The following is a 60121-nucleotide window of genomic DNA, read 5'->3' on the forward strand; positions in this document are numbered from 1 at the left end:
CAAAAGGTCGGCAGTTCAAATCTACTAGCCATTCCTTGGAAACCTTATGGGACTGTTCTACTTTGTCCTGTGGATCACTGTGAGTCAGAATTGATTCGACAGCAACAGGTTTGTTTTTTTTGTTTTGGTGGGGGGGCAATTTCTTGGTTCCATGGGGGTTGACTGTGGATCCAAGTAAAATGAAATCCTTGACAACTTCAATATTTTCTCCTTTTATCATGACGTTGCTTATTGGTCCAGTTGTGAGGATTTTTGTTTTATGTTGAAGCGTAATCCATACCAAAGGCTAGAGACTTTGATCTTCACACAAAGTAGATAACTAATTTAAAATAGATACTAATCCACAAAGTAGATAATTAATTAAAAACTTGTTGCAGTAGAGTTGATTCTGACTCATGTAAACCCTATGTGTTGACTGAGTAGAGCTTCCCCATATGGTTTTCTTGGCTGCAATCTTTATGGAAGCAGACAGCCAGGCCTTTCTCCTCAGTGTCACTGGGTGTATTCAAACTGCTAAGCTTTAGTAGTCAATCGCAAACCACTTATGCCATCACCAAACCTATTGCCTTCGAGTCGATTCTGACTCACAGTGACTCTATAGGCCAGAGTAGAACTGCCCCATATGGCTTCCAAGGTGTGGCTGGTAGATTCGAACTGCCGATTTTTGGTTAGCAGACATAGCTCTTAATCACTGCGCCACCAGGGCTCCCAAGGACCTTATAGATAACAAATTAAGCCCTAGTTTTTTTGTTTTGTTTTGTTTTACAACTCAGAATTTCCACTTAAGCCTACTGAAATGTGAACACATGTGTACCAATCGCCTCTTCTCACGTGGGAGCTTGGTTCTACTTTTGGAGAAAATTATCAGGAAATGGCCCATAAAGGTAGGCAGAGTTGGGGACCTTCCTCACACATGAAAAAGGTGCTTCCAGTAGTTTCCTTCTTAGACCACTAAGAGCTCCTGCTTAGTGGGGATAAGTGTGTGCTGGCAGGGGGAGAGTAGGATGGAGGAGCACCAGGAAGGCCAGCATCTTTCCCTCAGCCATTTCCACTTAATGTAGCAGCACCTTTTCTCTTTTTTTCCTCAGGTCTTCTGAGCTCCAGGGCTTAGCGAGGACAGAGTAGTTCCTCTGGACAAACAGATACTGGCTAGGAGTGGAGGCTGCCGGCTCCAGCTGTCTGGCTTGGAGTGCCCTCTGCTGTGAGGCGCGCATGCAGCACTCCAAGGATGAGTACCTGAGAACCCTGCAAAATCAGTAGTCATGTGTCTTGATGTCCATGATATGTTCTGGGAGATAGGACGTTACGTGGTTTGGACATTATGCAAACACCATATTATATACAGGAAGTCTCTGGATTATGAACACATTCCATTCCTATGTCGGTCTTTAAGTTGAATTTTATGTAAATTGGAAGTGTGGTACGGTTAGTATCTAATGTCGTTAGTCAAATGTTTGTCTTAGTGTATCGTGTACCTTTCTATGCATAAAAGTTAAACACTTCCAGATACACTAAAACATCTTTAACATAATAGACTAATAATTTTTTGATGCATGTTGCAAAGTAGCACCCATTTGTATGTACTTGGAATTCTGAATAGGCTTTACAGGGGTTGGTTTGTAATTACAGGTTGTATGTAAGTTGGACGTTCATAACCCAGGGACAATAGAAAGTACAGTACAGTACCCACATAAGCCTGTAACACAGGCATTTACTATGACTATCAAAACATACGTATTATAGGTTCCGCCAGGCACTCCTTGGAAACCCTATGGGGCAGTTCTACTCATAGGGTCACTATGAGTCAGAATTGACTCGATTGAAATAGGTTTGGTTTTATACCATTATACGCCTGGCAGGGCAATTGTTTTGTATGCAAGAGACATGAGATAAACCTGTTGCATGCAGAAAGCTGTTACATTCCCTACGTCTGGCTACTACGTCTGCTACATCCCATTCTCCAACCGAGATTTCTGAACTCTATTATAATGTTATAGGACCACGGTCGGTGGTTGCTTAAACGAACGTTATGCAGCACTCATATGGCTGTAGTCCAGCCATGCAGTTACACTTGTAGGCTGCTCTGTAGCTACAGCCCTCCTTTCCTCCCACTCACTTTAAAGTCTTCCTGTTCCAAAACCTGGGGAAAATGTCATTTTTGCCTCTATTCTATCTCTGCCTAAGCCCGAGTGCTTGATCCTTTCTTTGTCCTGGGCTGTTGGTAAACCAGCAGCTGTCAAGTCAGTTCTGACTCATGGTGACCCAGTGTGTGTCAGAATAGAACTGTGCTCCATAGGATTTTCAATGGCTGACTTTTCAATAGATTGTCAAGCCTTTCTTCAGAGGTGCCTCTGGGTGGACTCAAACTGCCAACCTTTCAGTTAGTAGCATTAACCATTTGCCGCACACCCAAGGACTTTATCATCTGCCTTACAGAATGCTAATCATCTTTGTTTTCTGAGCCTAGATACACTGTGTTGCTCAGTCTGGGGCACACCTGTTGGTAACTCATGTTATGGAATGTCTAGAAAAGGAAAGCCTGGGCTATTGCTGAAGAGTGCAGTTTAAAAAGTTAAAATTCCTGGGCAGTGGTTCTCAAGCTTTAGCACGCGTTAGAATTATCTGAAGTTTTTTTTTTTTTTGGTTAAATGCAGGTTTCTGGCCTAATCTCAGAGTTTCTGATTTAGTAAATCTGGGGTGGTGCCTAAGAATTTGCATTTCAAACAAGTTTAGATGATGCTGATAGTCCAGGGTCCACACTTTGAAAAATAAGGTCTAGAGAAAAGCACCTTGGCTCAACTATAACTAAAGATGGTTATATCTTTATGTTTGAAGGAATCTAATTTGGTGATTACTGTTCCTTGTACAGATCTTCTAGGAGCACAATCTGGGGTCACAATTACATCTCTCATTCTGATGTGTTTATTCTCCCATTTAAGAAAAGGGAAAAGAGAAAGAAACAAAGAAGGAAAATACACAGGGAAGATGGGCAACTTTCTTACATAGCCAGAAGCACAGGGAGAGAAAGAGCCGGCTGGCTTATGAGAAGATAGGAGTTTAGTTGGGAAGAGGAATGCAAGAGCTCCCGGAAGCAATATATATCTCTAAGCAACCCAAGGTTACAGCCTTACAGAGTCAGTTCCAGGACTCATCCATCAGCCAGGAGCTCTACTAAAACTCAACCAATCTCCAAGACTGGGATTTCATGAGCTTGGCAGTTGTTGGTTTTCAGACATCTCCTAACAATCCTCGGTCTAGCCACAGAGAAGATGACTTCTTTCTGCTCAAGATGTCTACAGTCTTTTGATGAGTCCTTAGTAGCCAGTGGCTGACCCCTTAATCACGGGTTCACGTCCTTCACCAGGAGGGCAATCTGCTCCCGAAGCTGCCGTTCCCCTTCCCATGCTTTGCTCTGGCTTCGACACTTCAGCAGCTCAGCCTTATGGTCTTGGTGGTGCATAGGGCAGTAGCTCTGCGGTTCACACAGCTCCTGGAAGGTAAGGGAGAGAGTAAGAGATTCTCTAGACTCCTGAACTCTACTCTATGTATAACAAAGATGCTGCTGGTGATGGCTAAGAAGGAGCAGCAGTTTCCTCTCAGAGGGCTTGGCAGGCCCCGGGAACTGTATGTTAAAATTGGTTCTCCCCAAGTCTGGGCTCCCTCCTTGCCCCATATTTTACCATATATTCTGGAAAGAAGTCTCTGTAGCCCCCTTTGAGGATGTACAGTTCTGGGTAGTACAACGCGGGATATTGGTTCAAAGCCCTGTCCTCTTCTCTCAGAAAGCGGCACCTTTAGAGAAAACCTGTAGATGGGTGGACTGGAAAGAATCAAGGTCAGGGTTCTCTGGGCCACTCACGTGGGAAGGGGAAGGAGAATAAACTATTTTAACCCAAAAAAGGACCTCCAGATCTCACCATTTTTGCAAACAAGGTCCAAATAACACTCTTCCTTCCTCCCTCCACTGGGGCCTCGTTCCCAATCTATTTTCCGTTACTGTTCCAAACTTTGGAAATGTAGAAACCGCTTCCTTCCATTTCCCCAACATTCTCCAGACTGCAGTGGAAAGCATGAGCTCTCTCACTCATTCAGTCTCAATCTGAACCGGTCTTGGAAGGTTCCCTGGTGGTAAATACCAACTTAAGATCCATTTCTATCACCCGGCCTATCCAGTGTAGACAACTCACATCCGGGGACCCCTCTCTGAGGAGAATTCACAGTGAAACACGATAATTATCCGTTTCTGGATGTCCAAAGGGACAATGGGCTTCTTCAGAAAGAAGTTATGCAATTCTTCCTGACTATACAAGTTTAAGGCTCCCTGTAGAAGAAGAATTTTAATTAGTGATTCTTCAAGGGTTGTGGACATTGCCAAAAGTTAGAAATGACTGGGATACCATCCTGGTATATTTGGGCCAGGGAAGTTAGGCTATAAGTGCCTTCAGGGCAGAGACCTAATTTTATCTTTGTATCTACCCCCAGGGTCTTGCAGAGAGTTTGGCAAGTAGTAGGTACTCAATAAATTTTCAGAGAAATGAACTGCCTGAAGTGTAGGGATCATTGTGCGAAATGCCCATGAACAGTGAGTGTTTAAAAAGTGTTTCTCAGTCCTTGGATTAACATGTTTTTACTTCTAGGTAGGAGCCCTTGGTACTACTTCTATAGGAAAGAAGGTGACTAGTCTAGGAGGGAAAGGGAAAGTAAGTTGCTCAGTGTGTACACAATTAAAACAGGAATGAGGACTGACAGCCCTGATGTGCCCCAAATGTGTAATCTCTGCTCTAGTTCTAGAGTTCAAAGGATCCTTTGTCCAGATTCTTCTTAGTAAAGAGCTATCTCCAGCCCCTTCCCAGCTAATGTCCACCATGTAAACTCACCTGGATGTGTCCTCCCAGGTACTCATATGGATAGCGGCAATCGATGATGTAAAACTTCTCAATCAGACCCTGAAACTTCCCCCAAAGTAAGGCAGCCACCTGCACAGAAACTGTGATTGAATACCCTGCTCACTGTCACTCCACTCACACAGATCCTTGTTTGCACACTCCCTGTAGTCACCCAGGATTCCACTGTATACCCAGCCTCCAAAGTCACTATATTTGAAATGAAATTCAGCCCTATCCCACATGAGAGAATGAGATAAGAGTGGCTTTTTTGGAGAACCAAAATAGCAGGTATTGCCAAGACACCAAGGAAGACCATATCCAGGCTACCCATCTAGAAGCAGCCATGGCTAGAATTAGTCTCTCAGGAGAAATCCAAGGACTTCTGCAATGGCAGAGGTAGCAGCTAGAGATTTCAGTTTTGCAAGAAGAGGTGGGAAATGGTTCCCCACCTTCCATTGTAAAGGAGGAAAGTAAGTCTGTCAGAAAAGGATATGGAGGGAAGAGATTGATACCCAGAGGAGAAAACCCAAGCTACTTGTAGGACTGTAAGCTGGTTCAACCTTTCTGGAGGGTGTTATGGATTGAATTGTATCCCCCCAAAATATGTTATAAATTCTAACCTCTATGCCTGTGGTTATAATCCCACTTGGGAACAGGTTTTCTTTGTTATGTTAATAAGACAGGATTACTGTAGGCTGTGTCTTAAATCAATCTCTTTTGAGATATAAAAGAGATAAGCAAGCAACAGAAGCAGAGATGGGAAAGATAGATGCCACACCACATGAAGATCACCATGGAGCCAAAGAATAGAAGCTGAAGAGACAAGGACCTTTCCCCAGAGCCAAAAGAGAGAGAAAACTTTCTCCTATAGCTGGCACCCTGAATTCAGACTTCTAGCCTCCTAAACAGTGAGAAAATAAATTTCTGTCTGTTAAAGCCATCCACTTGCAGTACTGGTGTTATAGCAGCACTAGATAAGACAGGGAAATTTGGAAATACATACAAAAATAAATCTAATTACACACTGAGTCACCAATTTCTTTTCTAACATCTTAAGTAAATAGAAAAGTACACAAAGATGTGGGTACAATGATATCCATCTCATCACTATTTTAAGTAATCAAAACATTAGAAATAATTTAAACATTCAATAATAGGCTTTAGTTAAGTAAATTATATATGCATATAATAGAATGTTATGTAGCCATTCAAAATGATAATGTAAATATTTTTTATTGATATAAAGATGTTTACAATGTCTCGGCATTCCTGGTCGGCATAGTTAAGTATTGGACTGTTAATGAAAAGGTGGTGGTTAGAATTCACCAAGAGGTGCCTCAAAAGAAAGGCCTGGTGATCTACTTTCAAAAAACGAGCCATTGAAAACCCTGTGGAGCACAGCTGTACAGTGACACAGACAGGGTCACCACGAATCAGAACCAACTTGATGGCAACTGGTTTGTTTCTTGGTTTTAAAATGTCTTACATTAAACTGGTTGCAACACTGGATGTTTGCCATGTTATCATTTTTATAAAACATCTGGTAGAATAAAGTCTGGAAGGGCACAGAGAAAATATTACTAGTGGTTATTTCTAGTGGCAAGAATATGGGTAGGGTGACCATATAATTATTATATAAACCAAAACACTTGAGAAAACACTACTAACTGCCCTGTGGTAATAGACATTAAAGGGATTACAATATGCAAACCAGGATATACGGCTGCCCTAAATTGAGTGATTTTTAGTTTTTTCCTGTTTACGTTTTTGCATTTTCTTTTCTCTCCTTTCTTTTTCTCTTTTTTCCTTTCCTTTTACAACTATCTGTCATTTGTTTAATTAAAAACAAAGGGAGAAAGAACAATGGGATAGAAGACAATCCTTTAACATAGCTTAGGCTGAAAAAGGAGACTGCATGAGTGAGGACATGGAAAGAAATACAAAAGGAATTGGGAATTCAAGGGACAGAACAGAGCAGATGGTAGCTTATGTAACCAGATACCACCTCCAAAAATCTGCTTACCGTTTCTGGGTTGATGTACCTCAGATCTTGGTGTCTCCCTGACACAGTTGGCAGTGCACATACCTAGAAATAACCAGAGCTGAAATAACAGCAAGTTTTCCACGCCCAAGTTTGAGATTAAAGACTCATATATCGTCCTTCTTTCCAAATGACTCTTAAAACTCCAGAGATCTTAAAAATCAGTCATCTCTATAATGTGCATATGCAGCAATCCCATTTCTAAGAACTGATCCCAAGGAAGTAATTAAGGATGTGCATGGAGTTTAAGATCTAGCTACAGATATGTACATCTCAGCATAGTTCATAAAGAAAAATTATAAGACTAAAATCTTACAGGAAGGAATTTCTCAAGAAATTATCAGTAGCTAAAAAAATGAAATATTATGTAGCCATTAAGAATGATAAAATGAAGCAGAACTGTTTATTTATTTTAAAATTTCATTTCAGTTTTCATAGCCTGACATGTCAAGCAATCCAAGGATGTTTGCTACATCAGCACCCACTGTACCACTGATGCCACCTGACCTAACAATGCGGTGACCAGATGCAGCGGCGAGCATGGAATTGCGATTGTAGCTCTAGGAGTTCACTCTGGAATTGTGAAGGTGCCATATGAGGGCGTGTGTTTGTCCAACAATTTGCAGCTGTTGACAAATTTGGGGACTTCTTAGGAGCAAGATAAGCAACAGCAGAATGTCAAATTGCTCCATCATATTCAAATACAGGCATACCTTGAAGATTTGGAGATACTGTGGGTTTGGTTCCAGACCACCGCAATAAAGTCAGTCACACCTATTTTTTGGTTTCCCAGTGCATGTAAAAGTTATGTTTATGCTATACTGTAGTCTATGAAGTATGCAATAGCATTATGTCTAAAAAACAGTGTACACACTTAATTAAAAAACACCTTATTGCTAAAAAATGCTAACCATCATCTGAGCCTTCAGCGAGTCGTAATCTTTTTGCTGGCGGAGGGTCTTGCCTCAATGCTGATGGCTGCTGACTGATGAGGGCGGTGGTTGCTGAAGGTTGGGGTGGCTGTGGCAATTTAAGACAACAATGAAATCTGCCACATCGATTGACTCTTCCTTTCACCAAAGATTTTTCTGTAGCATGCGATGCTATTTGATATCATTTCATCCACAGTACAACTTCTATCAAAATTGGAGTAAATCCTCTCAAACCCTGTCACTGCTATATCAACTAATTTTATGTAATATTCTAAATCCTTTGCTGTCATTTCAACAACGGTCATAGCATCTTCACCAGTAGATTTCATCTCAAAAATCACTTCCTTTGCTCATCCGTAAGAAGCAACTCCTCACCTGTTAAAGTTTTCTGAGGAGATTGCAGCAATTCAGTCACATCTTCAGGCTGCAATTCTAATTCTAGCTCACTTGCTATTTCCATCACATTTGCAGTTACTTCCTCCACTGAAGTCTTGAACCCCTCAAAATCATCCAAGAGGGCTGGAATCAACTTCTTCCAAACTTCTCTTAATGTTGCTATTTTGACTTTCTCCCATGAATCATGAATGTTATTAATGGCATCTAGAATGGTGAATCTTTTCCAGAAGGTTTTCAATTTACTTTGCCCAGATCCATCAGAGGAATCACCATCAATGGCAACTATAGCCTTACAAAATATATTTCTGAAATAATAAGACTTGAAAGTTGAAATTACTTCTTGATCCATGAGTTGCAAAACGGATGTTGTTAGCAGGCATGAAAACAACCACCTCCTTGTACCTCTCCATCAGAGCTCTTGGGTGACCAGTAGCACTGTCAATGAGAAGTAATATTTTGGAAGGAATCTTTTTGTCTGAGCAGTAAGTCTCAATAGTGGGCTTAAAATATTCAGTAAACCAAGTTGTAAACAGATGTGCTGTCATCCAGGCTTTGTTGTTCCATTTACACAGCACAGGCAGAGTAGATTTATCGTAATCCTTAAGGGCCCTAGGATTTCCAGAATGGTAAATGAGCTTGGCTTCAACTTAAAGTCACCAGCTGCATTAGCCCCTAACGAGAGGTCAGCCTGTCCTCTGAAGCCAGGCACTGACATCTCTCGAGCTATGAAAGTCCTAGCTGGCATCTTCTTCCAATACAAGGCTGTTTTGACTACACTGAAAACCTGTTGCTAGTGTAGCCGCCTTTATGAGTTATCTCAGCTGGATCTTCTGGATAACTTTCTGTAGCTTCTACATCACCACTTGCTGCTTCGCCTTGTACTTTTATGTTATGGAGACGGCTTTGTTCCCTAAACCTCATGAACCAATTTCTGCTAACTTGAAATTTTTGCAGTTTCCTCATCTTTCTTAGCCCATTAGAATTGAAGAGAATTAGGGCCTTGCTCTGGATTAGACTTTGGCTTAAGGGAATGCTGTGGCTGGTTTGATCTTCTATCCAGATCAATAAAACTTTCTCCATATCAGCAATAAGGCTGTTTTGCTTTCTTATCATTCGTGTGTTCACTGGAATAGCACTTCTAATTTCCTTCAAGAACTTTTCCTTTGTATTCATAACTTGGCCGTTTGGTGCAAGAGGCGTAGCTTTTGGCTTGTCTTGGCTTTCAACATGCCTTCCTCACTAAGCTTAATCATTTCTAGCTTTTGATTTAAAGTGAGAGACAGGTGACTCTTTCACATGAACACTTAGAAGACATTGTAGGGTTATTAATTGGCCTAATTTCAATTTTGCCATGTCTCAGGGAACAGGGAGGCCCAAGGAGAGGGCGAGAGATGGGGTAACAGCTGGTCTGTGCAGCAGTCAGAACACACACAACATTTATCAATTAAGTTCTCCATCTTATATGTGTGTGGTTCGTGGCACCTCAAAACAATTACAATAGTAACATCAAATATCACTGATCCGAGATCACCATAACAGATATAATAATAATGAAAAAGTTTGAAATATTGAGAGAATTACCAAAATGTGACACAGAGACATAAAGTGAGCATATGCTGTTGGGAAAATGGCACCGATTGACTTGCTTGATGCAGTGTTGTCACAAATCTTTAATTTTCAAAAAACGCATTATCTGCGAAGCGTAAAAAAGCAAAGCACCATAAAACAAGGTATGCCTGTAGTTTCCAAGCAAATCTTTACTTTCTTGGAAGTGTCCAGGAATGCAGCAGGAATGTCACACACTATAGGTCTCAGAACGATGGTTCCCATCCATGCACTATTCTGGGTACCCACGGATTGTATTACATGTTGTCATTTGTGCATAACTGGCTACCATGCGTGCTTGTGCCATCAGTTCTTTCCTGGGACATTAAAAACCAATGGTAATTAGACTGAAGACAAATGGTCCAGCCCATGGCTGTCGACTGATCCAGCCAAAGACTGGCCCTGCCGGGTAGCATAAGAGATTTGCAGTATCCTTGCACCGTCTTTCCCAATTGAGACCATAAAAGTGTTAAATCTTCTCCCAAGCTGCTCTGCATTACTTCGGATCTTAGCAGAAGATCCAACAACAATTTCAAATAAGACATTGCATCTGAACTTGTAAATTGATGCTATCTTAAGAGTAACCAGAGGTGGTAGATTGGAAAAATCCCAGGTCTTAGGATAGAATGTAAAGTTGCTTTAAGGCTCTGTCCTCTACTCTCACTTGTGGCTATATAAGCAGACCGACTCTTTACTCCTGTAGCTGCCAATGCCTTGTATAACCCGTCTATTAAATAGCATAAAAACACAAGTCCTGGGGTGACTTCATTGAATCTACTTCACCATGCGGGATCAAAAAAGGCCTTTGTGTTGAGAGCTTAGACTTTGAGCTTCCCAATACCTGGGCCTTTTTCGTCTGCATTTTTTTCTTGTACTTTAGAGGAAGGTTTATAGAACAAACTAGTTTCTCATAAAACAGTACATGTATTGTTTTATGAGATTAGTTAACAACCTCACAACATGTCAACACTCTCCCTTCTTGACCTTGGGTTCCCTATTACCAGCTTTCCTGCCCCCTCCTTGCCTAGTCCTTGCCCCTAGGTTGTTGTGCCTCTTTGGTCTTATTTTGTTTTATGGGACTGTCTCATCTTTAATCTTTGGCTGAAGGGTAAACCTCGGGAGTGACTTCATTACTGAGTTAAAAGGGTGTCCGGGGGCCATATTCTCGGGGTTTCTCCAGTCTCTGACAGACCAGTAAGTCTGGTCTTTTTTTGTGAGTCAGAATTTTGTTCTACATTCTTCTCCAGCTCTGTCTGGGACCCTCTATTGTGATCCCTGTCAGAGCTGTCAGTGGTGGCAGCCAGGCACCATCTAGTTGTACTGGACTCAGTTTGGTGGAGGCCATGGCAGATGTGGTCCATTAGTCCTTTGGACTAATCTTTTCCTTGTATGTTTAGTTTTCTTCATTCTTTCTTGCTGCTGAAGTGGTGAGACCAGTGGAGTATCTTAGATGGCCGCTCATAGGGTTTTAAGACCCCAGACACTATTCACCAAAGTAGAATGTAGAACATTTTCTTTATAAAGTATGTTATGCCAATTGAGCTAGATGTTTCCTATTGTCTGGATTTTCTGTTAATGCAGCAATTCTTCCTTTAAGAAGCTAAAACCTAATGTGGTCCTCCATCGTTGGTCAGATAGTTTGGTATTCTTTGGGAAGTATTCCAGAACAGTTTATGGACATGAAAAGTTGTTACTAATACAATATTAAATGAGAAAAAAAAAAAAAAACCAACAGATCACAAAACAGCGTAAACTATTTTTGTGGAAAAACAAAAACTGTATGTGTGCGTGTGTGTATGAAAATCACACAAAAAAGTTTGGAAGAATATACACCATGATGTCAAAAACAGTAATTAATTACTCTGGTTGATAAGATTCAGGGTAAATACATTTTTTACCTTTTCTGTAATGACCAAGTATTATTTATATAGTTTTAAAAAGGTCCTAATAAAAATATATTGAAATTGTCAAGGATTTCATTTTACCTGGATCCACAATCAATGTCAACGGAAGATGAAGTCATGAAATCAAACGACAGCCTGGCTACCATTACTGATCATTCTGATCAAAGATTCCAGAGAAGAATGTTGACCAAAAGGGAAAATATGCAGAAACAGGATTTAAAATTCTCATGGACTTCAGACTTTCTGGAGCCATGGAAGCTGGATGAACTCCTGAAACCATTGTCTGAGATCATCTTTAAACTGTAAACTAAAAATATCCCCTGAAATCTTCTTAAAACCAATAATAGTTTAGCTTAACTACTAAAAAAATGTCTGTTTTGAGCATTAAGCTGTTTTACAAACTAGTTATATGGGATCAAAGTGACAACAGGAACTCAAAAAATTAGAAAGAGCCTTATGGGCAGTGAGTTTATGTTAATGGAGAAAGAACAGCTCAGAAAAGGAGGGTGAGAATGGTTGCACAACCCAAAGAATGTAATCAATGTCATTGAATTGTACATGTAGAAACTGTTCAATTGGTGTAGGTTTGGCTGGGTATATTCTCAACAACAAAATTTTAAAAAAGAAAAGAAAAAAGAAATCAGAGGACATATTGCATTGGGCAAATCTGCTGCAAAAGACCTTTTTTAAGTGTTAAAAAGCAAAGACCTCACTTTGAGGACTAAGGTGCACTTGACCCAAGGCATGGAATTTTCAATCACCTCATATATATGTGAAAGCTGGATAGTGAATAAGGAAGACCGAAGAATTGATGCATTTGAATTATGGTGTTGGGGAAGAATACTGGATATACCATGGACTACCAGGAGAACGAACAAATCTGTCTTGGAAGAAGTAGGGCCAGAATGCTCCTTGGAAGCAAGGATGGCAAGACTGGACATGTTATCAGGAGGGACCAGTCCCTGGAGAAGGACATCATGCTTGGTAAAGCAGAGGATCAGGGAAAGAGAGGAAGACGCTCAACGAGATGGATTGACACAGTGGCTGCCAACAGTGAGCTCAAACAGCAATGGTTGTGAGGATGGCCCAGGACCAGGCAGCATTTTGTTCTGTTGTACACAGGGTCGCTATAAGTTGGAACCAACTCCATAGCATCTAAGGACAATAAAAATAAAAGATAAAGAGCCTCATACTTTCCCCTCTGTTTGGATTATCTCATAATGAATAAGGAATAGTTTCTCACGGGAAAGGCTTAGTGCCTAGATCTACCACTAGAGCACCTCGGGTTATCAAAGAGTACTTGAGGAGATACATAACTATACCCAGCATCTTCTGCAAGCAGGGAAGAAAAGATTCAGACCCCAGTGGCTCCCTGGAATATAGGATGAGTTTAACCAAACTTACCTTGGAGAAATCACCAATCAGATGTCCCTTGTTAGAATCTTCCTCCAGTATTTGAGTAATACTAATGTCACAGAGAGAGACTGTCTTCTTTAAACCTAAGCCCTGAAGATGACAAGACCCCAACCCCAATTGTCATTTTAAGAAATTTGAAAACCAAGAGAGGGCAGGGATGGGAGGTTCATTAAAAATATGTATACCCTTTCATTTAATCATTTCACTTGTTTCCCTAAGGAAACAAAGACATGTATAAAGATTTGGCTATAAGGATAGATATTCCAGCATGTTTATAATAGAGAAAAATTACTAATAAATAATCAGTAACGGGGTCTTGGTTAAACAAATCATATTCTACATTATAGCAATAAAAAATATGCTGTAGACAAATTTTATTGACATGAAAATAAGTTTATGGTATCAGTAAATAGGTTAGAAAACAGTATGTTCTTTGTAATGCCGCTTTAGCAAAAGAAAAAAAATATATATTTACACAGAAAAATGTCTGGAAGAATATATATCAAGTGTTAATAGTAATTATCTCTAGCCTACAGAATTATGAATATTTCACAATTGCTTATTTTTTATTTCATTTTCTATGTTTCTAAACATTACATATTGATTTTATAAGAAAACATAGTAAAAGGTATTCAGATTTTTTTAAGGTAGGGGATGAAAGCTAAGTCTCTCTGGAGTCACTTTCAACCAAACCAGAATATTGTATGATGATGTTTCAGAATCCATGTAAACTTGCAGCAAATATCTCTAACAAAAATCCATTGTATTCTCTCAGGTCTTAAAAAAAGGGTCGGGAAGAAAGTATGATATGATTTCCAAAACTGTTAAATATACTATATACAGATGCAGACATAGAAAAAGCAAAAAGAAATATGGAAAGAACACAGATAGGAAGGAAAATCTAATGAAGAAGAAGAAGATGAAAAAGATGTGCTAAAGCAATCCCCACCCTGGAAAGATAGAGGAGACCATGAGGTAGGAGATTAACAGATTCTCATCTTAAAAAGTGCTTACTTTCCCAAGCACGTTATAGCTGGAATAATGCTTCTTTTTTTTTTTTTTTTTTACCTGATCTACTATTGGGTTGTCCTTGAATTCTACCACCTGCTTCAGTCTTGGCCTGTTCAAATTCTCTGGCATTGAAGGCGAGCGATACAGGTAGCTTCTGTTCAGAGATGCCTGTTTGGGAATATCAAACCCCTTAGTTCTTATTCTTCAAGGCGTTTCTGCAGACCAGCAGCATCAATATCTCCTTGGAGTTTGTTAGAAATGCAGAATCCCAGATGTTAAGCCCCACCCCAGGCCTACTGAATTAAAATCTTCATTTTAATAAGATGACCAGGTGATTCCTAGGAGCATTCAAGTTTGAGAAGAAATGCCCTAGGTAGGTGCACTGTCTTCCCTTCCTCATTGACATCTTTCTCCTCAGGCTGCATGGTCCATCTCCCCCAGATGTTTTTAACTCTAGCCAAACCAAGTTCTCTAGCTGATTGTCTTAGATAAGTCAGTTTTTGCAGGAGACAGCAAATACAAGCTTAGTTCCTCTAGTCATGTGATGAAAAACAAACCTAAGCCCAGTCTCTCTGTGGGAGCCTAGGACAATAACAATCAGGATTTAAAGAACCCAACAAAACTGAAAGACAACAAGCCAAAGAAGTTAGCCAGGGTGAACAAATACTAAGCAGTAAGAGTACATGTCACTTTTTTGGTAGCAATTTCTTTGAGTGAGGAAAAGAAAAATATCATTCAGCCTTCTTATAAAGGGGATTGTTAACATGGGATAAAAATAGCAAAACAAGTATCATGCAAGAGAAAGAGAAACACTAGAATCCAATAGCAGGATGAGTACTGTAGGATTGATACTACAAAGCCAATCAGGAAAAGAAATGGATTAGATACCACGAAGAACTGGCCTTGGATATAAGATGTATCAATTGGTCTCAACCCACCTGGAGCAAAGGAGGATGAAGAACACCAAAGACACAAGTTAATTATGAGCCCAAGAGACAGAAAGGGCCACAAAAACTAGAAACTACATCAGCCTGAGACCAGAAGAACTAGATGGTGCCTGGCTATAACCAATGACTGCCCTGACAGGGAACACAACAGAGAACCCCGAGGGAGCAGGAGAGCAGTGGGATGCAGACCTCAAATTCTCATAAAAAGACCAGACTTAATGGTCTGGCTGAGATTAGAAGGAGTCTGGAGGTCATGGTCCCCAGACCTTCTTTCTATTAGCCTAAGACAGGAACCATTCTCAAAGCCAACTCTTCAGACAGGGATTGGACTGGACTATAGGATTTTTTTTTTTATAGGATAGAAAATGATACTGGTGAGAAGTGAGCTTCTTGGATCAAGCAGACACATGAGACTGTGTGGGGAGCTTCTGTCTGGAGGGGAAGTGAGAAGGCAGGGGGCAGAAGCTGGCTGAATGGACACGGAAATAGAGGGTGGAAAGAAGGAGTGTGCTGTCTCATTAGGGGGAGACAACTAGGAGTAAAGTGTATACAAATTTTTGTATGAGACTGACTTGATTTGTAAACTTTCACTTAAAGCACAATAAAAATTAAGAAAAAGAAAGAACTGGCCTTGAGAATTGTTTGCACAGGAATAGACTAAAGTTAAGTACAAGAGGATAAACTGTTGTCTATTTGAAAGGCATGACTTGAGTGTGATACCTACAGGCAGGGGATATATTAAACCATCTCTGATAACAACTTCCCACTAATACAAGATTCTTAGCCTCTGTTCCCAAATGTCCTGGACCTTCTACCTCTGGTCTAAATATTTAGGCAAAAGCTTCTTCTCTACACATTCACTAATAGTTATGGATTGATTTAGGAGGGGCTAGATACTAAGAGAGCTATATTAGAATATGGCTGATGGTCTATGGTCTGGGAGAAGAAAATGAGAATATCAACCTTTTATTTTATAACTATGTCTTTTACAGTGTCTGCCACACAGTAAAGTCTAAGTTTGCCACACTGTAATTCTAAGGCAAACTGCCTCGCTCATGGTACCAACTGAAGGTACAGCTGCCATTTTGCATACCAACATTCTATACCCGCCTTTTCCCCTGGACATTTGTTAGCCATTCTCCTATGTCCCCACCCACCCTACCTCCAGTCATTGATGAGTGGACCATACTGCTGGTTGAACACATACCTATTACTTGGCCTAGAATAAGGAAAAATAATCTGGTCCAATCGAGCTCCCTCTCTTGGGAGTCTAACTTGGAAAACGGAGAAATAATCAGGCAGCAGCAGGAGCCAAGCTTAAAAGGAAGAAGCCAATAGAAACAGTCAAGGTTATGAAGCCAATAATGGATGAACCAAAGGTTACATACTGTTGTTGGATACCATCCAGTCAATTCTGACTCACAGTGACCCCATGTGCCAGAGCAGAACTGCCCCACAGGGTTTTCCTGGCTGTAATCTTTATAAAATCAAGTCTTTCTCCTGCAGGGCCACTGGGTAGGTTCGAATCACCAAACTTTCAGTCAGCAGCCGACACTTTACCATTGCTCTGCCTAGGCTCCTTAAAGGTATGGTAGGAGACAGGATATGGTGAGGGATTGAGGAATAGGTTGCCCAGCCTCCATGACAGACCTCCCTTCAATAACTTCAATTTGGTGACTGTTTTTCCTTGAGAAGAAGAAAGCCAGATCAGAATTTCAGATTTGCTGGCCTTAATGCAATCTTTAGGAGCCCTGGTGGTACAATGGCTTGGCTTGGCTGCTAAATGAAAGGTCAGCGGTTCAAACCCAGCAGCTGCTCTGTGGGAGAAAAGATCTGGCAATATGCTTCTGTAAAGATTACAGCCTAGAAAGCCCTGTGAGGCAGTTCTACTTGATGCATGGGGTTGCTGTGAGTCAGAACTGACTCAACAGCACATAACAATAGTGCAATCTTTCTTGTAACCCAAAGAGCCCCTCTAGAACACACTATAATTGCTAAGTTAAAGGCTCATTTTAATCATAGTTTGGAATTACTTAAGAACTAATTGAAACAATGTTAACACTGTCAGTCTATCTGACACTATGGGAGATTTAAGTGTTGGAATGGAAGCTTCTTAAGGGAAAGGACTATGCTATAACAATACTTGATTTTTTTTTGTTGTTTTGTTTTCCCCCTTTTGTTTTATCTTTTTTAAAGTTAGGCTTTAATAAGTACAAAAGTATAATTTACCTTCACTAAAATTCACTCTTTTTAGTGTACAGTTCTGTGAGTTTAGACAAATGCATGTAGTAATGTAACTACCACCGTAATCAAAATATAAAACAGTTCCGTCACTCCCCCAAACTACCTTGTGCTTCTTTGTAGTCAACTCCTGCCCCTACCCCCAGCCCCTGGCATTCACAGATCTGTTTTCTGTCTTTATAGTTTTATCTTTTCCAGAATCATATATATGCAATCGAACAGAATGTAGCCTTTTGATGGCTTTTTTTACACAGTTATACTGTGTATGGAAGATTAATCCATGTTGCTGCATGTATCAGTAGTTTATTCCTTTTTATTGCTGAGAAGTAACCCATTGTATGAATTCACCACAGTTTTTCTATCCAGTCTCCTGTTGAAGGTCACTTGGGTTATTTCCAGCTTTTAGTGATTATGAATAAAATATTCATGTACAAGTTTCTATGCTTTTATAAGTTTTCATTTCTCTTGGGTAAATACTTATGCCTGGGCTTGCTAGGTTATAAGGTAAGAATTTGTTTAACTTTATAAAAAGCTGCCAAACTGTTTTCCAAAGTGGCTGTACCATTTCACCTTCCCACTAGAAATGTCTAAGAGTTCTAGTTGCTCTGCACCCTTGTTGGCACTTGACAATGTCATTTTTAATTTTAGCCATTATAACGGGTATAAAGTGGTAACTCGTTATGTGTTCCTAGGCATTTCCCTAAATGACTGGAATGTTGAGCATATTTTCATTTGTTTATTTGTCATTCACATTTTTTTTTTTTGGTGAAGTGTCTTTTCAAATTTTTTTTGCCTATTTTTCAATTGGGTTGTTTTCTTATTATTGAATTCTGACAATTTTTTTTTTATATATTGTGGATACAAACCCTTTATCAGATTTGCATTTTGCAAATATTTTTTCCTGGTCTGTGACTTCCCTTTTTGACAGTTCTAAGAGCAGAAGTATTTAATTTTGATTAAGTATAATTTATCAGTATTTTTAGTACTGTATCTAAGAAATCTTTGCCTAACCCAAAGTCACAAAAACTTTCTCCTATGTTTTCTTCAGAACAGAACACCAGGTGACAAAGGATCATGACATCTGATCAAAGGGAAACAAGTGAGGCAAGTCCTACGACTGACCCAGATTAATACCTAGAGGAGTTTTCAGGCTGTGGCATGTGTGTGGGGGGTGGGGGATAGGTAGAGCTCAGAAGTCACCCTGAGTGAGGAGACAAAGCTGGGAGTCTGGTGAAGCCAAGGTAGCTAGAGTTCACAGGGCAGAATACTAGAGTGGGACAGAACTTCCCAGAGACAGAAAGAAAGCCTGGAATTATCAGCTGAGTAATAATCAGTGCATGACATGAGTGTTAGGAAACTACCTGAGGCTAGGAAAATAAGCATCTGAAAGGATTAGAAGAAACAATTTTTAGAGCTCACACAGGGGAGGGAATAGTTCCTAGAATAATGGCCAGAGTGGAAAATCTCTTAATACATGGGGCATTAAGTAGAGTACTCAGAAGGGTTTTGTCTCAGTTATTGTTCTTGTGTCCCAACAAGTCGGTTCCAACTCATAGTAACTCTATTGGACACAGCAGAACTGCCCTGTAGGGTTTCCTAGGCTATAATCTTTACGAAAGCTGTGTAGGCAAAATTAGCCCCAGATAAAGTGCCAATCTGGGTCAAACTATGTCTGAGTAACTTAACTGTGTCCCAGGATAAGCTCCAGAATATTCATAGGAATACAAAAATATACAGCACCCAAAGGTAAAATTCACAATGTCTGTCATCTAAAAAAAAACTTATCAGGCATGGGAAAAAAAACAACCCACAACTCATAAACTAAGGGAGGAAGGAAGGGTCAGTCAATCAAAACAACTCCAGAAATGACACAGATGATAGAATTAGAAGTCAAGAACATTAAAAGAGCTTAAGAAATAGAAGAAGATTGAACATGTTAAGTAGAAACAAGGAAGATATAAAAAAGATCCAGGTTGAACCTCTGGAGATGAAAATTACAATGTCTGAGATGAAAACTACACTATATAGGATTACCAGCAGATTAGATACCACAAAAGAAAAGTTAAGTGAATTTGAACACACAGAAATGGAAACTATCCAAAACAAAGCAGAGATAAAAAGGTGAAAAAAAAAAAAAAAAAAGTAAACAGAACATCAGTGGAGCTATGGAACAATTTCAAGAGGCTTACTATAAGTTTAATTGGAGCCTCTAAAAGTGTAGAGGAGAAAAACTACTTGAAGAAATAGCTGAAACCTTTTCCAATTTGATGAAAACTACAAACCCACAGATCCAAGAAGCTCAACTACTAACCTCATGCACAAGAATGATGATGAAAACTACACCAAGGCAAATCATAAACAAACTACTTAAAATCAGTGATAATGAGAAAAAACACACATTACATACAAAGGAAGAAAGATTAGGATAACAGTAGATTTCTCCTCAGAAACAATGCAAGCCATAAGACTGTGGAGTCAGATCTTTAAAATACTGAAAGAAAAAAGTCAACTTAGAATTCTATACCCAATGGAAATATCTTTCAAAACTAAGGGTAGAAAACAAAAAGGAAAAGAATAAGGTATAATGAAGACTTCTTCAGACATAAAAACAGAAAGAATTCTTCACTAGCAGACCTTCACTACAAGAAATGTTAAAGGAACTCTTTCAAGCAGAAGGAAAATGAAAATATGGATCTATAGATCTTTAAAAGATATTGTTGAAAGTAAAAATAATAATAGTGTGGGCTTTATATCATATCCAGAAATAAAATATATGACAATAATAGCACAAAAATCAAGAGGAGAGAAATGGCAGGTATATGGGAAGTGGTACAATATCATTTGAAGATGATAAAGATGTATATAAATCCTAAAGCAACCACTAAAAAACACAACAAAAAATTATAGCTAATAAGCCAACAAAGGAAATAAAATGGAAGTTTTAAAATGCCCTATATAAAATAAGGCAGAAAAAGAGTGGCAAAAAAAAAAAAAGAACAGATGATACAAATAGAAAACAAATAATAGCAGTTTAAACCCAATCAAATTAATAATTACAATGATCTAAACATCCCAATTAAAAATCATAACGCGCCAGATTACGTTAAAAAACAAGGACCCTACAGCATTATTCTCAAGAGCCAAAAGGTGGAAACAACCCAAGTGTTCATCAATAGATGAATGGATAAAGAAAATGTGGTATGCAATGGAATATTACTCAACCATAAAGGAAAACGAAATTCTGATACATGCTACGATATGGATACACACTACGTTCACGGGTGAACCTTGAAAACATTATGTTGGGTAAAGTAAGTCAGACATAAAAGGACAAATATTGTATGATCCCACTTACATGAAATTTCTAGAATAGGCAAATGCAAAGAGACAAAAGTTTGTTAGTGGTAACCTGGGGCTGGGAGGGTAGAGAATGGGTTATTGCTGAAGGGGTAATGAGTTTCTCTTTGGAGTGATGAAAAATTTTTGGAAATGGATAGTGGTGATGGGAGCATAACAATGTAATTAATGTCACTGAATTGTGCACTGAAGGTTGGTTAAAATGGCAAGCTTTTTGTTATACATACATGTATTTTAGCACAATAAAATTTAAAAGAAATCAAATCTGAAAAAAAAAAACAAGGCAAGACCCTACTATATACAGGCAGTCCCCAGGTCATGAATGTTTGACTTATGTACAACCCGTAGTTAATAAACCAACCCCTGCAAAGCCTATCATATTAAAAATTCAAGGTACATACAATGGTTCATAATAACAAATGGGCACTACTTTGCGACACACATCAAAACATTATTATTATATTATTATGTTAAAGATGTTTTAGTGTATCCGAAAGTTTCTTTAATGTAGGCACACTACATACTATATACTTAGACAAATATTTGACCAACTGAAGTTAGATACAAACTGTACCTACCTGTTACAACTTACGTGCAAATTTGACTTAAAGACAGATTTAGGAATGGAACTTGTTTGTAAACTGGAGACTGCCTGTACTACCTGTAAGAAACCACTTTAATTCTAAAGACACAAATAGATTAAAAGTAAAAGGATGGAAATCTATATATTGGGTTAAAGTTAATCAAAAGAAAGCTGAATTGGCTATATCAATATCAGACAGAATAGGTTAAAAGGCAAAAAATATTATCAGGAATAAAAATAATTCATCAAGAGAACATAAAACCTCAAACATTTATACACCTAGTAACAGAAATTCAAAATCTATGAAGCAAAAACTGATACAACTGCAAGGTGAAATACACAAATCTACACTTACAGTAATAGATTCAAGTAGCTGTCTCTCAATAATAGAAATAAAGCAAAGAAGTTTCCTGAATACAGCCAAGGACTTCAAGGGACAGAGTAGTAGGGGTGGGGGTCTGGAGACCATGGTTTCAGGGGACATCTAGGTCAACTGGCATAACAAAGTTTCTTAAGAAAATGTTCTGCATCCCACTTTGGTAAGTGGCTTCTGGGGTCTTAAAAGCTAGCAAGCGGCCATCTAAGATGCATCAATTGGTCCCAACCCACCTGGAGCAAAGGAGAATGAAGAACACCAAAGACACAACGAAAATACAAGCCCAAGAGGCAGAAAGGGCCACATAAACCAGAGACTCCATCAGCCTGATACCAGAAGAACTACATGGTGCCCAGCTACCACCAATTACCACCCTGACAGGGAATACAACGAAGAGTCCCTGACAGAGCAGGAGAAAAGTGGGGTGCAGAGCTCAGATTCTAGTAAAAAGACCATACTTAATGGTCTGACTGAGACTGGAGGGACCCCAGAAGACACGGCCCCTGGAATCTCTGTTAGCTCAAAACTAAAACCATTCCCGAAGCCAACTCTTCAGAAAAGAGAAAAGACCTGGTAATCTGCTCCCTATGGGGCAGTTCTACTCGGTCATATAGGGTCTGCTATGAGTCAGAATCGACTAGAAGGCACATAATAACAAAAAATACACTATCTACGTTATAAAATTCAGGATGGTATTTCTGAGATTGTGAAAGATTTTCAGTCTGTAAAGAGAGGTTATTTTCACTGTGCTGTGCTTAAGGAGCCCTGGTGGTGCAGTGGTTTAGTGCTTGACTGTGAACTGAAAGGCTGGCAGTTCTAACCCACTCGTGGTGCTGCACAAGAAAGGCCTGATGATCTGCTTCCACAAAGATTTCAGCCAGGAAAATCCTATGGAGGAGTTCTACTCTGTAACATGTGGGGTCGCTATGAATCAGAATTGCCTTGACGGCAATGGGTTTGGTTTTTTTTTTGTTTATGCTCCATTAACTCTCATACTCTTGATTTTTCCCTCTACTCTCAGATAATCTCAAAGTCACCCTTCAATCAGGTTTAGGAATGGTTGTCAGATAGGGTTAACCTTAGCTTTTACATTTTAATTTTTTACAAAGAGAATACATTGTTGTTGTGTCCCGCAGAGACAATTCTGACTTAAAGCAACCCTATAGGACAAGATAGAACTGCCCCATTGGGTTCCCTAGGCCATAATCTTTATGGGAGCAGATTGCCAGGTCTTTTCTCCGTCAAGAGTTGCTGGTGGGTTTGAACTATCGATCTTTTGGTTAGCAGCCAAGTGCTCAAACATTGCACCACCAGGGCTCCTAAAGAGAATATATTCAAGCATTATTTGTGAAATTAAAAATATATAAAGTGAATAAATATATAAAAGTATCATAGATCCTTCCTTTATGATTCGTGAATGATGTTATCCCTCTATGTATCCACTTCATTATCAGTCTCATCAGTGGCTATCACTCCTTCTCTAGAAGCTTTCTCTCTACTTATAAACTTACAGTCATTAGCCTTCATTTTCTCCTCTATGTAGATAGCCCTGAAATGTACACTTCCAATCCTGATGGCTCCAACTCCTCCTGCAGTAATTCTATTTAAATTTCCTATCCCCATCTCTAAATAAAATGTCTAAAACAGAATATATCTTATTCTCTCTGAATTCACCCTTTTCAAATTCATTCTAGTGTCACCATTTCTCCAGGTTACTCAGGTTAAAACCAACAGTAGTACCCTCCCCCAAGGCCTTTTTTTATATTACCTTGTCATTCATAGCATTTGTGACACTCTGTCATTATTTTATTCACTCTTTGGTTTACTTGCTTATGTTTGTCTTTCAGACCAAAAAGAATATAAATGCAAAATCCATTGCCATCGAGTTGCTTCCGACTCATAGTAACGCTATAGGACAGAGCAGAACTGCCCCATAGGGTTTCCAAGGAGTGGCTGGTAGATTCGAACTGCCGACCTTTTAGTTAGCAGCATGAGCTCTTAACCACTGTACTACCAGGGCTCCTATAAATACAAACTCCATGAAAATTAGGAATCTTGTCTGCCTTATTACAATTCTGTCCTTAGCCCTAGAGTACAGTGCCTGGCACACATTAGTCTTACAATAAATACCATATGTTGAGTTACTACTTATATTAGTTTTCATTAATAATAATAAAGTATATGAAGTATTACAAACTGGTTTTAATCCTTATCATGCTCACGACAATCCTATTGAGGATGTATTTTATCACTATTATTCTATTTTATAAATGAGGAACTGAGGCCTAGAGTGATTAAGCGTCTTGCTTATGGTCACAACACTTGTAGATAAGAGAATGAAGGCTAAAATCCAAGTGTTCAAGCTCCACTACACCATATTTGCCTTGCAAGATGAATAAATTTAAAAAACATACACTTGTTTCAAAGAAATGAAATTGATTCAGAAATGCAAAATGCCCCAGAAACTATCTTTTGCATATCAGTAAGGTCAATAAGCCACAAGCTTCTGATAGTCCTGAATGGGAAGGATTAAAGAAGACAAAAGAATACATTGTGAAATACTTTGGCAGTTCCTCAAAAAGTTAAACACAGGCTTACCATAAAAAAAAAAAAAAAAAAATCAACCATTGCCATCAAGTCAATTCTGATTTTTAGTGACCCTATACCAAAAACTAAACCCATTGCTGTCGAGTTGATTCTGACTCATAGTGACCCTATAGGACAGAGTAAAATTGCCCCACAGAGTTTCCAAGGAACAGCTGGTGGATTCAAACTGCCGACCTTTTGGTTAGCAGCCAAACTCCTAACCACTGCGCTACCAGGGCTTACCATTAAAAAAAAAAATCCTGTTGCTATAGAGTTGATTCCGACTCAGAGCTACCCTACAAGATCCAGCAATTCCACTCCTAGGCATACACCCTAAAAAGCTGAAAACAGATACTCAAATACATGCATACGAATGTTAATAGCACTATTCACAATAACAAAAAGGTAGAAACAACCCAAATGTTTATCTATCAACTGATAAAAAGATAAATAAATTGTGATATATACATACAGTGGAATATTATTCAACCAATAAAAGGAATGAAGCACTGATACATGCTACAAGGTAAATGAACCTCAAAAATACTATGTTAATAAGTGGAAAAACATGCCTTGCTCATGGATAGGAAGACTTAACATTACAAAAATGTCTATTCTACCAAAAGCAATCTATACATTTAATGCAATTCTGATCCAAATCCCAAGGACATTCTTTAATGAGATGGGGAAACAAATCACCAATTTCATACGGAAGGGAAAGAGGCCACGGAAAAATAAGGCATTACTAAAAAAGAAGAACAAAGTGGGAGGCCTTACTTTACCTGATTTTAGAACCTATTATACCGCCACAGTAGTCAAAACAACCTGGTCCTGGTACAACAACAGATACATGGACCAATGGAACAGAATTGAGAATCCAGACATAAATCCATCCACATATGAGCAGTTGATATTTGACAAAGGCCCTAAACAGTTAAATGGGGGAAAAGACAGTCTTTTTAACAAATGGTGCTGGCATAACTGGATATCCATCTGCAAAAAAATGAAACAAGACCCATACCTCGCTCCATGCACGAAAACTAACTCAAAATGGATCAAAGACCTAAATATAAAATCTAAAATGATAAAGATCATGGAAGAAAAAATAGGGACAATGTTAGGAACCCTAATACATGGCATAAACAGCATACAAAACATTATAAAGAATGCAGAAGAAAAACTAGATAACTGGGAGCTCCTAAAAATCAAACACCTATGCTCATCCAAAGATTTCACCAAAAGAGTGAAAAGACTACCTACAGACTAGGAAAAAGTTTTTAGCTATGACATTTCTGATCAGCACCTGATCTCTGAAATTTACATGATATCGCAAAAACTCAACTGCAAAAAGACAAATAACCCAATTAAAAAATGGGCAGAAGATATGAATAGACACTTCACTAAAGAAGACATTCAGGTAGCTAACAGATATATGAGGAAACGTTCACAATCATTAGCCATTAGAGAAATGCAGATCAAAACTACAATGAGATTTCATCTCACTCCAACAAGGCTGGCATTAATCCAAAAAACACAAAATAATAAATGCTGGGGAGGCCGTGGAGAGATTGGAACACTTCTACACTGCTGGTGGGAATGTCAAATGGTACAGCCACTTTGGAAATCGATTTGGCAGTTCCTTAAAAAGCTAGAAATAGAACTACCATAGGATCCAGCAATCCTACTCCTTGGAATATATCCTAGAGAAGTAAGAGCCTTTACACGAACAGATATATGCACACCCATGTTTATTGTAGCACTGTTTACAATAGCAAAAACATGGAAGCAGCCAAGGTGCCCATCGATGGATGAATGGATAAATAAATTATGGTATATTCACACAATGGAATACTACACATCGATAAAGAACAGTGAGGAATCTGTGAAACATTTCATAACATGGAGGAACCTGGAAGGCATTATGCTGAGTGAAATTAGTCAGTTGCGAAAGGACAAATATTGTATAAGACCACTATTATAAGAACTTGAGAAATAGTTTAAGGTGAGAAGAAAACATTCTTTTGTGGTTCTGAGAGGCGGGAGGGAGGGAGGGTGGGAGAGGGATATTCACTAATTAGATAGTAGATAAGAATTACTTTAGGTGAAGGGAAAGACAGCACACGATACAGGGGAGGTCAGCACAGTTGGACTAAATCAAAAGCAAAGAAGTTTCCTGAATAAACTGAATGCTTCGAAGGCCAGCGTAGCATGGGCAGGGGTCTAGGGACCATGGTTTCAGGGGACATCTAAGTCAATTGGCATAAAAAAATCTATTAAGAAAACAGTCTGCATCCCACTTTGAAGAGTGGTGTCTGGCATCTTAAACGCTAGCAAGCAGCCATCTAAGATGCATCAATTGGTCTCAACCCACCTGGATCAAAGGAGAATGAAGAGCACCAAGGACACAAGGTGATTACGAGCCCAAGAGACAGAAAGGGCCGCATGAACCAGCGACTACATCATCCTGAGACCAGAAGAACTAGATGGTGCCTGGCTACAACCGATGACTGCCCTGACAGGGAACACAACAGAGAACCCCTGAGGGAGCAGGAGAGCAGTGGGATGCAGACCCCAAATTCTTATGAGACCAGACTTAATGGTCTGACTGAGACTGGAAGGACCCCAGTGGTCATGGCTCCCAGACCTTCTGTTGCCCCAGGATAGGAACCATTCCCGAAGCCAACTCTTCAGACATGGATTGGACTGGACAATGGGTTGGAGAGGGATGCTGGTGAGGAGTGAGCTTCTTGGATCAGGTGGACACTTGAGACTATGCTGGCATCTCCTGCCTGGAGGGGAGATGAGAGGGTGGAGGGGGTTAGAAGCTGGTGAAAAGGACACAAAAAGAGAGAGTGGAGGGAGACAGCAGGCTGTCTCATTAGGGGGAGGGTAATTGGGGGTGTGTAGCAAGGTGTATATGGGTTTTTGTGTGAGAGACTGACTTGATTTGTAAACTTTCACTTAAAGCACAATAAAAACTATTAAAAAAAATACTATGTTAAGTGAAAACAGTCAGACACAGAAGGTCACATATTATAAGCTTCCATTTATGCAAAACATTCAAAATAGGTAAATCATTAGAGATAGCAGATTGGTGGCTGTCTTGGGCTGGGGAGTTGGGGGAATGGGGAGCAGCTGCTTAATGGCTATGAGGTTTTCTTTAGGGGTGATGAAAATATTTTGGAATTAGAGAGAGGTGGTGTTTGCACAACACTGTGAATGTAGTGATAAATACCACTGAATTGTATACTTTAAAATGGTTGATTTTGTTACACAAATTGCACCTCACTTAGAAAAAAGAAATACATATAAAGTGCTTGGAAACAGAATCTGGTTCATAGTAAATACTTAATAAATGTTAATTATTATTTGAAAAAAGAAAAAAAAGAAGAACAGAGGGAAAATGTAGAACAGAATTTCAAATTCTCACGGGCTACAGACTTTTTGGAGCCAAGTGGGTAGATGAACCCCTGAAACTACTGCCCTGAGATAATCTTTGAACTTTCAACCAAAAATATTCCTTGAAGTTTTCTTAAAACCAAACAATAGTTTAGCAAGAACTATCAATATGGGGTCAAAGTGACAACGGCAACTCAAAAGATTAGATAGGAACCTTTGAGGACAGTGAGTATATGTTAATGGAGGAGGAAAAACTCAGAAAAGGAAGGCAAAATGGCTGCACAACTCCAAGAATGTAATCAATATCACTGAACTGTACACGTAGGAACAGTCAAATTGGTATATGCTTTGCTGTGTGTGTTCTAAACAAAACAAAACCGAAACCCACTGCCGTTGAGTTGATTTCGACTCACAGCGACACTAGAAAACAAAGGAGAACTGCCCCGTAGGGTTTCCTAGGCTTTAATCTTTATGCAAGCAGACTGCCACATCTTTCTTCCATGGAGTGGCTGCTGGGTTCAAACCCCCAACCTTTCGGTTAGCAGCTGAGCGTGTAGCCATTATGCTACCAGGACTTCTATATATTCTCAACAACAAAATAAAAATTAAAAATAAAGAAGAACACTGTATCACGAGACACCTGGAATATCATGCTAGGTATACTCCATCCTTAACTTTTGTCTGGAGGCATCACTTATACCAGATTACATGGATGAGTCCTGATCTACTCACACCACTAATGGGAAGCTGCTCACTCAGCAATAGGAATATTTCCATGGTGAACTGACATGTTAACAGCTGGGTAGCTCATAGAGGATAGGAACTATGTCTTCTTGATCTCTTCATCTCTAGCATTTAGTACAGTGGGTGGACCATAGTAGACAAACAATATCATTTGTCCAAGAGTGAATGAACGAATGGGAAGAATGCAAAGATACCATCAGAGACCACTCTACCTTGGCATCTTCTTGATCCAGGGAAAACTCCATCAAGTCTTCTGAAATATCCTCTGCCTGGTCTTCTCCCAGTTCTGGATTTTTATCCAATTTTAGAACTGTAGTAATGGGACTGCCCAGATCTTTCATTTCACTTTCCAACAAGTTTCGATTGTCCTATCAAGTATATTGACAACATTAAAAACTATCCAGTAATATACCTTGTTCCAGGCCTTCCCTCCTTCTCAGAAATAGAAAATCTAAAATACAACCAATTTTACCCACTTAGGATGGGATACGTTATAGTGGCTTTCTTATAGGGCTGAGAATAGCTATGAAAAACAAATGAGTGCCTAGGTGACTTAAGAGCCCAATAGCTAAATGGGCAAAGGACATGATCATTCGCTAGAGAGAATACACATAGCTAATATTAAAATGAAATCACTACTAATTATTTTTAACATGAAATATTTTTATTTATACACCCACTCCTCACTTATTGACTATCTTGTTATCCAATATTTCACATTTACAATAGTAAAAAATCTACCATCTGACTATTTTGTGCACTAATGACGTATGTCTGGCAGTAATGAACGCTGCAGTGCAAAGCAAGAGTAATGCTGGCTGTGATGGTTTAGGTTAAGTGTTAACTTGGCTGGGCCATGATTCTCAGTAGTTTGGCAGTTATGTAATGATGTAGTCATCCTCCATTTTGGGATCTGATGTGGTCATCCTCCATATTCACATAACAACCTGGTCTTTGGAACCTAACCATGTAGATAAGTAAGGGGTGGGTGCATAATTAGCAATTTTTAAACAAACGAACAAATAAAAAAACCTATTGCTGTCAAGTTGATTTCAACTCATAGTGACCATATAGGACAGCACAGAACTGCCCCATAGGGTTTCCAAGGAGGTGCTAGTGGATTCAAACTGCCAACCTTTTGGTTAGCAACCGAGCTCTTTACCACTGTACCACCAGGGCTCCATTCCATGAGCTATGGATTGGTCATAAGAATATAAATTATAACTTTCAGGGAAAACAATTTGGCAGTGTGTACCAAAATTCTTTTAAAAAATCTATGCCCTTTGACCCAGAAATTTTAATGTTTGCTACCACTCCTAAAGAAAAAAAAATCTAAAATACAGGCAGATTTATGCTCAAGAATGTACATCATAGTATTATTTATAAAAGCAAACTCTGGATACCACTAAGTGTGTAAGGACAGGAAAAAGCTTATGCAAATGATAGTCCATTCATTAGAATAAAAGCATCCATTAAAATATTTACCAAGAGTTTTAAACTTAAAAAAAAAAAAACCGGGATATAAACTTGTATGTATGATATGACCCCAACATGAAAATGTAAAGATGAAAATTATAAAACTGAAAAAAAATTAGATAAAATGTTACAGTAGTTTTTCTCTAAATGGTATTTTCCTTTTTATATTTTTATGTGTGCGTGGTTTTTTTTTTTTAAACATTTTCACAATAGGCATATTTAAAAAAAACAAAAACTCATTGCCATCGAGTTGATTCCGACTCATAGTAACTCTACAGGACAGAACAGAACTGCCCCATAGGGTTTCCAAGGAGCACTGGTAGATTCAAACTGCCAACCTTTTGGGTTAGCAGCCATAGCTCTTAAACACTGCACCACCAGGGCTCGAAATAGCATATAGTACTTTTAAAACCAGGGGGATAAATACTTGAAGAATTAAGTATATGGGGAAAAAAAGGTCTAAGAATTTTTTCTCCACTTTAAGTTTAAACAAACAAAATGATAAGAGAACATAGGATTCCTGCTCAAAGTTTACTTCTCTAATCCCTTTTCTCACTGGAGTTAGCTTAGGTAAATCAAAAGGTCATAAATCCAGATCTGCCATTCACTTTTAGTTGGCCCTTAATGACAATGTTCAGTGACTCACCAGCAGAGAAAGAGGAGACAGATAAGGCCCTCCTGGTCTCTTTTGAAATCTTAGGTTCCTCGGTGACAACCACTCCACGGGCTTCAAAGTATTGTTTTCCTAAAAGAAGAACTACATTGGCTAGAGAAAAAGAAGTTAGTAGGCCCTGCAAAAACATTTCATCTGATTAAGCCGTGAATAACCCTTATGAAACACACTAAAGGTAATCAAGTTGACCCCATATCCTGAAAGATACAAATTATGGCTTGGATTTTATGTAAGATATGTAGATATGCTTTGGAGGATGTTAATTTTATTATCATAAGCAAAAGGATCAGAAAAGAAGAAGAGCCTGGCTGGGGAGGGGATGGTGAGACTAAGAAACCTGATCATAAAAGGAGATTAAAAGGGCAGTGTTAAATCTAAAGAAAAAACTGATTAGAACAGCCAAAAACGGGCATATCTTAGTCAATGTGAGAAAAGAAGAACATCAGTCTTTTATGGATACCAACCTAGGGTGGGATGGAGGGGCAGGGAAAAGAAAAAGATGCCTAGGAAAGGGAATTAGTTGAAGGGATTACTTAGAGCATTATCTTAGTGATTAGGTGGCTCTGGAGAGGCCAGTCTCAACTTGGAACTGAAAGATGGCCTAAGGCTGGGACAAAAAAGCACTATGGCTTTCTCAGAACAGGAGCTAAGAAGCTAGACTAGGGGAAAATAAGAAGAAACTAAGAAATCTAGATTTATATGGGAAGCCATGCAAGGAATCTGTGAACAAATCATGCACGTATAGTTTCCCTTTCTGTTAACTGCTGTGCCAAAACAAAACAAAACAAAAAACCTCCTAAGTCCCTTACACTACTGAAACAGAGATTTTTGTCCTCAAAATGATCAACTGAGTATGGGTAATAATGATGACCTGCTACGGAGGACCTGGAGCTAGGTTCTGTTCTAAGGTCAAAGCTTAAAAAGAGAAAAAACAAAATTTTTTTTTCCTGTAGTGATGCTAGTTGCTTGTCTAGCACGCAAAGATATAAACAGCATTATGTCTCATAAAGAGTCCCTGGGGTGGTATACACAAACAGTTAAGTGCTCGACTACTAGCCAAAAGGTTGGTGGTTTGAACCCACCCAGACGCCCCTCAGCCTGGCAATCTGCTTCTGAGAGGTCACAGCCTTGAAAATGTTACGGAGTGGTTCTGCTCTGTGCACATGGGATCAGCATAAGTAGCAATCAACACAATGGCAACTAACAACAAATGTCTCCCAATGACACCGATGTGTTGTTCCATTCAAAGGCAGAAAACGGCTAATGTATCTAGGTGTCCACCAATCACTTACGTTTTCTTTATTTGTAGATGAACTACAGATTGCATTTTTCTTTCTGTGGCCATGGTCCAAAGAATTTGGAGTGCTGCACAGCAGTTGCGCCTATAAGAGAGTTTTCTGAGACCATCTTGCATCTTACTGGTACAGGTGAGTTAGAAACCTGCCTCCCACCCGAGAAACAAACCTAAGCTCGAGAAAGAGGGGCTACTCACTGGGCTGCCTTCTATAAGATGCTGGTGATGATTCCTGCAGATCAAAAGAAATTGCCAGTCAGCTAAACCCCAAATATTGTTCACTTATTCTTCAGTGGCTTAGAGCATCCCAGCTTTTCCTTTCTTCCACTGTATGAGCCCTATACCTAGTTGATATATGTCTTCCAATGCCCAGAAATGTATTATCTTACAGTTTAGAAGGCTATAAGTCTGAACTCGGAACCAGCTCTAGGGAAAGGCTTTCTCTGTTGACTTGGGGGAAGGTCTTTGTTCCTTGGCTCCTCTGGCAATCTTCATGTGGTGTGGCATCTATCTTCCCCATCTCTGCCTGCTTCCCTATGCCTAATCTGCCCTTTTGTATCTCAAAATTGACTTAAAACACATCCTCCACTAATACTGTCTAACGACCATAACAAAGAAAATCCATTCCCAAATAGGATTATAACCACAGGTACAGGGGTTAGGATTTACAACACATATTTTTGGGAGACACAATTCAATCCATAACAAGGCCCTTTATTTCACTTGCGTGATCATATATGCAGATACACATCAAAGATGAAAGAGTGTGTCCTCATCTTACGCAGACATAATCATTGTTATTTACTAACTTTTCCAGTATTAACTATTGAGGTTCATATACATTTCCTATGGATTTCTCTAAGGGAGTTTCCAGGATTTTACCTGAGTTCTTAGGACATTCATTCAGTCTATACGGGGTTAGGACACTTTAAGCAATTTGAAGAAAATGAAAGCAATATAAAGTGAAATTTTCACATTTCATGGAAAGCCTGTACCAGTGCACTAAAACGAAACCAAAAACCTGTTGCCATAGAGTCAATTCCAACTCAGAGCAACCCTATAGAACAGAGTAGAACTGCCCCATAGCGTTTCCAAGGAGTACCTGGCGGATTCGAACTGCCAACCTTTCAGTTAGCAGCTGTAGTTCTTAACCACTATGCCACCAGGGTTTCAGCACTCTGATTCACCTAAGCACGGAAGGACAAAGTTCCAAAAAGTTTAAAACAGCCAGGTAGAAAACCTACCCTAATTTTAAGAAGGATTGAATTAAGTTGAATTCCTTGAGTATTCTCTGACTGAACATTTTAAGATTTCCAAATAAGAATCTATAACAGTAGTAACAGTAAACATTATGAAATGCTTGGTATGTGCTAGATACACGTTTTCATTTAATCCTTACAATAACCTTTTGTGAGAAAAGTGTTATCACTATCTCTGTTACAGGGTCCAATGAAGTTAAGACACTTGTCCAGGGTCACAGCAAGTGAAGTTGTAAGCCACTGAAACACATACTCTGACTGCAGAACCTGCACTGTTAACCACTAAGATATAGCACCTCTAACATGCAAATAAAAGCCTACACTACAGCACAATAAACCACTTTCTTTCATTGTGAAAAATAACACTGATTGTATGTAACGATTAAAATAGCCTTCATTTTCACAACACTATTTAGGTCTCCACCACTTGTCTGTTAGTTTGTCGTACCGTGATGGCTTGCATGTTGCTGTGATGATGTGATGATGTGGTGGCTTGTGTATTGCTGTGATGCTAAGCCACTGGTATTTCAAATACCAGTAGGGTCACCCACGGTGAACAGGTTTCAGTGGAGCTTCCAGAAGAAGATAGATTAGAAAGAAGGACCTGGCAATCTACTTCTAAAAAACTGGCCAGTGAAGACTTTATGAATAGCAGTAGAACACTGTCTGATATAGTGTGAGAAGATGAACCCCTCAGGTTGGAAGGAACTCAAAATAAACTCAGGGAGAGCTGTCTCCTCAAAGTAGAGTCGACCTTAATGATATGGATGGAGTAAAGCTTTCGGGGCCTTCATTTGCTGATGTGGCATGACTCAAAATGAGAAGAAGCAACTGCAAACATCCATTAATAATTGGAACATGGAATGTACTAAGTATGAATCTAGGAAAATTGGAAGTTGTCAAAAATGAAATGGAACACTTGAAGATCGATATCCTAAGCATTAGTGAGCTGAAATGGACTGGTATTGGCCATTTTGAATCAGACGATCACGTGGTCTACTATGCCAGGAATGACAAATTAAAGAGGAATGGTGTCATATTGTCAAAAAGAACATTTCAAGATCTTTCCTAAAGTACAATCCTGTCAGTGATAGGATAATATCCATACACCTACAGGGAGACCAGTTAATATGACTATTATTCAAATTTACGCACCAAACATTAATGCCAAAGATGAAGAAATTGAAGATTTTTACCAACTTCTATAGTCTGAAATTGATCAAACATGTAATTAAGATGCACTGATAATTAGTGGTGTTTGGAATGTGAAAGTTGGAGACAAAGAGGAATAATCAGTAGCTGGAAAACATGGCCTTGGTGACAGAAATGACACTGGAGATCACATGATAGAATTTTTCAAGACCAATGACTTATTCGTTGCAAATATCTTTTTTCAACATAAATGGTGACTTTACATGTAGACCTTACCAGATAGAATACACAGAATAAAATCGACTATATCTGTGGAAAGAGACACCGAAAAAGCTCAATATCATCAGTCAGAACAAGGCAAGGAGCTAACTGCGGAACAGATCATCGATTGCTCAGTTCAAGTTGAAGCTGAAGAAAATTAAAATAAGTCCATAAGAGCTAAAGTATGACCTGGAATATATGCCACCAGAATTTAGAGACCATCTCCAGAATAGATTTGATGCATTGAATACTAATGACTGAAGATCAGGCAAGATGTGGGATGACATCAAGGACATCATACATGAAGAAAACAAAAGGCCATTAAAAAGAAAGGACCAAAATAGATGTCAGAAGGGACTCTGAAACCTGATCTTGGACATTGATGAATGGAAGAAATGATGAAGTAAAAGAGCTGAACAGAAGAGTTCAAAGTGCAGCTTGAGAAGACAAAGTAAATTATTGTAATGACAAATGCAAAGACCCGGAGTTAGAAAACCAAAAGGGAAGAACACACTTGGCATTTCTCAAGTTGAAAAAACTTAAGAAAAAATTCAAGCCTCGAGCTGAAGTATCGAAGGGTTCTATGACAAATTACTGACTGACACAGGAAGCATCAAAAGAAGATGGAAGGAATACACAGAGTCACTGTACCAAAAAGAATTGGTCAACATTCCACCATTTCAGGAGGTAGGATATGATCAAGAACTGAGGGTACTGAAGGAAGAAATCCAAGCTGCATTGAAGGTATTGGCAAAAAACAAGGCTCCACGAATTCATGGTCTACCAATTGAGATGTTTCAGCAAATGGAAGCGACATTGGAAGTGCTCGCTCATCTATGCCAAGAAACTTGGAAGGCAGTTACCTGGCCGTCATGGATTGAATTGTGTCCCCCAGAAATGTGTATCAATTTGACTAGGCCATGATTCCCAGTATTGTGTGACTGTCCACTATTTTGTCATCTGATGTAATTTCCCTATGTGTTGTAAATCTTATCTTTATAATGTTGATGAGAGGGTATTAGTGGCAGTTATGTTAATGAAGCAGGACTCAATCTACAAGATTGGATTGTGTCTTGAGCCAATCTCTTTTGAAATATGAAAGACAGAAGCTAGCAGAGAGACATGGGGACCTCATACTACCAACGAAACAGTGCCAGGTACAGAGTGCATCCTTTGGACCTGAGGTTCCCGAACGAAGAAGCTCCTAGACCAAGGGAGGATTTATGACAAGGACCTTCCTCCAGAACTGACAGAAAGAGAAAGCCTTTCCTTAGAGCTGACACTCTGAATTTGGACTTCTAGCCTCCCAGACTGTGAGAGAATAAATTTCTCTTTGTTAAAGCCATCTACTTCTGGTATTTCTGTTATAGCAGCACTAGATGACTAAGACACTGGCCAATCAACTGGAAAAGATACATATTTGTGCCCATTCCAAAGAAAGGTGATTCAACAGAATACGGAAATAATCAAACAATATCATTAATATCACATGCAAGTAAAATTTTGCTGAAGATAATTCAAAAACGGTTGCAGCAGTACATTGACAGGGAACTGCCAGAAAGTCAAGGTGGATTCAGAAGATGACGTGGAACAAGGGATATCACTGCTGATGTCACATGGATCTTGGCCAAAAGCAGAGAATACCAGAAAGTTGTTTACCTGTGTTTTATTAACTATGCAAAGGCATCTGGCTGTGTGAATCATAACAAATTGTGGATAACATTGAAAAGAATGATAATTCCAGAACACTTAACTGTGATCATGTGGAACCTGTACATAGACCAAGAGGCAGTCATTTGAACAGAACAAGGTGATTAAAATCAGGAAAGATGTTTGTCAGGGTTGTATCCTTTCATCGTATTTATTCAATCTGTATGCCAAGCAAATAATCTGAGAGTCTGGGACTATATGAAGAACATGGCATCAGGATTGGAGGAAGACTCATTAACAACCTGTGATATGCAGATGGCACAACCTTGCTTGCTAAAAGCAAAGAGGATTTGAAGCACTTACTGATAAAGATCAAAGACTACAGCCTTCAGTGTGGATTACACCTCAACATAAAGAAAACAAAATCTTCACAACTGGACCAATAAGCAACATCATGATAAATGAAGAAAATATTGATGTCGTCGAGGATTTCAGTCGGATCCACAATCAACGCCCATGGAAGCAGCAGTCAAGAAATCACACAAGGTATTGCATTGGGCGAATTTGCTGCAAAAGACCTCTTTAAAGTGTTCAAAACAAAGATGTCACTTTGAGGATTAAGGCAGGCCTTAGTATTTTCAAACACCTCATATGCATGTGAAAGCTGGGCAATGAATAAGGAAGACCTAAGAAGAATTAATGCATTTGAATTATGTGTTGGCAAAGGATATTGACTACACTGTGGACTGTCAGAAGAACGAGCAAATCCGTCTTGGGAGAAGTGCAACCAGAATGCCCCTTAGAAGCAAGGATGGGGAAACTTCATCTTACATACTTTGGATACATTAACAGGAGGGACATCATGTTAGTAAAGCAGAGGGTCAGCAAAAAAGAGGAAGACTCTCAATGAAATGGATTGACACAGTGGCTGCAACAATGTGCTCAAACATAGCAATGATTGTGAGGATGGCACAGGACCAGGCAACCTTTCGTTCTGTTGTACATAGGGTCACTATGAGTTGGAACTGACTCGACAGCACTTAACAACAACAACATTTAGGTCTGCAAAACTTAAAAGCCTTTCAAAGGAAGAATTCAGGCCTCGAAGCCTCGTTTACACCCAAAGTGTATTCTGCAGCGTCTGCATAGGATATGATCCCCACAGCCAGTGCTGAAAAAAGCTTGAGCATGGGGTTAATTTAGCAAAAGAACTTACACCCTAGCTAACTGTATTTCCTGAGGTCCTGAAGAATCCAAATGACCTGCAATCAGATACAAAGGATCAGTAAGAGGAGTTATTCTTGTCCATGCACCCTGTCTTTCCTTCTGATCTTCTTCATTACCAGTAAACAGTATTATTTTAAAAAACTGAGCCATTGAACACATAGCCTCCCCATAGGTTCCAACATTCATGGAAACTTAATAACTTACAAATGTCATTGAAAGAAAAAATGCTGAGAAGCAGTATACTATGGAGACTTTCATGAGTAGAAATGAAAGCTTATCATTTAGAAAATCTGAAATGAAAGCGAATACTAGGATGGTTGACTAATGAAACATACTCCTTTTCAGGCACAGACCTATAAAAATGCATAAATCTTAGTTGACAAGGTATTTATGCTGGTTTCTTTCTTTGCCTCTGCTGAGACTAGACTAGGGCACAAAACTTCTCATATCTTAACTACTTCCGTTCACCAGTCAACAAAATATTCCTTCCTGTATAACATTTTCAAATGCAGTGACTCCTATTTATGTTATCTTTCTCTTCCTACTGGCTTAACCATTCTCCTCAAGCAGAAGTTACATTGGTTGCCAATCCACTAGTTACCCACACATTTCCAACTTCAAGGCTCGCTACACTCTTTCATCATCTTCCATCTCTATCCTACTAGCCTGTTCTCTCCCTTATGTTATTCTTCCCACTGAGGCCATTATGGCTGTTATTCCCTTCTCCCTACCGGTTTTATCAAAGTCTGAAGAGGTGGTAAGCTGAGTGGCAGACATGGCAGACATCTCCCCACTGCTAAGATTCGAAAGATCAAGGCAACGTTTTGGGGTTCCTCTGTCGAGACATAATAGAACATCAAAATTCCCATTAGGTTATAACATCCTTAAATGAAAAAAGCATAACATCCTCATTTGCAACACTCCTCAATAACTGTTACAAAAATCTGAACAGTGTCCAAATAAATCTAGTAACTTTTTGGGAAACATTTCAGATTAATAATGAAACAAGAAGCCCTGGTGGCACAGTGGTTAATCTAACTGTGCCAAATGAAAGGTCAGAGGTTCAAACCCACCAGCCAATCGGTGGGAGACAGTCTACTTCCATGAAGATTACAGTCTTGGAAATCGTATGGGGGATTTCTAATCTACTCCATTTTAGAGGGTCAGTTTGAGTCAGAATTGACTTGATGGCAATTTTTTTTTTTAATTGTGCTTTAGGCGAAAGTTTACAGAGGAAATTAGTTTCTCATTAAATAATATATACATTGTTTTGTAACATTGGTTGCCAAACCCAGGATGTGTCAACCCTCTCCCCTTCTATACCCCAGGTTCCCTATTTCCATTCATCAGTTTTCCTGTCCCTTCCTGCCTCCTTGTCTTTGCTTTTGGGCTGGTAAGCCCATTTAGTCTCACGTACATGGTTGAACTATGAAACATGTTCCTCATATGTGTTATTGTTTATTTTACAGGCCTATCTATTCATTTTCCTCAAAAATCCTGTGGTTGAAGGAGCAGAGCGTGTCCTTTGGACCAGGGATCCCTGTGCCTGAGAAGCTCCTTGACCAGGGGAAGAGTGAAGACAAGGACCTTCCTCCAGAGCCAACAGAGAGAGAGAACCTTCCCCTGGAGCTGACGCCCTGAATTTGGACTTTTAGCCTACTTTACTGTGAGGAAATAAATTTCTCTTTGTTAAAGTAAGAAAAAAAAAAAAGTCTTCTGGTTGAAAGGTGAACTTCAGGACTGAGTTAAAATAGTGTCCAGGGGCCATATTCTCTGGGTTTCTTCAGTCTGTCAGACCAGTTAGTTTGGTCTTTTTTTGTGAGTTTGAATTTTGTTCTACATTTTTCTCCCGATCTATTCAGGACTGTGTATTGTGATCCCTGTCTGAGTGGTCAGTGGTGGTAGCCAGGCACCACGTAGTTGTGTTGGACTCAGTCTGGTGGAGGCCTGTGGTAGTTGTGATCCATTAGTACAGCAATGGGTTTTTTGGTCTGGTAATAATGGGAACTAGGCTGAGAAAAATGTTTCACCTTTTCTTTACTCCAATAACCTGTATCTCAATTTCCCCTCACCAACATATTGAGACAGGATAATTTTTTTTTTTAATTGAGGCCCAAAGTTTATTGATCTACAGGTCTTGATCTTATGTCCTCTCCCCTGTGCACCATGAGGACACAGACTTGATTCCTCCCTGGGTTCTGTAGTACTTTTCAGCTCTATAAATCTTCAACTTCATTTGGTAGCTGAGGCATCTGGACACGAACATCGCCAGAATTTAAAGTGCAAGAACACACACACATATTGATTCCGACTCATAGCGACTCTATAGGCCAGAGGAGAACTGCCCCATAGCGTTACCAAGGAGCGGTAGATGGATGTGAATTGCTGACCTTTTGGTTAGTGGCCGAACCACTGTGCCACCAGGGCTCCAAGTACAAGTACGATAACACTAATAATAAAGTGTGCAAAGACTTCCCCAGACATCACGTCATTAGATTCTCACCCAATCCTGGTAAAATAGGAAGAAACTGTTATTCCCAGATCACTGAAAAGAAGCCTGAGATTCAAAAGGGTCACAGTTAGTCAAGTGGCAGAGGTGAGACTTAGACCCTTTTCCTAGGGCCAGGATAATTTATAAACAAACTAGAAAAGCAAGAGAAATAAAGTGTGACTATAAAAGTGAACTTACCCAGACAAAATGCTTAGGTTTCCAGAATCAACCAGGAGTTTGTCCACCGGAGTTCTAGGGAGACCTGGACACTTGGTAAAGGAAGTCTCTCTCTCCAGCAGCAGGTTTAACCTCTTCCTTTGATTGGATCTAAAACTGGGTCCTGAACCAGCGCCTTCCTCCTCTCTTGTGGATGAGAAGGGATTTGCAGACATGGGCTCTAAGTTCTCACCAAGAAAAAATTAAACCAATATAAGAGGACAAGGTCATCTATGTAGGTGCATCACTGATACATCACAGCTTTCACAACAACCTCCCTAACCCTTTCCAGCAGCGGTCAAGCAAATCAGTATTGGAGTACGGGCATACCCAAACGGTGATCTTTTTGGTGGATCCTAACTTACCGAGAGGCAACTCAGGGCTTTAAAGATGGGATGAAGAAAGGCCTTTGATTTGTTCCCGGCCACACAGCTAAGCGAGTCCTAACCGGAACTCAGGTCTCCTAATTCGCGATAATGCCTATCAGGTCCTCCCGCCTTAGGTTTGCGGGGTCCCGGCTGGACCCGGAGGAGACAATGGGGTCTCCGTGACTCCGTGGCGTAGATGGCTCCGGGCCTAGGTCTTTTGGGTCCTGAGCCTTGTCTTCGCGAGGAAAGGATCGGCCACAAGCGAAGCCTCGAGCAGAATTAAAGAAAAGAACAAACTGGGGAAAAGAGGCGACTAGCCAGACTATTTTGCTCTTCAGCTGGGTAGGCGGGGGCCAGGCTTTGCAAGTTCTCTCGGCAGAATGGAAGTTACAGTCTCAGTGCAAGAACACCAACAGCCGTAGACCTTGACCATTCAAACCTTCCGCCCTCCCCAATAACCTATCCACGCTTGCCTCTAAACTGCGTCAGCCGATCTCGGCGTGCCCGCCTAGACGTCCTCAGCCAATCGTACATCACCTCTGGGCGTGCGCTTGCTCTGGAAGAGCAATATTTGCCCCGCCCCTGGATCAGAGCAGCCCGGCGATTGGCCCACCAGCTTTAGACAGGAAAAAAAAAAAAAAAAAGCTGGATAAGCCCCGCCCCACAGGGAACCTGGAGCATTATTGGCCCTCCCTTTGACCAATCGCCACATCCTTCCTTCAGTCTGCCCGCAGCCTCACCAACCCCGGGAGATTTAAATTGCGACCACTCGCTGGCCTAATAACACGAGCGTTTTTTTTTTTAGTTTAGATGGGAGAGTTTGGAGAGCGTCTCTTTTTTCTTGCTTTTTTTCTCGTGCTGTTACGCGGACCTTTCCCTTCTAGCTTTTCTAGCTTTCCGCTGGCGATGGAGCATTTGCCGCCGGCGTGGCAGGTGTTGGGAAGAGACAGGTGTGTGTGTTTATGCAGAGCGGCGTCAGCCCCTCCCAAGAGTTTCGGTGACCCTTTTTAGGGGTAGCATCTGAGACTCTATGTAGGGTAAACAGGAATTCCTTTGCTGGGAGAATAGGAAAGTTGAATAATTTCTTGGCATAATCCTTATCACAGTTCAAAGAATTCAGTCTTTGTTATGGAAATTTGTCTTGACTAAGTGGTATTAAAGGAGCTTTGGTGGCATAATACGGAGAGCCTTGGTGACGCAGTGGTTAAAAGCTTGGCTGCTAACCAAAAGGTCGGCAGTTCGAATCCACCAGCCGCTCCCTTGGGAACCCTATGGGGCAGTTCTACTCTGTTCTACGGCGTCGCATGAGTCGGAATCACTCCACGGCAACGGGTTTCCTTCTTTTTGGTTGGTGGCGCAATGGTTAAGCGCCTGGCTGCTAATGAGAAGGTCGGGGGTTTGAACCTAAATCTTTAGGCAGTCTGCTCCCTGAAGATTTCAGCCTAAGAAACCCTGTGAGGCAGTTCTGTTCTGTCATATAGGGTCGCTATGAGTTGGAATCCAGTCGACAGTACACAACAGCTGATACTAAGTTATTCATAATTTGGGGGATTTGCTTTTAAATAATGGGGTAGGGAAAACCGGTGTGTATACATGAAACAAATTGGCCATGAGTGATGGGTGATTGGTACACGACGCCCACTAGTACTTGTCAAAGTTTAATGTGCATTCTAACCACCTGGGATCTTGTTAAAATGCAGATTCTGACTCCCTAAGTCTGGGTTGGGGTCCAAGATTCTGCACTGCTAACAAGGTCTTAGGTAATGCTGATGCAGCTAATCCTAGGACTATACTTTGAGTAGCATTTAAAAAAGAAAAAACATTGCTGTTGAGTGGATTCCGACGCGTAGACCCTACAGGGCAAAGTAAAACTGCCCCATAGGGTTTCCAAGAAGTGGCTGGTGGATTCAAACTGCCCCAAGGCATTATGCTATTCTCTTCACTGCTGTGTATTATTTGAAATTTCCCATAAAAGTTTAAAATAAACTTGTAAGCTCTTGAAAATGCAAGAGCCCCAAATACTGATTCAATAGGTCTGAAATGGGGCCCAGGAATGATCAAGGCCCCCAGGTGCTACCAAAGCAGATGGTTCGCAGACCACACTTTGAGAAACATTAAGTCAGAAATGCAACTTTATCTTTGAGAAAACAATAAGTCAGAAATACCACATTTATCTGGTGTCAGAATCTTGGTGGTGGTGGTGGCTGAGAAGCATTGTAGTCAGCTGGTTACTCCCTGATACTCCCTTCATCTGTAGAATCTGCTTCTCTAGAAAGGAGATGTGTGAGGAGTCTTTGTCTTCTGGGATACAGATGGTGAATGCAGGAGTCAGCACAGAGTCACGCCATGCCAGGTGAGTTTGCAAATCAGGCTGGGAATTAAGAGAGTATGGGATGAGTTGGTTCTGCTTTGGTGACTATAAATCACACTTTGTGGGGCACTGTGTACTTCCCCACAGTAGAGACATATGACATTGTCCTGCAGCGACGGCAAAAGCAGATAGATTATGGCAAAAGCACACCTGGCTACCAGGGCTTTCTGCAGCAGGTCTCCACATGAGTCTCATTGTGGGGTGGTCACAACAAGGGTGCCCACCAAGTTGCTTTGGTTCAGAGGATGGAAAGATACTAGGATCTGAGTGTTTTGAATGTGCTCACAAAGTTGCAGAACTACTAAATTTCTTGTAATCTAGCCCTAATATTTCCAAGGTTTTTTTTTTTTTCAAGTGGAACATACTTGGTCCATTGGCTTTTTTAAAAAATTGATTGTGGTGAGATATATATTTCAACAATTTTCTGTCTACAATTCACTGACATTAATTACATTCACCATGTTGTGCAACAATCATCATGTTTCCAATTTTTTTCACAGTCTTTAACAAAAATTCTGTATCTCTTAATATCCCCGATTTTCCTCTCCCACCCGCCCCTCCATGTGACTTTTTAAAGCTCTATCTGTGTTTCCTAATGAGGTGGTTTTCCTTCCAACCATTTTTACCATCGTCTTCTTATGCCTCCTCTTGACTTGGTAATTGCAACATACTTGCCTAAGTACATGTAAATTTACACACACTCATAGAAATTAAATGCATGAAAATGAACATTTGTTTTAAAGGGAAGTCAAATATTTTATGTCTACCTTGATTTCCAAGAATATATCTAATTTACCCTTTCCAGAAGAAAGGCTATTAGTGAGGCTGAAAGTTTGGTGTATAATCTGAAGATCTACTTTTTCTATTTGATTGAGGACACTGGTCTTACTCATTCTCAGGGAATTTCTAACTAGGCTCCTGATTCATTGTGATAAGTAGTGAGCTGTGCCCCCTGCTATACAGGGCCCCCTTTCATATTGACCTCAGCCTGACCCACATTTGTTGTTGCCAGGGCACAGCGACAGCCAGGGCTTCAACCTCAGACGCCAAACAAGAACAGACAGTACAGCCATCGCTCCTGGGATGCCCAGAACAGGCACTGGAGAAGAGCCTTGCATTCCTGGGATCCGCCCAGTCAGCCCCTTCAGGGCAGGGCTGCTCTGGGGTGTGCTGACTATTTCTGGTTCCTTCAGTGAGTGGTGGGCTGAGCCCCACATCTCCCCACTTTGCAGAGGTTTATCTTTCACTGCGTGAAAAGGGAGGGTCTGAATAAAAGGCATGTTCCTCTGACTCTGCTGCCTTCCTAGACAGGGAATGGAGAGTCTCTTAGAGCCAATGGACTCCACCCCTTTGGACAATCTACTGGATGACTGGCTCCAGGCCCTGAAACTCTTCGAGAATCTGGATGGAGACCAGGTAGTATACTCTGCTGAAACTCCCTGGAGCAGGGTCAGAGATGAGGTCTAGCCCAAGGGCACAATTAAGACGAAGTTCAAGGTAGCATCCCAAGAACAAAAGGAAGCAGCTGGAAAAAAAAATAACAGGTCATGACTTAAAAACTTGAGAACTAAGAGAAGGGTATAAGGAGATTTAAAAGGAGCCCTGGTGGGACAATGGTTAAGTGCTTGGCTGCTAACCTAAAGGTTGGTTATTCAAACCCACCCAGTGGCTCCATGGGAGACAGTCTGCTTCCATAAAGATTACAGCCTTGGAAACCCTATAGAGCAATTCCATTCTGTCACATGTGGTCACTATGAGTCGAAATCGACTCGATGGCACCTAACAAGAAGGAGATTTAACTATAGTTAGTAATGGAGGTGGAGCTTTGGGCTATACTGAGTGCTATTTTACCCTTGATGAAAGAGGGGGTATAGCCTTCCTTTGAGGCCTGAAATCTGCTCAGTTTTTGTTTGATTTTGTTTTTTAACGTCTCAAATTCTTTCAATGTTTTACAAGTTAGCCAATGCTAACTTAACTTCTTTTACTCAGTCATTTAACTTTTGTAAGCACGGATAATTTAAAAAAAAAAGTGGGGGGTATATAGCCTAGTGCTTTACATAACCAGGGCTTTAGAGGCTCATAATTGGTTCTTTGCCCACCACTTGGGCACTCAACCTCTTGGGCTGTTTATTGTCTCATTTGGTGATTGTAAGCAAAAATGAGAATACATTATTTAAATTATATAGCACCGTGCCTGGCACATATAAGTGCTTCACAGCTATTACTGAAAACAGTGTCTCCTATGCTTCATGGTCCCTGCCTCTGCTTCTTTTTCACCAAGGGGAAATGTGCATGGCAAGGTATATCCCCCTCCCACTTTCTTATAAATACCTCACTTTTCCTTTATTCTTTTTCAGTTAGCTGACTTTGTGGCTCCTGCCTCCTCCCTTCCATGGCTCAATGAGGAAGATCCCTACAATGACTACTTTCTAGCTGAACACAGCTAATTTACCTGTACCACTCCTGAGTGGGGCACAAAATATTTACAGAAAACAGATGTCTTTCAGGGGACTTACTTGCATTACTACCACTTTCCAATCAATTAGAAATCTAAAACTCTACCCTACAAAGGGATCACAACCCAAAGGCATTGTTTAAAACCTCTTCTTTTTCCATCTGTTTGCCTGTCTCTCTGAACCATCTTTGATGCTAGCTGAGACTCAAATTTACATAAGAGCCAGAAACCATCTAACTGTTCCCCAACCTCTTCACCTTCTACTACTTTCAGTCTCTTTGAAAAGAATTTAAACTTCGGCTGAGGTGGGAGGTGGTGGTGGTGGGAGAGAGTTAAAAAGAAGGTGGTTTTCCTCATCCTCAAGAGGAAATAGCGCCGTCAACATCTTTTCCCCATCTGCTCCCTCCCTCCCTCTCGGTCTTAAAAAAAAAAGTGGTCCAGATGTAACCACTGTACCCCTCCACACCCCCCACCCCCGCAAGCAACTGAACCGCCTATGATGTCATAATCACAATCCCATTACCTCATCCTGATGGGGCGGGGGGGAGAGGGAGGAGAAAGAGTGAACAGCCCTAGGCCCTCCTCAGCTTTACAAAGTGTTCTGGCTGAAGGCTAATTACAGAATCTAGTGGGAACGGCCCCGCATCCGTTGTAAATGCTGCGTTTATAAGGTTCGAGCCGATCCAGCAGCTGGAAGAGGGGCTCCAGGGACTCAGAGCAGGCCCTAATCGGCACTTGGACTACACGTCCCAGCAGCCTTTACGCTGCGGACCGGTCCTCCGCAGCAGGAAAGGGGATTCCTTTACAGAGGCGGCGGTATAAGGCGGGACAGAAGAACAGGTGAGAGGAGCCTCGGCTAATTCTGTTACGCGGTCCGAACTAAGTGGGAAGCTGCACTTGGGCCAATGGAGAAATGGAGGGCGGGGGCGATGGCTTTGTTTACCTTCGTCGGGTACGGCTTCACCCGCGGGTTTCTAGATATGCCTCCAACTGGGCACGTCCACCTTCCGCAATATTTGAGGGGGGGTTACCCGATAGGGAGGCAACCATCCTCAATCCTAAATCAAAGCGCCAGGCTCGTTCCTGACAGCGCTATCCGAGAAAGACTTTGAGAGGGAAACGACGCGGGGCTTAAGCCCCAGCGGGCGATTCAGGAGGATTCTTTGAACTGGTGCGATCCTCCCACTCTCCTCAGGGGCCCATTGGTTCGCGCCGGCGCCTTTTAAGGGCACCGTGGGGCGAACCGAACGCTCAGAGCTGCTCCGGCCGCGGCCCTGGGAGCTGGGGGAGCTGCGGTAGGTGGCGGAGGGCAGGTGGTGCTGGGGCCTTGGGGCGGGCACCTCGACCGTCACTCCTTCTTCCCTTTCTCCCCTCCCCCAACCCAGCCGCCCGCGCGGCCGGGCTTCTCAGGCCGCCTCCGCGGGGAGAGCACGGGACCTGGTGGGGGAGGGGGTAACTGAGTGCTAGGTCCCAGACCCTCTCCATCCCCTGCGTCCTGAGTACGCTTCCCGAGGCCAGATGATGGAAGCTGAGTGGGAAGAGGCGAACGACAACCCCCTTGAGCTAGCCCTGGCCCTCCCCACCCCCGCCCCGCAGGGGCCAGCGGACGCCCTATGCCCCACCCCGCGGGGACAGGCAGGGCAGCAGAGGGAGAGGTGGAAGATTGGAGGGGGCCTACCTTTTGCTTCTTCATCGGGGTTGGGGGAGGGGTGCACCCCACTTGTCACCCTTATCCCCACCAGAGCTATATGGAGGAAGAGCAGTCAGGTCCCCTCTTACCTGTGCCTGCACCTCTCTGCCTCTCATGTTTTTCTTTGGTCTCCCCCAGAGGTGTGGGGCTGGGACCTGGGGGGAAGGTCCCCAGGGGATATGTGATTCTTCTTCCCCTTGGCTTGACTTAATCTTAGGTTCGAGGTTTCAGCACAACCTCAGCATCCCTTAGGCCCGAGTGTCACTGGTTACTGCCGTGTATGGGAGATGAAGTGGGGTCCGATCTTTATTTTAGGGGGCTTGTGGAGGAGGGAAAGCCTGGACTGAGAGTTGGACCTGGTGGGGTTGTGAGGAGAGTCTAGAGGCCTGCTGCTCAGTGAAGGGCTGATCCCTGTGCCAGTTGTTAAGCTGAGAAGTTTTAACTTGTTTCATGAACGTTCAGGGCTATATCTACCCCTCAGACATACAAAATGGAAGGGGAACGAAGGCGGCCAAGAGAGGGCTTTTTAGATACTTTTTTCAAAGCCTGCCTGAGAAAGAGGAGGCCCCTCGCGGAGCTGGTTTGCCTTCTTTTGTGTCCTGGTTTGATTCCTTATGGCTTCCGTTCTGTTCCCCCTTTCAGCCTGGCCTGTTTTAGGAAACTCAGGCTGAGAGTATCAGTTGCGTGGTGGTAGTTGCATTGTTCCAATTACCGCTGTGTGTGGCCACATCCCAACAATTAAAATGCAGGAAAACACAAAATCACTCTCTTGATCCCAGAGAGGGCTGGGAGTTTGCTGTTTGGCCAAATGCCTCATGAAAAGCTTGAAAGAGTTGGCCTCACTCCCTGCTCCTCATGGCCGGTCAGCCTGAGGCCTGGGGTCTTTGGGGTAAAAGCCTGCAGTTAGGTTCCCTCTCCGATTGATCTTTGGGGGCAGAGTTAAGAAATCAAGAGCAGAAGTGATACAAGCGTTAGCTTCTGCCACAAGAACGTAGTGTAAGCAACTAAAGTGAGTTCTCAGGAAACTAGGACTTTGTTCAGAGCGTTAATAATTATGCATGATAACGACAGTTAACTATAATGATGATTGACTTCTCTGGCACCTTTTTTCCAAAAAACTCCAACTACATTCACATGTTTTCCTTTGCTCTTCCTTGTGGCCTCTCTCTGAGGTGGGAATGGAATAAAGATGATTCTCTGTTTTTTGAAAAAGTAGAGAGTGATTTGCCCCAAGGTCACAGAAGAGCCCTCTTGGGCTTTTGTTGGTACACAGCCAGAGAGACAGACTCTATTGCCTTCTTCATCTTAATGATATCATCGCTTCTGGTATCCCGAGGCTCTGCAGAGTAACAAACGAGGGGTGAGAAATGGCAGTCTATGTGGATTCCTGATTCATACAGGCCAGGTGGTATGCTTTTGTACATTATTCACGTTTCATGTTATTTCCACCCTGGGTACAGATTAAGATTATTGTGCCCATTTTACATATGGGTAAACTGAGGCCAAGGAAGGTTAAATGATTTGCTAAAACTGTCAGAGGAAGCTGGATTAAGATTTAGATTTTTTTGATCCTTTGTTCTCTCTAGGAGCTGCTTAAGAGTTTACCTGCTAACCAGAAGGTCACAGTTTGAATCCACCAGACGCTCCTTGGAAACCCTGTGGGGCAGTTCTACTTTGTGCTTTTGGGATGCTATGAGTCGAACTTGACTCTATGGCAAGGGTTTTTTTTTTTGTTGTTATTGTTTTAGCAAATTTTATCTGCACATTCTGGTGGACTGTCTTCCTGCTTGTCATTTTTGGGAGTGGGCAGAATGGTACCACTGTGACACTAGGTTAACCTCCGAATTTCCCTTGAGCAAGGCCCCTCAGGCAATTGTGTGATCTTGAAGCCTGTTCTCTGATGAGTTGGTTTGCTTCTGACCAGAAATTGACTCCGAGAGAGTCTTGATTAACTGTATGCATGGTCTTGGAGTTAGATCAGACTAAAAACTTAGTTGGATGAAGTCAAAGAGGAATTGTTGTTGTTTTTAATATGTATAGAGTTGAAATGTAATGAAAACTACCCTGATAGTGTTCCTTTATCCTCTTCCATTTTACCAGAGAATGTGCACAGTATCTGTTGGAGAACAGTAATGTATCAGCTGTTCAAGCTAAGGGAGGACATAAAATCTTATTTATTCTGATTGGTCTAAAGCAGAAAGTCATTCTTATGATCACTGCGTCTCTCTGTTCCGTAGTTTGGGGGAACAGTGTTTCTGTTCTCTTCTGACCCTGACTGGACGATAAGGAAAACATTGGGTTAATTAGAATGGGAATAACCATTTGGGCATCCCTCTCTTTCCTTTCAGCTGTTTTCTCAGTGGTGCTGGGGTTCTGGGTAGACTCAGCAGAGCATGAACCAGGTTAGGAATGGCAGATAGGTTTCAACTTGCTTGTCAACTACAGTTCATTTTACTGGATATCTGAAATGCCAAGTTCAGAATGTTTCTGAGGCTGTGTTCTGAGACTGTGTTTAGGCTTAGCAGGAAAGAGCTGTGATCAATTAATAATGTCTGCCAGAGGTGTAGGGGTGCTGTGGTGTGTGTGCCATGCATTTTCCACCTTTGGACCAGGTACATCTCTAATATCACTTGGGGCTGGTCCCTCTGTAATTGGCAGACTCAGCAGGCATGACTGGAGAGGGAAGTCCCAATGGTGCTAGAATGGTGCTGCAGTGGCAGAAGACGGCTCACGAGTGAGGTCTGGAAGAACGACAGGGAAGACATCCATCATTTGCTCCAAATTGTGCAAGTCAAATCCTGGGGAGAATCATGATAACCCTGATCACTGAGCAGCTACAGAAGCAGACTCTGGATGAGCTGAAATGCACACGCTTCAGCATCAGTCTGGTAAAAGACCAGTCTTCCTGCTTCTCCACAGCCCTCCCCCCCTCCTTTTTTCTGAGGCTGTTTGTTGCTACTACTTCACCCTTGTCCTGTGCTGTATGAATCGTGGTACTTGTACTGGAAGAGCCCACTAAAGGCTCAAAACCCGGTCCAAAAGGAAGGGGCAGGGATTGTTCCATTGGTAGAGAAGGGACAATAAAACTTGGGTGGAGAAGGGTTTGAGATGTTGGAAGATGTTGATTGTTTTACTGACTAACTTTGGGAGGACAAGAGGAGGAGAACTTAGCAGTCCCTCACATCCCTACAGCCCACAAATTCAGGGATGAGCTGAAGAGGGCTTCCTGGAAGTCTGTCAGTGCGTCCTGAGCTGGAATGACTATGGATATTCTTTCTCTCTTAGCCTTTGCCTGATCATGCAGACATCTCCAACTGTGGGAACCCTTTCCAGCTTGTGTCTGGTAAGGCATCTGTGTGTGTGTGTGCGTGCGTGCGTGCATTCACACATTGCTTTCATGACTTCCAGTGGCCAGGGCTAGCTAGCCTACTTGCAGAATTTTGTTGTAAGGGTCACTTTGTAAGATGAGTTGATTGTCTCTATTTTACTGCTACAGGATGGAAGTTACCTGTTTTCATTTGCTGTTACCCTAACCTTGTGGGGACTTTCATAATCTAATTTTTTTGAAGAGGCAATATACTCACATAGTAGAAAAATTTTTAAATAACAACAAAAAGGCTATATGGAGAAAAGCCTCCCTTCCGCTCTTGTCCCCTATTCACCCAGCTTTCATCATCTCCCTAAAAGTAACTCCTGTTAATTAGTTTCTTAAATATCCAGCCAGAGTTTCTTTATACAAATAAAAAGAATATAATGTACATTCTTATCTACACTTTTTTGTTTAATACAAAAGGTTGGTTACTATATATGTAATTCTGTACCTTATTTTTTTCAGTTAACTAATATAGTTAGGAGATCTTCCATATGAGTGCATTAAGCGTTTTCTTATTTTTTAATAGCTGCATGTGATTGCATAGTATGGATGTATCAGTGTATCTAACCAGTCTCCTATTGATGTTTATTTAGGTTATTTCCAGCCTTTTGTTATGACATACAAAACTTTGGTGGCTAACCTTGGACATATGTCATTTTGCATATGTGAAAATATATCTGAGGCATAAATTCCCAGATTATGAATTACTTGATCAAAGAATCTGATTGTGGAGACATTTAGATGAAGTAGACAACCAGAACTCCCTAATCCATGCTGCTAGGCCATTCTGCATCTTGTTTTATTTTCTGGGATACCTCACGAGGGACATGATTTGTAAAAGCATCTCCATTCAACCTCTGCCTCCTGTTCATTAAATACTTGCTGAGAGCCAGGTACTGTGTTAGAAGTACACACTGGACACATGGTCCCTGCTCTCATGGAGGATAATAGTGGGGGAGAGCTGTTGACCAAGTAAAGTCAAGTGTGAGTTTTCTCCATCATCAAGTCTTAAGTTCATAATATTTGTCGGTTGCTCTGAATCTCCAGCCCTGTAAATTCCAGCCAGCTAACCAAAAAAAAAAAAAAAAATTTTTTTTTTTTTTTTTTAACCAGAGGCAGTTGGAGTAGGCCTTGTGTCCCTTAATTAGCTGTCTCCCAAAAGTAGCAGTTTTGGTTAGAATGTAGAGAGTGAGGACCATTCCTTTTAGTCAGTTTCCTGTCTCATCCCTCAGTCTCCCCATTCTGTTTGGATTTAAGAGAAGGCCTAAGGGAAAGGAATCGGTGTGTGGGTAGTCAGGAACACGGGCAACACCAAGTCTTAGGGTTTCCCAGGCATTGGTTCTTCCGTCAAAGGCCTTTTCGCTACCCCGTTTGCTCTCCTTAGAAGTAAAAGTGATCTCTTATCTGCTTGATTACTTTTTACCTCTTTGTAGCACCTTACTTACATCTTGGTGTTTTTGACACATGGGAAGAGGAGAGGTCAAGGAAGGAGAGCATAGGCCTGTTTTTCAGAACCCAGGGTAGAGGAGTAGGGGAGACGCTGAGTAGTGCTGGGTGAGTGGGGTGAGGGATGAGCAGAGCATAGACATATGCCTGTCTGTTTTGCTTGACTCGTTTTACCTTGGAGAAGGAGTGGCGGCAGTACATGAAAATATATTTTAGATTCCAGGTGATTTCTCATAATGGAAGCAGTATAGCACAGCGGTTAAGGAATCTAGCCTTGGTGTCACTTAGGTTTGAATCCTGCCGTGGTCATTTGATTGCTGTATAACCTTAGGCAAGTTACTGGACTTCTCTCATCTATGAAATGGAGATAATAATAGTACCTACCTCATGAGGTTTTGGGAAGAGGACATCAGATAGCCTATGTAAAGTGCTCGGTGCTCAGTACGGTGTGTGGCACATAGTAAGCTCTTGAATATTGTTAGCTGTCCTTAATATTATTTTTATTATGAATGCCTTCCAGAAGGTGCTTCCTGGAGGGGTCTGCCCCGCTGTTCCTGTGCCGAATTCCAGGACAGCCTCAACCTCAGCTACCACTCCTCAGGCTTGAGCCTGCACCTCAGACCACCCAGCCGAGGAAGTTCCCTACAGGAGCAACCCCTCCCCCAAGTCCTAAGCCCTGAGCCCCCAGACTCAGAGAAACTCCCTGTGACCCCTGCCCCTCCATCCAAGAGGCATTGCCGCTCACTCTCAGTGCCCGTGGACCTGTCTCGCTGGCAGCCGGTGTGGCGGCCCGCCCCCTCCAAGCTGTGGACTCCCATCAAGCACAGGGGCAGTGGTGGAGGGGGCGGGCCGCAGGTGCCTCACCAGAGCCCCCCAAAGCGGGTCTCCAGCCTCAGGTTCCTCCAAGCTCCCAGTGCCTCTTCTCAATGTGCCCCAGCCCACAGACCCTGCAGCCCCCCTTTCTTCAGCCTTGCCCTAGCCCAAGATTCCTCTCAACCCTGTGCTGCCTCCCCACAAAGTGGCTCCTGGGAAAGTGATGCTGAGTCCCTGTCACCTTGTCCACCCCAGCGTCGCTTCTCCCTGTCACCCAGCCTGGGCCCGCAAGCAAGCCGCTTTCTGCCCTCTGCTCGGAGCTCCCCCGCATCCTCCCCGGAGCTGCCCTGGAGACCTCGGGGCCTCCGCAATCTTCCCCGGAGCCGCTCACAGCCTTGTGATCTGGATGCCCGCAAAGCTGGGGTCAAGCGGCGCCACGAGGAGGACCCACGGCGGCTGCGGCCTTCCTTGGACTTTGACAAGATGAATCAGGTGGAACCAGTGGGACGAGGGGAGCTTGGCGGGAATGGGGGGACTCAGTTCTCATCCTACTCTTAAGCTGTCCCCTTGCTCCAGGCCCTCTTGGTAGGACCTCCCCTAGAGCTCTTTTCTCTCTGAGGTTTTGCCAGGGTAACCTACCATCTTGGTTTGCCCAAGATTGTCCTGGTTTTAGCACTGTAAGTCCTGTATTCAGTCCTGGATGTTCCAGAGAAACTGGGGTGAGATCTATGTTAAACCTTCCAACAGGGATCCCAGGGTGCCCTGTTAGAGACACTTTCCCTCCTCTTAGAAGAGGCATATGCTACAAAAGTCCTATCATCAGTGCCCCCAACCTCTTGTACTCAAGGCTGATTTAGCCACTTGCTCTTCAGTGCTTCAAGTGGGTCTGTGAGAGCTTAAGCAAGACAGGCTGCTATATCATTCATCTGTCCAACAAATGCTTTTTTGACTTACTATAAATGCAGTTGTTGTATGCACTTGCCCACTTTTTTCACTTTTGTTCTTCTAGACCACTGGGTCACAAGCCTCTTTGAGAATTTATTCATACTGGCCTCCAACCATTCAGTAAACATTTATTGAATACCTACTATGTACCAGCTTCTGACTAGACCCTGGGAATTTAGTAGTGAAACAACTAGACAATATCTTTGCCCACATAGAGCTTATAAACAAGCTTCTAATCTTGAATCCGACGGAAACTATTGACTCTTTCCCCAGAAAAATGTACATATATACTACATTTTCTAGATTTTATCAGGAAATTCACAAAGCTCACCCTAAAACCTAGGACTCCTGCCTTTAAGGGTAACTGAAAAGGACACTTTGAGATACTACTTGGACCAGCATGCTCTAGGAAGTTAGTATCTTTCTTTGCCTTCTTAACTTTGTTATTTGTTTGGCAGAAACCATACTCAGGAGGTCTCTGTCTTCAAGATACAGCCCGGGAAGGCAGCAGCGTTTCTCCACCATGGTTTATGGCCTGTAGCCCCCCACCCCTCTCTGCTTCCTGCAGCCCAGTTGGGGGTTCCTCCCAGGTGCTGAGTGAAAGCGAAGAGGAGGAGGAAGGGGCCGTGCGGTGGGGGCGGCAGACGCTAAGCAAACGGACACTGTGCCAGCAGGACTTTGGGGATCTGGACTTGAATCTGATTGAGGAGAACTAAAACTGAGAGGCTACTTCCTGGGGCCACACAGACTGACTCTCTTATGCCTACTAACAAGTGTCGAGGCCCCAAGGCTGGGGGCCCAGCCTGGGAACGGGGGTGAGTGGAGGGCTCCGACTCAGGGCAGCCGGAAATCTTCTCACTCCAGGAAGCTCAACCATGCCGAGAGACTGGCCGGGACAAGATAAACGGAGCTGGTGGCGGGAGGGACAGCCCCAGAGCAGACCCTTCCCATGGCGGCCCTGAGTGTGAGTATCCCTGCCACTGACAGAGCGATGGGCAGGGAAGGAAGGGGTCTGCTGACCCCAGCTCGGGGAATTTCACTAGCCCCTTTGCTTCAAAGGGCACTTGTGTCTTAGAATTTGGCTAGGGTGGGAGGTTCAGTCAGCCTCCTCAGAGAAATTGTGTGAGAGCGTTTGTGTGCACGGGAGTGTGTTCAAGTAAAGGCGTGTTTGCGTAGCCTTAGGGAAGGAAGGGGTTTGCTTCCTAACAGCAGAGCATCGTGATTCCCCAGGATGCTGAGTTTTCACAGGACAGTAGGCTTGGTCAAGGAGTTAGAAGGGCACCAAGTTTTCCTTTTTTCTGAATAGCTCTGGAGCGAGGCTTGTGATCTGTCAGCACCACTGGCTCTGCAAAGGACTCTGTTTTGGGTCTTTTAAGTTCTGTGACCTCAATTAATGGTCTTTTCCTCATCCCTATCCCCTCCCACTAGGTGGATCTAGTATTGGGCTGGAGGGGAGGCTCCACATTTATACTGAGCTGGCCTTTTTTTCTCATCAGATTGCCTAGGCTATATGCATCCTGCCTCTCTCGCTCTCTAAGTAGATGCAAGCTCATGTGGGCAACTGAGGCAGTTCTGAAGGGCTCCATCTTTCACTTTTCCTTTTTACTGAAGGGACCTTTCTGCCCTCACACTCTGACCTTTGAAGTCAGAGACGAGGAATGAAGATCCTGTGTTGGTCCCCAGTATTTATTGAGGCAGACTTGCCGCAGGAGATACGGTGTTCAGGTCCTGCAGGCATGAATGAGCTCACCCTAGCACTGCCCATTGCAAGCAGACTGTAAGGAAGCCTATTCTTGTAAGATCCAGGCCCAACCTCTCTTCTGACCTGCTTGAGAAATGGGTGTCTGCAGTTACTAGTTTGCTTGTCTTCCATTCCTGCCAGGAAATGTTTATGTGCCTCTAATTGGCCCTGAGAGACCACAGGGAGGTTGGGGCTCACTAAGGGATTGGCTGAGGATGTGTAAAGCAAAGGCTGTGAGGAGCAATTGGGAGTTTGTTGTTGTTGGATTGAATTTCCTTTTTTAAGTTTCTCACCCACAGCTTGAGCTAGGGCAGCAGGACTCAGTGGCTACAGTGATGTATTTAAGGACTGCAACTACCATGGTAGGGCTGGCACCAGTGGAAATGGTGTACTGAAGCTGTCACTACAATAGTTTGTGAGGCTTTGTCCAGCTTTGATTAGACCTTGCAGGACCAACTTGGACCTGCCTTCCCTGTTTATTAGAAGAAGGGCCATTTTCTTTTAAATTTCCAGGGTATCTTAGGACCCAAGTTCCTCATGTTATGGGAACAGTCCAAGGTCTATGTGTTTTCTTTCTTGTGAAGTTGATCCTGACATTTTCTGGGACTCCCACATGTCAAATAAGAGCATCAGTGAGGCTCCGGCCTTCTCGCCTGTTTTCCAGAGAAGAGGTGGCCATGTCTTCTTGAGCCTCTGGCACTCAGAGGCTCTACCCTTCCAGGGCTCCTCTCCTACAAGTTACCACGTATTACCAATGGGCCACCAGGTCTGTGGGGCCTGAGGAACTGCTCCGGGGAAACCAGGGAAACCATGAGCCTAGGAGTTGACCATCATTGGTTTCATCTCTCCCCTGGCTCTTCTCCCTCTTCAGGCCATAATATAGGTCATAATTTCCCTGGTGCCAGCTTCTTTTCCTCCTGGGGCATCCTCATCCCTGGGCTCTCTGCTGCAGATTGGCTGTGCCAGCTTCTATTAGGCCACTGACAATGCCAGTGGAGTCTCTGGGCCCTAAGCTAAAGAAGTGAGGGCAGTAATTCTGCCTCTATCTTGGTTTCCCCGAAGCCCAAGGGCAGCATCCTTAGGGGAGAAAGTCTATAGATATCGTAGTTGAATTCCATTACTTTAAGACTGGAAGGTTAAACTTGCCAGAACTATCATCTTGCTTCCTAGTCTAAGCACCCCTGGGCCTGGGACAAGCCTTTTCAAGAAGTGGTTGATTTCGCTTTACACAATAGATCTGTTTCAACAGTTCTGTGTAAACCAGATGCTATTTTTCAATGCATTTGGACTGCTGACCATTTAAAAGCAGCCTATGATTGCTTCTTTTGTAAAGCAAGCAACTTCCTTCTACTTCAGCTGTTTTGACTATTTGGATTTTCACGTACTGGGCTTACCCACAGTGGAGTACACCTCTGCAGGGCTTGTGGTTGACGCTGGGTAGCCATCTCCATCCGTGCTGTGTGTGTGGTGTGGCTGACCAGTAGGTGAGTATTCCTGCGTGTGTGAGTGAAGCCACTCCCAGGCTGGTGCTCTCCTCCTGTGCCCGGTGACTGCCCAGTGGCAGTTCCAGCTGCCCTTCACTCCCACCTGCTGCCAAAGTCCCTGTGCTGATGGGATTACAAATACAAAAAGTGAAAGAAAAAAAAAATTTCGTAAACTTTGTTTTATATTAAAAAAAAAAAAAATCCATAAGTCTGTGTGTGTTAAACATGAGGTCCTGCCTCTGTGGCTGTGTTTGAAAAAATAAAGTTTTATTAGAATAATCCATTTTCCCAAGCAACCTTGTGTACTACAGTGTCTTCTTCCCTTCCGCACAAAGAAAGGCAAGGAAGAGGCAGGGAGAAAGCTGCCTAACTCTTCCAGCCCTTCTTCTAGGACATGGTTGGGCCTTGGCCCTTAGAGGGTGGCATCTGGTCTCCAGGCCCTTCACAGCTCACAGCAGATCATATCCTATGGCCCAGGCTTCTGTTAAGGCCTTGGTTATTTCTGGCAGCCTGCCTTGCTGTGTTTCTCTGATATTTATACCTGTCTCCTCTTCCCTACTGTTAATCTCACTTCCAGCAAGTTAAAGTCGAGTATTAATACATTTCAGCACCTTGAGAAATGCTTGGTGGTACAGTCAGGAACTTGTCTAGATTGGTTTGTAGGCTTTCGGAGGTGGGGAGAGAAGGCAGGGTGGGAGACTTAGCCAGGAATCTCTTCCTTTCTTATGCATTTTCATGTTAGGTCTTGGAGAGATGAAGATTTTGTCATCAGAATTCAGATCCAAAGACATTGGCAATTTCTCCGTCCTAAAAATACTGCTGTTGAAAAATTATCCTAGCAGCAGAGCTTCTCTTTTGTCCTAGAAGAAGGTATTTTTCACTAATGCTTCAATTTGGAATGTTTGTGTGCTGAAAGGAGCTATGTGGCTCACTCACTCTCTATTTTAGACCTTTCTATTCCACCCTTTCTTCTCTCTATGTTAGCATTCTTCCAATGTGTGTGGGTGAAATCTAGTTGCTTAGAGATCCAGACAGGAGCCTCTGTGCCTAAGGCTTAGCCTTCTTTACCAGCTGTGGTGCTAACTTGCCAGGTGGCAAGAAGAGTCAAGTTGCTTAGCCTATGTCCTAGTTTCCTGCTTTAAACTGGAGACACTCACCATTGAATACCAATGAAGTGTGCAGGAGGATAGGATTGGCTTGAATACCTGGAGCAGGAACCTTTCAGGGGGCAAAAATACATCCTAAAAAGAGTGGGATTTGTCACCTGCCCTGAAAACAAAAAGAGGGGCTTGAGGGGTGCCGTGGTGTGTGGTTGGAGAAGCTTAGAATTACAGTTTTTCTCCTTAAAACTGCTGTTTCATTTCACCTATTGCTAGAGGAGGGGTAAAGTTTGAACATCTGAAGTGACTTCCCCCACCCCTTTTCCTTTCTTTTGAATTATTTTGTTGGATTTTTCTATTGTGCTTATTTTGTGAGGCCGAGTATGATTTATTTTCCATTCCTTAAGTCCTGCTAGTATAGGAAAGAATGCAAACTTCATGAGGGCAGGAGTTTTGTTTTATTCACTGTTGTGTCCCCAACAATTTGAAAAGATTCTAGCACATGAAAAGTGCCCGGCATATTTTTGAATGAATTTCCTACCTCTGCCCCTCCCATCCCTGAACTAATGCACATTTCTGTCTCTGGTGCTGGGAGAAGCCAGCCTTGGACACTAAGATAGTAATTAGTGCCCCATGTGAGAAAATCCCAGCAGTGAATTTTGATAGGAAAGCTGCAGAGTAGCTAGGTCCTGTATGGATTCACTCTTGTTCCCCTCCCGCCAACTACAACTTGTACTTAAGAGGGGTCTCTTGGCCCAAACAAGCATTCTGAGTCTGGCCTCAGGTTGGTGGGAGATGGAAGTTCCAAGGAACAGGGAGAGAGAAAGTCTAAGCAAGTGTTTACTTGGTGCTCTGTAGTGTTAGTTCTAGAGTGACTTCCCTAGATATTTTGTATTTTTATAAATGTCAGTAGTTGGTGGCCCCCAAACTTTGGTACAAGAAAAGTAGGCCAAGGGTGTAGACAGGTTCTGGACAGGAGATAACTTGGCAGTCACAGAAGTCTTAGAGAAAGAATCAGCTACTGCCAGCAGATCATTAAAAGAAATGGCCACTTTAAGTTATTAGTAGGCCCTTTATCTTTCTGGTTTGTATCTGCTTCCACATATCGACTCGACGGCACTGGGTGGTTTTTTTCCATATATACTTAATCTCTGCATCTGTGAAACCATGGAACTACTTAGTCTCTGACATTATCAAAGTTAAACTTTTGAGTTTGTCCACTCCTTGGTGGTTGAGGCAGGGCAACCATACCAATCTAGAAAAAATCTTAGCATCTTCCCTTCTCTACTGCCCCCTCTGGGTAGACTTGAACTTCCAACCTTTCAGTTATCTGCCAACCATGTTAACCATTTGCCCCACCCAGGAACTCTTGCCATTCTATACTGCCAATAAATACTTCATGGGTTCCTTTCCCATTGGGCAATGTGTTACAGCCACTGGATGTGATAATGACACTTTCCACTGGTTGAAGCAGTGGATAACTCAGCAGGAGCTATCAATCTTCTACATCTGAACCAAATTCAGGTAGGAGTGAAGGGGTTTTCTTTGCTCCCAGCCCTACTGTTTCCTTGGTAAGATGTGATGCTACTGAACCATAGAAGAGTGTCCCTTTACTCAGTCTCTCCATTTCCCCTAAAATTTGAGTTGAGTTGAGAAACCCTAGGACTTACTCAATAACATTGTCTAGAAAAGGGAAGTTCCATGGGTTAAAGGCAAAAACCAAGATGCTGGCACACTGCCTTCAGCCAGTGGAATGTGTCATAACATCCAATGTATGTAACACATTGTCTGATAGGAAAGGAACCCATGAAGTATTTATTGGCAGTATATAATGGAAAAGAGTTCCTGGATGGTGCAAATGGTTAACACAGTTGGCTGATAACTGAAAGGGTGGAAGTTCAAGTCTACCCAGAGGTACCTTGGAAAAAAGGCCTGGAGATCTGCTTCCAAAAAGTCAGTCACTGAAAACCCTCTGGAGCATGGTTCTACTCTGACACACATGGAGGCACTATGAGTTTGAATCCACTTCAGGGCCGGTTTGGGTTATAGAATGGAATGGCATGTTACTTATGGGCCAATGAGAAGGGAGCTATTTTATCCATGGGCCAATGGGGAGAAAGTAGCTTATATTTTCAGGATAGGAAATCAAGGGGGTATGGGGCACCGACTTATTAGCTGAAAACTTCTACCCAGTAGGTACGTTGCCCCTCAG

General features: G+C 41.9%; 2 protein-coding genes across 6 annotated transcripts; one reads left to right on the forward strand and one right to left on the reverse strand.

The window, feature by feature from the left end:
• Positions 1-2983: 2983 nt before the first annotated feature.
• CDC25C (cell division cycle 25C) lies at positions 2984-41024 on the reverse strand. Of its 3 annotated transcripts, none has more exons than XM_049873741.1 (15): positions 40489-41024; positions 40106-40304; positions 38148-38251; positions 37406-37451; positions 32066-32099; positions 31866-31955; positions 30547-30645; positions 28637-28792; positions 14249-14359; positions 13169-13270; positions 6910-6972; positions 4878-4976; positions 4188-4321; positions 3681-3792; positions 2984-3490 (listed from the first exon to the last, which is right to left on the reverse strand). In XM_049873741.1, the coding sequence occupies exons 2-15, from the start codon at positions 40297-40299 to the stop codon at positions 3341-3343; spliced, it is 1494 nt and encodes a 497-aa protein (XP_049729698.1). In that variant the 5' UTR covers positions 40300-40304; positions 40489-41024; the 3' UTR covers positions 2984-3340. The 3 variants fall into 3 exon arrangements, with proteins under 3 accessions (XP_049729698.1, XP_049729697.1, XP_049729699.1); XM_049873740.1 differs by having other exon boundaries at positions 40106-40311; XM_049873742.1 differs by lacking the exons at positions 3681-3792; positions 4188-4321 and having other exon boundaries at positions 40106-40311.
• Positions 41025-45935: 4911 nt separating this feature from the next.
• On the forward strand, positions 45936-57374 carry FAM53C (family with sequence similarity 53 member C). Of its 3 annotated transcripts, none has more exons than XM_049873745.1 (5): positions 45936-46157; positions 49666-49895; positions 50293-50350; positions 52347-53131; positions 54043-57374. In XM_049873745.1, the coding sequence occupies exons 2-5, from the start codon at positions 49818-49820 to the stop codon at positions 54298-54300; spliced, it is 1179 nt and encodes a 392-aa protein (XP_049729702.1). In that variant the 5' UTR covers positions 45936-46157; positions 49666-49817; the 3' UTR covers positions 54301-57374. The 3 variants fall into 3 exon arrangements, with proteins under 3 accessions (XP_049729702.1, XP_049729700.1, XP_049729701.1); XM_049873743.1 differs by lacking the exon at positions 45936-46157 and adding an exon at positions 46205-46612; XM_049873744.1 differs by lacking the exon at positions 45936-46157 and having other exon boundaries at positions 46627-49895.
• Positions 57375-60121: the final 2747 nt, after the last annotated feature.

The sequence above is a fragment of the Elephas maximus genome, chromosome 2, assembly GCF_024166365.1.
Source record: "Elephas maximus indicus isolate mEleMax1 chromosome 2, mEleMax1 primary haplotype, whole genome shotgun sequence".
Classification (NCBI taxonomy): Eukaryota; Metazoa; Chordata; class Mammalia; order Proboscidea; family Elephantidae; genus Elephas; species Elephas maximus.

Coding starts and splice junctions, on each gene's coding strand:
- CDC25C (XM_049873741.1), bottom strand. CDS start 40,299: ATGTCTGCAAATCCCTTCTCATCCACAAGAGAGGAGGAAGGCGCTGGT. Junction 14,360..28,636: donor TGGATCAAGAAGATGCCAAG/GTAGAGTGGTCT, acceptor ATTCCCAAACAG/GCATCTCTGAACAGAAGCTA. Junction 4,322..4,877: donor ACCTGGGAGGACACATCCAG/GTGAGTTTACAT, acceptor CTTCTTCTACAG/GGAGCCTTAAACTTGTATAG.
- FAM53C (XM_049873745.1), top strand. CDS start 49,818: ATGATAACCCTGATCACTGAGCAGCTACAGAAGCAGACTCTGGATGAG. Junction 49,896..50,292: donor CACGCTTCAGCATCAGTCTG/GTAAAAGACCAG, acceptor TTTCTCTCTTAG/CCTTTGCCTGATCATGCAGA. Junction 50,351..52,346: donor CCCTTTCCAGCTTGTGTCTG/GTAAGGCATCTG, acceptor AATGCCTTCCAG/AAGGTGCTTCCTGGAGGGGT.